At 42.1% G+C, this 72,089-nt stretch overlaps 1 protein-coding gene across 1 annotated transcript; it reads left to right on the top strand.

The window, feature by feature from the left end:
• Positions 1-40,971: 40,971 nt before the first annotated feature.
• Positions 40,972-69,251, top strand: EMB (embigin). Its single transcript, XM_084628594.1, has 10 exons — positions 40,972-41,236; positions 46,734-46,823; positions 48,331-48,420; positions 50,907-51,099; positions 53,230-53,318; positions 58,265-58,392; positions 61,274-61,556; positions 62,616-62,649; positions 65,635-65,710; positions 67,010-69,251. Exons 1-9 carry the CDS (start codon positions 41,146-41,148, stop codon positions 65,690-65,692), a joined length of 1,056 nt encoding a protein of 351 aa, XP_084484720.1. The 5' UTR covers positions 40,972-41,145; the 3' UTR covers positions 65,693-65,710; positions 67,010-69,251.
• Positions 69,252-72,089: the final 2,838 nt, after the last annotated feature.

Raw genomic sequence — 72,089 nt, 5'->3', positions numbered from 1 at the left:
TGCACCCTATGTTCTTCATAGCGCTATTATTATCTGATTATAGAATTATGATGTATTTTATGCAAGACAGGTCATGTAAGGTGTCATTGGAAAAGTTATGATTTTCTGAATATGGTTATCCTATTTGTACACATGTATCATTTTTGTATATGAAGTTATAAATACTGGCTATGTATTTGTACATCAAATGTAGTCACACCTGGGTAATTCCCACTAGATGATGCTTTTAGTTTCGACAGTTTGTTGGGAAGGGCCTATTCAGGGCAAGGAGACATTAGGGAAAACAATAGGCCTTAGGAGAAGCTTATCTCCCACCTGGTGAGCCTTTCTGAGAACACTCCAGACATCCTCTGAGTAATGGCTGCTATGACTCTACAAGGACATGTGATGAGACTACATGTCTCTGGACTCCATCTTGGGATGTCAGTATTTTTCCGCAAACCTGCCGGGGACCCAAGCTTTGGAACAAAGGGTTCCTGCCATATGCTAAAGCTATATAAGGCAAGGAGTGACATTATCTGTGGTTCTTCACTCCCCACACAAGAAGACTCCTGGGAATACCTGAGGAACAAAAACTGAACTGGGGGAAGTGCTGGACCCAGACTAAAGTGATATCTAGCCTGTGTATGAAAGACCTGGGAATTCTAAGCTGTAAAGCAAGTGTAGCTTGTCCCTTAAGAATCTTCAAGCCTGCTTGTACCATCTCTCAATATGAGAATTTGCTAATTCATATACTATCTTTCTAGTATCTTAGACTTAGTTTGTGTTTTTTGCTTGGTAATCTACTTTATTAGTGATAGCAAATAGATCTATCAATTAAAATCTATCTTTTGTAGTTAATAAACTTGTTTTTCTTTATCTACACCAGTGAGTTGGAGTGAAGTGCTTAGGAATCTTAGCTGAGAAAGTCTGTTGCATATTCCTCTCCAAAAAGGGTGGGGGGGAGGGAACTCTATGAGCTTACGCTATATAGTTCCCTGTGCAGCACAAGACAGTATAATTTTGGGTTTATGCTCCAGAGGGAGTACATGCCTGGACAGCTTTAGCCTTTCTACTGTTGGTTCATGCAATGGCTAGTCAGAGAGCATGCATGTCACTGCAGCTGGGTGTGTCCCTCCCTGTGTAAACAGGCACCAGCTTCTAATTTTCCCTGGGGGTGCTCAACCCCAGGCCTCACCTGCACTCAACCCCTTCTTCTATGGCCCCAACCATGCCCCAAACCTCTTCCCACTCCACCCCCACCCCACCTCTTGCCTGCCCCCTCCCCTGAGCACACCCTGTCCTCACTCTTACCCCTCCCTCCCAGTGCCTCCTGCATGCTGCTGAACAGCTGATCCGTGGCATGCAGGAGGCACTGGGAGGGAGGGGGAGAGTTGCTTGGCGGGGGCCCGTGGTGGGTGGGAATGGGGGAGAGGGAGGAGAGCACCCACTAATTTTTCTCTGTGGGTGCTTCAACCGTGGAGCACTGATGGAGTCAGCACCTATGCTTATATGTATGCTGGTGGAAGTGTAGGACCGGGAGCGGGTCTACACCTTGTCACAGGAACACAGTGTGAGAGGGAGCCCAGGCTGGTGGGTCAGAGGGCTCAGTGGTACCCCAGTTCCAGGTGGCACCCCAGGGGGGAACCTATCACATCCATAATTAAATTTTTGTTCACCAAGTAAGTGCTTCAATGTGATCCATTCAGCCCTTAACCTTCTCTTTGTTAAGGTTACTAGATTGAAGTTATTGAGTCTTGCACTATAAGGTATATTTTCCAATCCTGTAATCATTTTGGTGGCTCTTCTCTGAACCCTCTCAAATTTATCAACATCTTTCTTGAATTGTTGACACCAGATCAGGACACACTATTCCAGCAGTGGTTACACTGTGCCAAATACAGAGGTAATTTGTCCACCCAGGATTACTCTGTTTATGCATCCAAGGATCACATTAGCCCTGCACTGTTGTTTCCTATAGATATACGGAGCGCTTTAATTTTCAGTGCGAACAGTTAAGTGTCCAGAGGCAAATACGCAGCATAGGACAGTTAACGAAGCTTGCAAAACTTGCAAAAATTCATTGAATTTGGGAAAAAATGAGTTTCTTATTTTAACTGGCTTCCCCATCTGTTATACCAATAAAATAAAAACCAGTAGGATCTTATTAAAGGGGAAAAGACAAAATACCACATTTATTGTGAATACAGAAAGAATCATAGTAAGCAGTTAGTTATAGCTATAACATTCCATTCAATCTCATATTTATTCACACATTCATTCATTCATACACACAGGTTCTGCAAGGTTGTTATCATAGTTACCAGCCTTAGAGTTGCTCATGCCAAGCCACTGGCCAGGTGGCCTGGACATGAGGAGGGAGCAGGGCCTCATCAGATGCACATCTGATGCTCCTGGAAGTTGGTTTGCAGAATCAGACCCCAAAGTTCTCACTTTCCAGAGTCCATTTTTATAGGAATTTCTTTCTATGTCAGTCTATGGGAATTGCTTCATCATGCTATTGCTGAATCAATCAGAAGATGTCACATTCCTGACAGCTCCGTGCTGCCAGATATTATCTTGTTCTTTGGTTCTCCCATTCTTGAGGCTATTGGGTGGATTCCAGTCTGCCCTCCAGGGGTCCTCTGGTTATTTCCAATTGACGCCTTCTTCAGCCGATGGACACTGCATTCTTAGGCTGGCACCTCCCTGATCATTCAGTTATTATCCACACCAAGCATCCATCCACATACATCCTCTATCTCTACTTTAATCACAATTGTTAACAAAGCGAGATGAATACAACAAAAGGGCAGGGAGTCTCTGGGTGCTGTTTCTATTGTTACGGAGTACTGCTTTGAGTCTCTCTCTGTGTGAGTAGTTGTTGTTACAAAGAATTGCTTTGAGAACAGACTCTGTCTTAGAATGTACTAACACAATTAGCAGCTTGCAAGTTTCACACATAAAGGGAGAGAAACAGTGCCAAAAACCAAGAGACCTCTTAATTAGTAATACCCTGGAATTTAAACTATGGGGAATCAAACTCATTTGAGATTTTAATACAGAACTTCTTTAATATGATCCAACACATCCATAGTTTGGATTATACACTCTTCACCTCAAGAGCTAAAGAGGAGTACACAGACTCACATTTCCTAGACGCCAGCCTCTTTTGGGACGCTGGTTATCAAGATCTGTTGTACAAACCAAATATCTAGGACTACACAGGAAGTTTTATGATAGAAACAATAAGTAAAATAGTAGTGATTGGATATTCACATGACCTACACATTTTATCTCATCTTCTCTATTATTTTCAAACCTTTCTTGAACAAAAGGGATAGAGAGAAAGTAGCATTAAAGTAGAACATAGGCACAGGAAAATATGGCAATAAAGCTATGATGGGTCATATTTATTTATAGAGAACAAATAGATTAACATGTAAATTATAACCCTTGCCCTTTCCCACAAGAGGGGAAAATTACTCACAAAATTTCTTGAGTTAACCCTGAATAAGTTTAAGGCATTATCTGGGGGTGGCTCTCCAATAGTACCAGTGTCCATCTAAGGCCATAGAGAAATTCTGCATACCATGGTGCATATCTTGCACTACTCCTGCACCCCCTCGCCACTTATTTTCTTTATGGCCCTGCTTCCTTTAAAGATCCAGAACGCTTTTTTTTTTTTTTAAACCAAGTGAGGGAACACAATGCACGCTTTACTAACTGTGTTAGTCATACCATAGATCAGACAAGCTGTACAGCTGGCACAAAGACAAGGGAATGGAAAGTATGTAGTTTCCAGATACAATTGGCCCAGGTTGCAAGATTCTGACTTTTTTTAGGTTCCTCTATTGTAAGACTCTCGTTTTTTTTTTTTTTTTTTTGGTAGGTTCTGTGATCTATTACTGGAGATGCACAGAACCTGTCCTCTCTCACATCAGGTTAATGATACCAGAGATTACTTAGCAAGAGATTGTCAGCAGCAATACAAACAGGCTTGCAGAAGAGCAGAGTATATGAAAAGATGCACTATTTAGTCAACCGGTGGATTAAGTTAAATAGCATGCAGGCCAGATCACATTCTCCACTTCCACACAGATTTACCTCCTCCTTGTTTCTAGGCCTGGCAGGAAAAGCTAGTTCGAGGTGAAGGAGGTAGAGAGCACCAGAGCTATTCTCGAGTCCCAAACCTCTCGCATGGATATTTGTATCTTCACAGATTCCATTAGCTCTGTATGTTCCGGTGGCTGGAATCCTCAGATCTGGCCTAATATTCTTGACTCCCACTTTTATTGTCTACAGAAATTATTAAAAATTAGAGGAATTGTTTTTCTTTTGCAAATTCTATATGTATTGTTTGATAGCCCTTGCCTAAAATAAATATTTTATTTTGACTTTTTTTGGATGTCAGAAGACAAGAAGACTCATGAATTTTCAGTGGTCCAGGTGACTTCTGCTGTACACAAAAGCTGGGGAAAATATAAATTATAATAAGATCTTTCTTTCTTTAGGTTTTCTTTTCCCTTCTCACGACAAGGTTGCAGTCTTCAGATGTACTGACTGTAAGAATAATGATCAACTATCCTGCAGTGATAAATTGAGATGCACGAAGTGACCCAGCAGGTCCCTTCCTATCCAGTCTATGAGTCTATTATTTCCTAATCAAGATTGAGTAAAACAATGACTAAGGGAGTCAGAAGAGATGAGGGGCATATTTTCCAGCCACTTTGTTCATGGAATCTATGTAGGTGACTTATTTAGCAATATATTCCTCTAGTTTTCTGTTTTATTCAGTAGTACTTACAGTATGAAGCTCTAGGTCTCCATGCTAAGAAAAAGCCATCTCACAATTACTTGTAAAAAGTGTAATTAATACCTGTGCCTCCCAGGTATTATGTATTGAAATAACTATATACTATCACCCTGAAGGGTGTATTACCTAGGGAAGGGAAAAATCTTTAAAAAAGGCCTATTAATTCTAAATTACTTAGGGAACTTTGCAAGAGGTTTTAGATATTTTATGAAACATTCAGCCATGCAATTAAATGAAACATGTATTACTGAGAAACAACTGAAACTTGGTTTCTAAATTAGGAGATCATTGTACAGGCCAAATTCAGCAGTGGGATAAGTCACACATCTGAAGTTAGTGATAAAGTGGGTGTCATTGATAAGTTAGTATAACTTGCACAATAAGAGCCAAACTGTGCCTACCTGGGACCCCTGAACAGGTGACCATATGAGAAATACTACAATGGGAGGCATCAAAACTCAGTGTCACAAAGCCTCCTGGAGCATCTTGGTGCACAGAGGAGTGCATCCACTGCCCACTCCTTAAGTGCACCCCACATTTTCTGTAAGATTAAAAGAAAAGGAACCAAGACCTAACAGGCCATTAGAGGAAGACCCTGCAGAAGTCCTGGAGGGTTTATTGTTGTTTATTGAAAACTGTAAGCGGTCACTTGAGATGCTCAGAAATATTTCCTAGTCCTGCTTTCAGGCTAGGGGGCTCTGCAGGGAAGTGTGCAAAGTGGGTGTAGCAGCAGTTAGCAGCCAGCCAGCCGAGAGTAAGGTTGCGGGAGTTGTGCCTCTGATTAAGGGAGCAGCCTGATTTGTCTGTTCAGGTTCTTGTGTTGTTATCATTCTAAATATTAGAGGAATGTTAGGTTATAACCTTCCCACAGGAATCCTGTTTTGATCTAACTTCTGTTTGTATGCTGTGAAACATAATAGTGACTTGCTGCCCAACTGGAATTCTTTAGTTGAAAGGAGCAGTCTGTCCCTGTGTGCTCCCTTGTGGCCAGGTGTGGCACAGCAGCTGAGCCCCACTTTACATTCCCTGATTGGGCATCAATAAAATTCACTTTAACAGGTCTGGGCAAGGAGAAGCTAACACATATTAACAAAATAGCATGTCCCCTTTAACAAGGTTTTATGAGAGGAGCAGTTATAATCAACAGTTCATAAGGCCCTCACCATAGGATCCTGGTTCAAAACTACAAAACTTAAAGTCCTCAAATAAAGTCTGAGTTTGGTCAGCCTAGTTTCCTGGAGCCTGAGAGAGAAACCACAACCCACTTCAGCCTACACCGCTTCTATTTCCCCTCTCCCTTGCTCAGCTTCATGTTCCTGTTCAGAAAGCCCAGCTTAGGGCAGGGTCTCCTTGATTACACTCCGGGCTGTTCCTGGCCATAGGCTCCAACCTGTCCCTTAAAGGGACGGTACACACTCCAGTTAGAACATAAGAATGGCCCCATGAGGTCAGACTGATGGTCCATCTCGCCCAGTATCCTGTCTTCCAATAGTGGCAGTGCCAGATGCTTCAGAGGGAATGAACAGAACAGGGCAATTTATCAAGTGATGATTGAACTTGGCATCTGTAATTTCTATAGACAATGCCAATGATATGAGAGCACCCAAACACTTTGCCTGTGTGGAAAACCATGGATTCACACAACCATCCCCAGCTGAGCCAAAAACTCAGCTGACCACATCCTGGACCTGATCTTAAGTGACAAAGCTCATGCAGCAGTGGAAGCTTTTGACTCTTCCACATTTTCATTACCTCCTAAGATGGCAAATTGTTTTAGTTGCAGGAATTTTCATCTTTATCATTTATTGAAGCAAGAGTAACTATTAGTGTTTGGCACAAGGAAGAAGCTGCTAGAGGAAAACATTTTAATGGGTCCGTCTTCCTATGTAATCTTAGGCAAGGTCACTTAGTACCTCCCGTGACAAAGTACCTCCTCAGCCATTGTGCCCCAGTGTGGTATTTTTCCTCTTTATAGTCCCATTGACTGGCCATTAAGATCTGCTTGTGGTCCCCTTCAACTGGTAACTTGGCCCTCCAGCCTGGTCACTTAGTCCAGCCCCTTTCAGGGTAAACCAGAATTCAACTCAACAATAGACCCATAACCGCAAATCAGATCATTGGCTCAAGTCCAGGCCCAGTAGTCCTGCTGGCCTTTATGTCTGGGGTCTTCATGCTAACCTCCTCAGTGAGGCTGTAGGGGGACCCAGTCCCTCCCTCTATCCTAGGTTCCAGCCCAGTCCAGTTCCAGGACCTTACAATAAGTGATTAAGACCTGTCTCATCAGAGCTCTTGAACTACTTCCTATGTCAGCCTGTTTTCTCCTCAGGGTGCTTGCATTATCAGCAGGGTTCTGCTTCTGGGCCCCAGCTCCCATACGGCAAAGAAAACTAAACAAATAAAAAAAGAGGACTAGGCCTCTTGTCCCACAAGAACCCTCCAGCCATCTGTATGAACCCTCCGCGCTCTCAGGATACTTAAAGCAGCTTGGCTTTCTGCTGTGCTCCTCTCTGGAAGTTAAGAAGGAGAGAGCTGTCCACTTCCAAGGGCTAGGGATCTCTAGGCTGGGGTTCTCTCTTTCAAGGCTCCTCTTCCAAGTCCAGCATGCTTCACAGGCGTGGTAGGACAGAGCCACGTGAGCTAGATAGCGCAAAGTTTCTGCTTACAGATTGTTTCAAAGAATGGAGGAAGTGTGTCACAGGGATCTGAGTCATCTAAATGCTCAGATAGACCCAAGAGCATAGCATTTAATTGTTTTATATTATTTTCACAAACCTCAAGTTTCTTAAGACTTGATGCTATCTTTAATCAAAGCACCTACTATGGTCTTGGTGCAGTCTCCTCTAGGTGGTGTTTTGTTTTGTTTTTTAAACATACTCCTCTAAAAAGTTCCATTTGGTAGTCTCTAAAACTAACTTCAAGTTGAATTGATCAAAATGTGATTGTAGACAAAATTGTATCAAATGATATAAGTTGTGACAATCCAATAGACGGAAGATAATTTATCCAATAGCTGCCAAGGGAATTGTGATGATGAGAAACTAGGAGAAAACCCTTTGCTTTTCTCTTCTGCTTGTAGGAGTTGCAAAATCTGAGACTTCAGAACAGGCATTGTTCCATTGGCTTCCATGGAGCTATGCCGATTTACACCAGCTGAGTATCCAACCCTATTGGTATGTCTGCACTGCAATAAAACACTCACAGCTGACATGGGTCAGCTCACTCAGGCTCAGGCTGCAGGCCTATAAAACTGCAGTCTAGATATTTGGGCTCAGGCTGGAGCCCAGGCTCTGGGCCCTTTCCCCTTGCCTGAGCCCAGACACCTACACTGCAATTTTATAGTCCCACAGCCTGTGCCCCACAACTCCAAGTCAGCTGACCGAGGCCAGCCATGTGTGTTTCATTGCAGTGTAGATGTATCCTATATATTTTTCTGTAGCTCCACATTTTCCTGTGGAAGGTCCTTTAAGAGGCAGTATACAATAAGCTAGGAGAGAAGTAAGGGAAAATAGATCATTCTTTTTGCTTATCCCCCCAAAATTTAGCTTAGGGCATAGTTGGAAAATATATAAAATTATCAAGAGTTTCAGAATCCTACCCCTGAAATGTAGACTGTGAGAGAAGAGCTCCATCTTAATATTCATGTTTAATGTTTTATTCTGAAGTAAACAACGATGTACCAGTCTTTCTTAAGCCTTGGCTACATGGGGAAATTTTCTGTTGATTATTTGATTTTAAAATGCCAACATTTTCCATTAATGTTATTCACAAGTTATTCACTGGCTATAGACAAAAAATATTTTCTTTTGAAAGTTTCTTATTGCAGACAAATGAGTCAGTTTTGTGGGTTTCCTTCCTTTTTCAAAACCCTACTGTCACTGTGTGCAATTTCCTCAACCACAGGCAAAACATTTGCAGACCAAAAAGCATGCAGGCTCTCCAAGAGAGGCTTTTCTGGGTGCAAGGAACTAGAGATATTTGCAGGTTGGTTTGTTGTTTTAAACACCTTTTCCCAAAGAACAATATCTAAGATTATGCTTGACTGAATCGGACACATTTTAACCAGTCTAAAACTCTGCCCCTCAACTCCATTTGTGTGCTATATAAATTTTGTTTCTACATTAGCTCTCACTGCTTAGTGAAGATACATGCATCATTTCAAAGTCAATAAGTATTTTTCAATATATCTGTGTCTGTTATATACGATGTTACCAGTGAGGGAATTTAGTGCATGTGAAAAATACCAGAATGACAGAGAGAAACCTTCAGTCGTTGGGGTTGTCAAAAGAACAGGGATAACACAGCGAGTGACCGCTACAAGGCATGCCAAACCCACGAAAAAAAATCACAGAAATTGGGCTAGTTTTTGGCTTAATTGGCTTGTGAGTTGTTTGTTGGCTAGTTTTTGACTTGCAGCTTGTTGCTTCTTTGGCTTGTTGCTTCTTTTTTTTGATTGGCTCCCAGCAAGCGGGGGGCAGGGGGAGGGAGAAGAAAGAGTCAGGGGTGCACAGCAGGCCCACCACAGTTCCAGACTGCATGAGATCTAGTCACAGAGAGTTGGGGTTCTCAGGGATTGGCTTCAGAGTAGCAACCATGTTAGTCTGTATCCACAAAAAGAACAGGAGTACTTATGGCACCTTAGAGTAACAAATTTATCTGAGCATAAGCTTCCGTAGGCTACAGCCCACTTCATTGGATGGATAGAATGGAACATATAATAAGAAGATTTTATATATATGTATATATATATATATATATATATAAAAATATACACACACACAGAGAGAGAGAGAGAGAGAGAGGGCGTGAGAGCATGAAAAGATGGAGTAAGAGGCTAATTAATTAAAATGAGCTATTATCAGCTGGAGAAATAAACCGCTCATCTTAATTAATTAGCCTCTTACTCCACCTTTTCATGTTCTCTGTATGTATATATAGGGATTTTTTGGCCTTGTTTCAAAATGAGTTTAGCTTGGTTTTTGGCTTATTGTGAAAGTGGGGGTGCTTATTTACTGCATGAAAGTTGGCAACTGTGCTGCAACTTGTAGAAAAGCTGAAATTGCATGAAAAGTTAATGGTTTTCTTGCTTTATTTAGGCCTGGATCCTGAAAATGCTTATGCATATTCTTCTACTGACATGCTTACAATTAAGTACTGTTGGCAGGACCGGGGCCTTAGTCTGTAAACTCTGCAGGACAGGGAGAAATGTGCATTGCATGAGCTACATATGCTCTAAAATTAATGATGGTGCAAGCTTCCTCATTCCTTCCAAATGTGCTTCAGTCCTTACAGAGATAAACCACTTCTAATTCTGCTTCCCACACTTTGACTAACCTCAAGATTTTATTATGAGTTTTGTGATGTTTGAGATTTCTACTCAAAGCTCCAGCTCATGGAGTCTTGTGATTACATGAGAATCTCAGGTTTCTTTTTCATTAAAAAAAACAAGCAAATAAAAAACAAACAAACCTTCTAGGCCTACAGATTGTAGATAAAAGCTTGAACATGTGATCCAAGTGCAACGTAAGGGCTCAAAAATCAAAACACAAATGAAAATGAACCGAAATGTATTTATTTACTCACATAATATTTAGGCCCGACTACTGATTTTTTAACATAGAGTTGGCAATCCCTATCCACTTTTGTCCATTCTTTGACTTTTAACTTTGATTAACTGATGCTGCTATTGTGTCTTTTATAGTGGCGGTTCTACAGTCTTCTGGTGGAAAAGATATATCCTACAGAGGGTAAACAATTCAATTGTTTACATTTTCAGAAAAAAATGCAACAAACTACATAAATGCAAAATGTCTGCTAGTGCCTGCCACACACTTTTAGCCCTGGTGTTGCTTAGAGCTACTGCTTCCGGCCATCGGGTAGCAAAATCCATGAAAGTCAGTATGTACTGCTTTCCTCTGGGTGTCTTTTTCGGAAAAGGACCCAGAATATCCACAGCTACTCGCTGAAATGGAACTTCAATGATGGGGAGTGGTTGTAGAGGGGCTTTGACCTGGTCTTGGGGTTTTCCCTCTTTGGCACACCTCACAAGACTGGACATAGGTAGAAACATCCTTGCCCATTCCCTCCCAGTGGAATGACCCCCCCAAACGGTCTTTGGTCCTGTTCACCCCAGCATGGCCACTAGGGTGATCATGGGCTAAGCTCAAGAGCTTGGCCCGGTATTTAGTTGGAACTACCAACTGTCTCTGAGGATGCCAGTCTTCCTGGTGTCCACCAGAAAGAGTTTCCTTGTATAAAAGTCCTCTTTCTACAACAAACCTGGATCGATTAGAAGAGCTGAGAGGTGGTGGGTTGCTCCGTGCCGCCGTCCAAGCTCTCTGGAGGCTTTCATCTGCTTCCTGTTCAGTCTGGAACTGTTCCCTTGATGCTGGAGACATCAGTTCCTCATTGGATTGTGGACCTAGGCTTGGTCCCTCTAGAAGCGATATAGGGGATGGAGCTGTTTCTGTTGACTGTGAACCGCTCTCCGCTGGTGCACTATGTTGGGATTCAGGCTCCGGCTGAGCCTCTTGTGTAGGGTTATCGGCTGCTGCCAGTTCAGGTTCGGTGGGGCCCTCTGGTGTTGAGGTTGCAAGTACTGGATTCAGTGCTGACACGGGGTCTGGTGTTGGTTGTTCGGCTGGTTCCGGTTCTGGGACTGGTTCCGTCTGGGTCTCTGGGACTGGATCCACTACTGCTGTTGCAGACATTGGCCTGGGGTCTGGGTCCATCACCTCTGACCGGGCCCTGATAGAAGTTTCCGGAACAGAGCTAGGCCTCACGGCTTGTTTAGCCTGGCTGCGGGTGATCGTTCCCACCCTCTTGGCCTGCTTCACGTGATTGGCCAAGTCTTCCCCCAACAGCATGGGGATGGGATAATCATCATAGACTGCAAAAGTCCACATTCCTGACCAGCCCTTGTACTGGACAGGCAACTTGGCTGTAGGCAAATTGAAAGAGTTGGACTTGAAGGGTTGAATCGTCACTTGGATCTCTGGGTTGATTAAATTGGGGTCCACTAAGGAAGCATGGATAGCTGACACTTGTGCTCCGGTGTCCCTCCACGCGGTGACCTTCTTCCCGCCCACACTCACAGTTTCCCTCCGCTCCAAGGGTATCTGGGAGGTATCTGGGCCTGTGGACCTCTGGTGTGATTCCGGTGCAATGAACTGTAATCTGTTGGGGTTCTTGGGGCAGTTGGCCTTTACATGCCCCAGCTCGTTACTTTTAAAACATCGTCCAGCTGACGGGTCACTGGGGCGAGGTGAGTTGCTGGAGAACGGGGTGGTGGGACGATAAGGGGTCTGGAGGGTTCTTTGGGAGGTAGGTGGGGCTTTGGGCGGCCCCCGGTAATAGGGTGTGGTCTGGGGTGGTCCCTTCTGGTCTCTGCTCCAACTGCGACCAGTTTTCTTCTTCTCTGCCACCTCCACCCATCTGGCTCCAATCTCTCCTGCCTCGATTACAGTTTTGGGTTTCCCATCTAGAATGTATCTTTCTATTTCCTCAGGAACACCCTCTAAGAATTGTTCCATTTGCATTAGGAAGGGCAAATTTACTGGAGATTCAACACTTGCTCCTGATATCCAGGCATCCCAATGTTTCACAATGTGGTAGGCATGTCGGGTAAATGACATGTCCGGTTTCCACCTTAGGGCTCGGAACCTCCGACGAGACTGCTCGGGTGTTATCCCCATTCTGACTCTCGCCTTGGATTTAAACAGTTCATACTTGTTCATGTGTTCTTTAGGCATTTCAGCTGCCACCTCAGCTAAGGGTCCACTGAGCTGCGGCCTCAGCTCTACCATGTATTGGTCAGTAGAGATGTTGTACCCAAGGCAGGCCCTTTCGAAGTTTTCTAAGAAGGCCTCAGTATCATCACCTGCCTTGTAGGTGGGGAATTTTCTGGGATGGGAAGTGGTACCTGGAGAAGGATTGCTAGGGTTTGTTGGTATATTCTGCTGGGCCTTTATCCTCTCCACCTCCTCCACATGCTTCCTCTCTTTTTCCTTCTCCTCCTCCACATGCTTCCTCTCTTTTTCCTTCTCCTCCTCCACATGCTTCCTTGCCTCCATTTCCCTCTTGTGGGCAGCCTCCTGTACCTCCTTCTCCAGCCGCATGAGTTCTATCTGTCTTTCATGTTCCCTTTGTTTTTCCTCAGCCTGAAATTTGGCTAATTCCAGCTGTAGTCGAGCTGAGGATTTGGTCATTCTAACCTCTCTGTTTTTAACTAACTTTACACCCGAGGTTTAGAAATAAACAAACAAAACGTGGCTGTAAAATTTTGCTGTGCTGGAATAGAATACCTATTCTCTGATAGTGACTGTCAGCCTACAGAAAAAGACAATTCCCTTGTCTCTGCTCTGGGCCCAAATTAAAGCAAAAAACCTCCAACTACTTGGAAACCTGTTTACCCAGCCCAAAGAAAAAGCAAATGGGTAGAACACACACCCCCTACTTACTTTTAGGAAGAAAAGAAAAAAAAACCTCTGGGTTGGAAGACTGTGAATTTCCCTGCAGGAGTTAAGTACCCTGCCTCCAGGCAAAGAAAACCTGCAATTCACAAGATAATCCCCTTTTGTCTCTGCTTGGCCACAAAGCAGAGAGAAACCAAGCTGCTTTCAGTTTCAACTGCTTTCTGGACTTCCTTTCCAAAGGAAAAAAAATTTCTTTTTAAAATCTGTATTTCTAGTTCAAAAAATCTCAACTGGATCTCAAAATGATTTCAGGTTAATCCCACCACTATGCCACCATGTCAAGGTTCCTCCCCCACTCTGAACTCTAGGGTACAGATGTGGGGACCTGCATGAAAAACCTCCTAGCTTATCTTTACCAGCTTAGGTCAAAACTTCCCCAAGGTACAAAATATTACACCCGTTGTCCTTGGACTGGCCGCTACCACCACCAAACTAATACTGGTTACTGGGGAAGAGCTGTTTGGACGCGTCCTTCCCCCCAAAATACTTCCCAAAACCTTGCACCCCACTTCCTGGACAAGGTTTGGTAAAAAGCCTCACCAATTTGCCTAGGTGACTACAGACCCAGACCCTTGGATCTTAAGAACACTGAACAATCCTCCCAACACTTGCACCCCCCTTTTCCTGGGAAATGTTGGATAAAAAGCCTCACCAATTTGCATAGGTGACCACAGACCCAAACCCTTGGATCTGAGAACAATGAAAAAGCATTCAGTTTTTTACAAGAAGACTTTTAATAAAAAATAGAAATAAATAGAAATAAAGAAATCCCCCCTGTAAAATCAGGATGGTAGATATCTTACAGGGTAATTAGATTCAAAAACATAGAGAACCCCTCTAGGCAAAACCTTAAATTACAAAAAAGATACACAGACAGAAATAGTTATTCTATTCAGCACAATTCTTTTCTCAGCCATTAAAAGAAATCATAATCTAACACATACCTAGCTAGATTACTTACTAAAAGTTCTAAGACTCCATTCCTGGTCTATCCCCGGTAAAGACCAGCATATAGACAGACACAGACCCTTTGTTTCTCTCCCTCCTCCCAGCTTTTGAAAGTATCTTGTCTCCTCATTGGTCATTTTGGTCAGGTGCCAGCGAGGTTACCTTTAGCTTCTTAACCCTTTACAGGTGAGAGGAGCTTTCCCCTGGCCAGGAGGGATTTCAAAGGGGTTTACCCTTCCCTTTATATTTATGACATACTCAGACCTATCTCTTTCCTGACTGTGCATACTCCGGCCTGTCTCCAGATGTTGTCTCAGGCCATGTCTATACATACCAGGGATTGACACTGCTGCAATAGACACAGTAGGGGTCGATTTAGCAGGTTTCGTGAAGACTCACTAAAGCAACCACAGAGCGCTCTCCGGTCGACTCCAGTACTCCACCAGAACAAGACGAGTAAGTAAGTCGATGGGAGAGCATTTCCCGTTGACACAGTGCAGAATAGACACCGCAGTAAGTCGACCTCAGGTACATCGACTCCACCTACATTATTCACATAGCTGCAATAGTGTAATTTAGGTCAGCTTACCCCAGTAATGTAGACAAGGTCTAAGTTTCATGCCCCCACCATTCCTACTCCCGATGGTGCTTCAAGGGCAGTATAGCACAATGGTGGGAGATTTCCCAATGTAGTCTACTACTTGCAAGACCTTTGATGATTTTATCTTTGCAAAAGAAGAAGATCAAAACTTAAGAATGCAGATGCTTGAGAAAAAATTCAGGAAGAAGTGCAGCGATCACAGGAAGGAGATTATCATCAAAGTCATGCTTTTCTGTTCGCCCTGATACTAAAGCTGATATTTTGGAAAACAAGGCTGTGTGTTTCAGAGCATCAGACCCTGTGACAAAACATATGCACTGATGTCACAAAGGGAGAAAAGCTTCATTATTTTTAGATTTAGATTTAATAAAATCCCTATCAAAACCTATAGACGCTTGTACAGTACCTTTGTAGGGCTGATCAGGTTTCCATCTTAACTCTCTCCCACCCCCCACACACAGAATGCTGGGTTTCTAGGAAAATGTTCATTTAATTGAAAAGCATCTGCTTTTGTAGTAAATTTCAACTTCTTTTTGGCAGAAAACTTCAAAATAAAAAAAAAATTTTTGGCTGCAAACTTTTTGGTTTTCAGTTTTTTGATGAAAAGTCAAAACTTTTCCATGGAAACAAAACCTGCTCTGTATGTTTGTGGATTTTTTTTTTAAATGTGTTCCTGAAACACCAGCTTTCCTCTCATAGCCCATTCATACCACCCCAACTAAGATTGCTAGGTGGAGGTCACCTCTCTAATGACGGCACCACAATCCACACCCCCACGGGCACTATGGGATAGATCCCCAAAGACACCTGAGCACTGTAATGCTGAGTGTTGCAGCACCTAACTTTTAGGTGCCTTGCCACTCGATGGAATTCACAGTCCTGAGTTAGGTGTCTTGCCTCCCTATAAAATGAATAGGGACAGTTAGGAATTTAAGTGGTATTTGCAAAAGCCAGCACAGTAACCAGGGAATTGCCTAAGCTAGCCAGTTGGAAATGCTGAGGAGACAGGTAGGGGCCTACACTCTGCCCCTCAAAGGGAGTTAGGCACTGAAGTCCTTTTGTGGATCTAGCACTATGTCCATATAGAGGCCTACCTAAATTGTAGTAAATGACATGGAGCACACTTAGGAGTGGTTTTTCAGTCCTCTAACATTTTCATTCCTGAAACCCAGGAAATATAGGAGGTCTTAGTGAAGGCTACCTCCCCAGTCTTGCTAGTTACTGAGTGCTACCTGGGAAGCCATGAGAATTGAAAGCACTCAGAACCTTCCAGGAAGTCCACAGGAATTCACAAGATCAGTCCTGTATTTCATGCTCAGATTCAAGTTTCAAACTTGGTTCATTTCTTCAAGTTTACTTTTGAGTAGCAAATGAGTATGGAAAGATTTTGTACAAGGAGTTAATTCTTGGGAATGCTTCTGTAACATTGTTCTGCAGTCTTAAAGTTGTCACTACTAGAGCACGTAATACTTATTCTGGCTTTAGGAAACAATATTTATTACAGGGAGATATTGTTATTTTCATAAAATAAAGTTACATATTAGAGAATTTAACACCATTCAGAATACAGCAGGGCAATTTTTTTAAACCAAAACTGCAGATTGGCGTCAATTAAAAAAAGATTTCAAAAAGTGTTTTGTTTCAACATTTTCAGAAAGAAATATTTCAGTTGTTTGATTGGAAGTGACTTTGTTTTGAAGATCACTTCAACTTCATTAAAAAATTTAAAAAAGGATGAAAAAAGTCAAAACACAAAACATTATTTCAAATTGAACAAAACGTTATGTACAACCCCAAATGATTTTTCCTGTTAGTTGATCTTGCTCATGGCTCAAACACTGGCAGCGCCAATCCTGTGGTACTTTAAGTGAGAGCAAGGACCCAAACATACCCAGTAGATGTTGGATTTGTGGTATGTCTTCACAGCAAAGAAAATCCCACAGCTGACCTATGCCAGCCTGCAGGTTGGAAGGGTCCCAGAGCCCAGGCTCCAGCCTGAGCCCAGAAGTCTTCCCAGCAATGAAATAGCCCTGCAGCCTGAACCCCACAAGCCTGAGTTGGTGGGCATGGGCCAGCCATGGGTTTTTCTTTGCTGTGTAGACATACCCACTTTGATCTCCTCATGGTGCAACATAGGTATTTTTAATGAGAAGTGAATAGGAGGGGGGTGCCTAGACTTCAGATGGCTGGCAATCTAGGCACTTACTTAAACCAAGAAACTGACAAAATGAGCAAGAAATCAAAAAACTATACTAGATCAGACAACACCAAGCCCCAAAAAGGTTCATTCCAGCAGTATGGAAACTTTGGTTGCTGCAAAAAAATTGGCTAGGAAAGAAAAGTTTGTTCACTACCAAAACATGAGTGCACATTGGAACATAGAATGTGAGAACTCTATATCAATGTGGCAGAGCCAGAATGATAATGGTGAACTCAAAAACTAGAGCTACATCCTTTTCCATAGATACCAGTTTGTGAAACATTGGACTGGCAGTGGCAAATTTTTTATAAACTGATGTAAAATATTTTTCTTCTTAAAGGACAGAATGCCCACAGAGAAAGTTGCTTTCATAGTATCAGAAAAAGCTTAAAATTCTTTGAAAATAATTCAAGAATTTGAAAAGAAATTCTTTGATTGTTCTTTCAAAATCTAAAGGTGCAGATCACACAGGGTTTGTCTTCACTATGGGGGTAAGTCGACCTAAGTTACGCTACTCCAGCTACGTGAATAACATAGCTGGAGTCGACATAGCTTAGGTCGACTGTGACACTTTGTATCTCGGGGGAACACCCGGCACCCCCATAGTCATCCTTATAATAGAATTGTTTGGTATCCAGTGCAAAGTTTGTCATGTGTCTTCAGAAGGCTCAGGATGCACTAAGCATTGTTGTTATAGTAATGTTACAGGTTGTAATTTCATATATATAGTTATGAGGCTGAAAACATGTCCCCATGGCTTAAAACAAGCCCAGGCAAAACTCTCCAGGAACAGGGGGGCAGTTCAAACCTAATTCAGGGCATGTATGGGACAAACCCAGGCCAGCCTCACAGGAACAAAGGACACTAGCCTAGGCAGCAACAAAGGATCTGCTGGACTCTCAAGCGAGTCACCCCCCACTTTCCTTGGTCAGTCAGGGACTATGATGAGGTAATGCTCACCTGACCTTGAAGGGGGGGGGCAAAGCCAAGAGCGAAGAAAGAACATGATAAAAGTGAGAGATGTTTGCCATGCTTTTCCTCTCTCTTCCAGCTCCATCTACAGACACCACCACTAAGCGACTGAAGCGCTGATCAAAGGGGAGAGCCTGGCTGAAGGACAACCAGCCAGCCTGTGGTGAGCAGCATCTAAGTTTGTAAGCGCACTGAAAGTGTTAAGATCAGCTTAGAATGCGTTTTGCTTTTATTTCATTTGACTGAATCTGACTTCTTGTACTTTGACTTATAATCATTTAAAATCTATCATTTGTAGTTAATAAATTCGTTTATTCTACCTGAAGCAGTGTGCTTGGTTTGAAGCATGTCAGAGACTCCCCTTGGTATAACAAGCCTGGTGCATATCAATTTCTTTGTTGAATTGACACACTCATATAAGCTTGCAGTGTCCAGCAGGCATAAGTGGACACTGCAAGTTGGAGGTTCCTAGGGTTCTGTCTGGGACCAGAAATATTGGCTAGTGTCATTCGGTTGCACAATCCAAGCATCTTACATGCCAAAGGCTGTGTGTGAACAGCCCAGGAGTGGGGGTTCTCACAACAGAGCAGGGTAAGGCTGGCTTCCAGAGTCAAGGACTGGAGTGACCTAGCAGATCACCAGTCCAAATAACACCAGGGGAATGTCACAGTGGTGCAGCGGGCAGGGTGTATGTGCAGCTTGTTACTCCAAGTGAAGTTCACACTTTAAGCACTGATATTTGTGATTTTAAGTGAGTCTTAAGTGCAGTGGCTAAGAACAGTCAGGACACGGTCACAGTTTTGTTATTTTCTGTTAATTTCGGGTGAGGGAAATAAGCACACAAAAGCAGAAAAATTACTCCCAGTGAGGTTGCTACAAAACTAGAGCTGGCCAGACTGGAAGTGGAAGAGAAGGAAAAGCACCATGAGTTTCAAATGTGGCAGGCAGAAATGAGTCTTAAAGAAGAGGAGGCTGCACACAGAAGGGCTATGGGAGAAAAAGAGAAAACCCAGCTGGACCTGCTAGAGAAGCAGAACCAGAGCCCTTCCCCCGTCCCCATTGACTCCCATCACTCCAAAAATCCACAAATGGGAACACTTATGTCCTACATACAGTGAGGAGGATGATATTGCTGAATATCTGACTACCTTTGAAAGGCTGTGTATAATACATGAAATCCCCGACGATAGGAGAGTTCCTACCCTGATTGAGAAATTAACTGGTAAAGCTCAAAATGTATTCAATGGAATTCCTATTGAAGATGCTTTAGATTATTGTAAATTTAAAAACACTGGTTTTGCAAAATTTTCAGATTACCCCCTGAAACAGAGAATTAAATTTAGGAATCTCAAAAGGGATATTGGGATGAATAATGGGGGATATGTAAACAAAATGAAAAATTTGTTGGGAAAATGGGTGAGGTGTAAAGAGGTGGCAAGTTTCGAAGGAATGTTGGCTCTTGTTGCTCAAGAGCATTTCCTAAGCATATGTAAGACTGATGTAAAGCAGTGTCTATGGGACAAAGATGTAAAGACTGGCTGAGATGGCTTTTTTAGCTAATGCCTTTGAACAGACTCAGGTGTCTATTGAGGGCAGGCCACAGAAAGAGGAGTTTAAAACTGGTGGGAAGGGAAGATCCCATTTTGCCCCTGGGAAGAGAGAAGCGGGTTGGGAGCCTAAACATTCTCCTACCCAGGAACAACCTCTCTGGCCACTCAGTAAAAGATTTAAGGGTGGCAATTTTGCAACAGAAAAGCTTCAAAAACAGACTCCAAGGAGAAACTGCTGAGCTTGAATTAACATACAAACTAGATACAATTAACTTGGGTTTGAACAGAAACTGGTAGTGGCTGGGTCATTAGAATCATAGAATCATAGAATATCAGGGTTGGAAGGGACCCCAGAAGGTCATCTAGTCCAACCCCCTGCTCAAAGCAGGACCAATTCCCAGTTAAATCATCCCAGCCAGGGCTTTGTCAAGCCTGACCTTAAAAACCTCTAAGGAAGGAGATTCTACCACCTCCCTAGGTAACGCATTCCAGTGTTTCACCACCCTCTTAGTGAAAAAGTTTTTCCTAATATCCAATCTAAACCTCCCCCACTGCAACTTGAGACCATTACTCCTCGTTCTGTCATCTGCTACCATTGAGAACAGTCTAGAGCCATCCTCTTTGGAACCCCCTTTCAGGTAGTTGAAAGCAGCTATCAAATCCCCCCTCATTCTTCTCTTCTGCAGGCTAAACAATCCCAGCTCCCTCAGCCTCTCCTCATAACTCATGTGTTCCAGTCCCCTAATCATTTTTGTTGCCCTTCGCTGGACTCTCTCCAATTTATCCACATCCTTCTTGAAGTGTGGGGCCCAAAACTGGACACAGTACTCCAGATGAGGCCTCACCAATGTCGAATAGAGGGGAACGATCACGTCCCTCGATCTGCTCGCTATGCCCCTACTTATACATCCCAAAATACCATTGGCCTTCTTGGCAACAAGGGCACACTGCTGACTCAACAAGGGCACACTGCTGACTCAACATTACACATATTGAATCTATTTCCCTAAGTTAAAAGAAAAGGAGTACTTGTGGCACCTTAGAGACTAACCAATTTATTTGAGCATGAGCTTTCGTGAGCTACAGCTCACTTCATCGGATGCATGCCGTGGAAACTGCAGCAGACTTTATTTATGCACAGAGAATATGAAAAAATACCTCCTCCCACCCCACTGTCCTGCTGGTAATAGCTTATCTAAAGTGATCATCAGGTGGGCCATTTCCAGCACAAATACAGGTTTTCTCACCCTCCACCCCCCCACACAAATTCACTCTCCTGCTGGTGATAGCCCATCCAAAGTGACAACTCTTTACACAATGTGCATGATAATAAAGTTGGGTCATTTCCTGCACAAATCCAGGTTCTCTCACCCCCTCACCCCCCTCCCAAAAACCACACACACAAACTCACTATCCTGCTGGTAATAGCTCATCCAAAGTGACCATTCTCCCTACAATTGGTTAGTCTCTAAGGTGCCACAAGTACTCCTTTTCTTTTTGCGGATACAGACTAACACGGATGCTACTCTGAAATCCCTCTACTGGTAACTCCTATCCCAAATCTCCTGTAAAAGCAGAAGAGCCCAAAAGGTGCTATCAGTGTAATTCCACTAATCACCTGAGGAATAAATGCCCTGTGCTAAGAGGAAGCAGGCAACCAATACCTCATGTTAGTTCTGCTCTCCTCAACACAGAAACACCCCAAGCAATTGGAACCTATCATATTGGTTTTGTGAGATTAGCCTCTGCAGAACCAGATATGGAGCATGTTAAAGCTGTCCAAATTAATGACAGGGAATGCTTAAAGTAGAGGGATACAGGGGCCCAGATCTCTCTGGTTAAGCAGAGTGTGGTCCCAAAGGCCAGTATATCTGGCCAAATCGCAGAGATTGTGGGGGTGGGCAAAAGCAGATTCCTCATACCACTAGCTAAAATCCATGTGGTGTGGGAAGGTTTGGAAAGTGTTTTGACTGTGGGGGTAATGGAACATCTCCTAGTTGACCTGCTTCTTGGTAATAATTTTTTCTGTGGAGCTCAGGTTAAAGTATTTGCCTGCAGCAGGAGGGAGTTTTATGCTTGGACCCCCGAGGGAAGGGGTAAGATCTCAGGAATTGCTGAGAGAATGGGAGTGTGTCTCCTGGATTTTTCTGCAGCAGGGGGAAGCCACATGCTTCCAGGTGGGAGGGTGGTTGAGACCAACTCCTACACTGCAGCTGGAGGCAATACATCAGGAAGGGATGGGGGTGTAAGAGAATTGGCCCAGTTGTTAGCTGCCAGCAGGTCGCTACTGAACCCAAGACAAACCCAGCTCTAGGGAGCAAAGAGAAATATGTCCCAGAGGAGAGCCCAAAGAAGGGGCAGGGAATCTCAGAAACCACTGAGGTGGATGAGGATTCCTGTGACTCTAACACAGGGAAGCAGTGTACTTCCAAGTATGGGAGGGACTGAGACTAGCTCCTTTCCAGCAGAAGGCAACATGCCCTCAGGCGCAGGAGAGGTGTTTTCAATGATTAAGGAAACTGTCCCAGTTGTTAGCTTGCAGTTGAACAAGGGATAGAACCCTTCCTACGGAGCACAGCGAAATGTGTCTTAGGAGGGGGCCCAGAGGTGGAAACGGGGGAAGGAATAGTGGGGATACAGGAATGTCTCCTCACTAGTCACTTGAAGCAGGATGCCCAGGACACTAGGAGGATGGCTGGGTCAGCATCCGTGCACCCAGGCACTCAGCCTTTGACCCAGGTTTTGAGACGGAACTGTGTAACTGATCTCCTGGAGGGGAGCAGTCACACAGCTGACTTCTCAGGGACAGAGAAAGGGGTGGCGGAGGGTACCCCAATCCAGGTCCCAATTTTTCAGGATGCTATTTCTGATAAGTTTTTGGAAAGTAACTGTTTCTTTAAATCAAGATGCAGCTCCAATGCCTGTGGTAACAGAGGAGTTGGGACCAGGAAATTGCCAGGGTGGTAGTTTGCCAGAATACAAATGACCCAACTGACAGAGAAGGGGGTGTTTTCCCCCAGGCTGGTGAGACACAGAGAACAGTTATGGGAAAGCTGCTGGGAAAAGGTGAATCAGATCACAGCCCTCTATGGGGCAGGGAAGGACTCAGTGCTGGGAGGGGGAAACACCAGGTAACCCCAAAAAAGGGAGCTGAATTGTCTGTATATGTACAGTCCTGGGCTTGGGAGACTGCTCACCAAAGGGCCAACCAATGTGCAGGATCCCCCTGAACACCTATCTTGCTAGACCCTGAGGCACCAAAATTCCAGAAACATGATTAAATTAAGAGCCTACATAGAGGGGAGCACTGGAGGGAAAGAAGAGCCAGTAACTGATTGCATGGGAGAGAGTCAAAGGACACCATGGGTAAGGAACAAACTAACATATCTGAACAGAGGGCATGGTATGAAAGATACCTGTAAACGCACATCTGTGATAAAAATTTTGGTATTAATGTTGAGTTTTGGGAAAGAATTTTTTACATGGATGTTAAACCTTATGATAATGCAACTTTTCAATTAATACCTGTAAACAGACTTACAGCTTATGACAGCAGAGAAACCATAACAAACCTGGTTTGCTGGGGGAGGGGGAAACTGAGGCACTCTGCCTCATGGCCTTGATGGCAGGATGCCAAGAGAACTATAACACAAACTGCCTTTGAGATAGTCAGTGGGGCAGGTGTGACACTATCTCGGGGAAATACCCTGTACCCCCATGTTCATCCTTATAATATGATTGTATGGTATCCAATGCAAAGTTTGTCATGTCGGGTGTCTTCGGAAGGCTCATGATGCACTGAGCATTGTTACAGTAATGTTATAGGTTGTAATTTCTTTTATATAGTTATGAGTCTGAAAATGTGTCCTCATGGCTTAAAACAAGCCCAGGCAAAACTCCTAGGGTTGTGTCTGGGACCGTAGATATTGGCTAGTGTCATTCGATTGCACAATCCAAGCATCTTACATGCCAGAGGCTGTGCCTGAACAGCCCAGGAGTTCTCACAGCCGAGCAGGGTAAGGCTGGCTCCCAGAGTCAAGGATTGGAGTGACCTAGGAGATCACCAGTCCAGATAACACCAGGGAACCGTCACATTGACTTACTCCAGTGTCTTCATTGCTCTGCGTCAATGGGTCTTCACTAGATCTGCTAAATCGATCCCTGCTGCATCAACTGCAGCAGCATCAATCTCCCCATAGTGAAGACCAGCCCACATTATGAGCATTGAACTACAGGGGAAATATGGCCCTGTGACATAATACAAACCTATGCACCCACACGATGCAGGAGATAATGTCATAAACCAATTGTACAGTGAACTTCAGAGACTTCTCAAACCCCATCTAGAGATTTTTTGCTCATAATGAGATACTTTAATACCAAGATTAAAGTGGATAAGGAAAAGGAGGAATAGAATTAAGAAGTGAGCGAGATGACAGACTGATTTTTGCTTCAGTTCTACATTACTTGTTTATAAGACATACTGCACTTCAGCACAGGTAAGTCCGTATAGAAGAATGGATTTCTAATGATGGTACTACAAAAAACATGATCAACTTCATCTTAGTAAGGCCATGCTGGAAAACAAGTGGACTAGACTGCAAGGTCTACAGGCACCTAAATGCAGACTCAGACCATCACTGGTTGCAAGAGTCAGGATCAGACCAGTCCTTAATTTTTTTTTATTATTATTATTTTAGACAAGAGACTCTATGATCTAATAAATGTGTTAGTCTCTAAGGTGCCACAAGTACTCCTGTTCTTTTTATAGTGGTGAAGTTTTGAAAAACACAGATACTATGGTAACCTTTCAGAACACCATCGGTGGCTGCTTTGTCCCTCTTAGACCTAAAGGACACAACAGTAGAACCTCTCTGGGCAGAGATGAAAGACATCATTCCTACCTTGAGCAAGGAGTATTTTAGGGATGCAAAACGGAAAAGACGGGGAAACTGAGGAAAAAAAACCTACCAAGAATAAAAAAGGAAGCATATCAAGAACATCTGAAAGCTTAAGATTGCCCCAAGGAGAAAGTACAGACAGCTCAACAAGGAACTAAAAAGGCTAAAGAAAAACTGGATTGAGAGAGAAAATGAAGAGCTTGAACCACACTTACAAAAAAGTAATGTGAGAGGGCTTTTTCAGAAAGATTACTATCAAAGGCGTTACAGGTGTTAAATAAGCTATGTGATGTTTAGGGGACCTATGTAATAGATAAAGATCAAAACCTGAAAAGATGGAAAGCATATTTTCATCAGCTATTGAACATGTATAGTCAAGTAGACACAGCTGTCCTTGCGGCTATCAACTGCAACAAGAGGAACACCACATATCGGAGGCAGAAACTGAAGCCACAATCAGGTTCCTGAAAAACAAGGCACCTGGGTCCAGTTGGTTTCCCATCTGAAGTGTTAGAATAGGGCACAAGAGGCATGGTCATGCTCCTTTGCAGACTATTTAACCTCATTAGGGTGAAAGGGGAAATCCCTGAAGATTGATACAATGATTGAGCATTGACAATCTTTAAATAAAGTGGCCCAATAGACCAGGGGTGGCCAACCTGTGACTCCGGAGCCACATGCAGCTCTTCAGAAGTTAGTATGCGGCTCCTTGTATAGGCACCGACTCCGGCGATGAAGCTACAGGCGCCAACATTCCAGTGTGCCGGGGGTGGTGCACACTGCTCAACCCTGGCTTTGCCAGGGGCCCTGCCCCACTCCACACCTTCCCACCCCCTCCCCTGAGCCTGCTATGCCCTCACTCCTCCAAGCCTCCTGCGTGCCACAAAACAGCTGATTGGGAGGTGCGGGGAGGGATGGGGAGGCTGATCAGCTGGACTGCTGGTGGGCAGGAGGCTCTGGGAGCAGAGTGGGGGAGCTGATGGGCAGGAGAACTGCTGACATATTACTGTGGCTCTTTCGCAATGTACATTGGTAAATTCTGGCTCCTTCTCAGGCTGGCCACCCCTGCAACAGACTGCAATGACTACAGACAAATAAGTCTCATAAGCATTCCTAGCAAGGTATTCTGTACAGTGATTTTTGGCTGAATGAAAAAAGAGTAGAGTAAATCCTTTCTGAGTCATAAATTGGCTTTAGACCTGGACATTCCACTGTAGATCAGATATTTATTTTTTGTCATATCTTGGAGACCTGCACAGAGTTCAGCAGTCCCCAATTTTGCACGTTCACTGACTTAGGTTCCACCATAACAAATGACAACCAATATGAAGAGGGCATTGACAAGAGGATAGCTTGCCAGCAGAAAGTTTGTATTTCTGAATATAAATGTTTGGAACCTTAAATCAATGTCCCTGTCAGCTAAAGCCAGATTATATACAATACTCATTGTACCCACATTACTTTCTGGTCATGATACATGGGTACTGACAAAGTGTCTGGAGCAAAAGCTGTAAACATTGTAAATTAGGGGACTGTGGCATATCCTGGGCATGACAAGGCTAGATAAACCAAGAAATGATGATAGCCATAAAAGATTGAAAGTACAATACATAACTACAATCATCAAAAGGCACCTGTCATAAATATAAAGGGAAGGGTAAACCCCTTTGAAATCCCTCCTGGCCAGGGGAAAGCTCCTCTCACCTGTAAAGGGTTAAGAAGCTAAAGGTAACCTCGCTGGCACCTGACCAAAATGACCAATGAGGAGACAAGATACTTTCAAAAGCTGGGAGGAGGGAGAGGAACAAAGGGTCTGTCTGTAGTCGTCTTGGCCGGGGACAGAACAGGAATGGAGTCTTAGAACTTTTAGTAAGTAATCTAGCTAGGTATGTGTTAGATTATGATTTCTTTAAATGGCTGAGAAAAGAATTGTGCTGAATAGAATAACTATTTCTGTCTGTTTATCTTTTTTGTAACTTAAGGTTTTGCCTAGAGGGGTTCTCTATGTTTTTGAATCTAATTACCCTGTAAGATATATACCATCCTGATTTTACAGGGGGGATTTCTTTATTTCTATTTACTTCTATTTTTTATTAAAAGTCTTCTTGTAAAACACTGAATGCTTTTTCATTGTTCTCAGATCCAAGGGTTTGGGTTTGTGGTCACCTATGCAAATTGGTGAGGCTTTTTATCCAACATTTCCCAGGAAAGGGGGGGTACAAGTGTTGGGAGGATTGTTCATTGTTCTTAAGATCCAAGGGTCTGGGTCTGTAGTCACCTAGGCAAATTGGTGAGGCTTTTTACCAAACCTTGTCCAGGAAGTGGGGTGCAGGGTTTTGGGAAGTATTTTGGGGGGAAGGACGCGTCCAAACAGCTCTTCCCCAGTAACCAGTATTAGTTTGGTGGTGGTAGCGGCCTGTCCAAGGGGTAATATTTTGTACCTTGGGGAAGTTTTGACCTAAGCTGGTAAAGATAAGCTTAGGAGGTTTTTCATGCAGGTCCCCACATCTGTACCCTAGAGTTCAGAGTGGGGGAGGAACCTTGACATGGTGGCACAGTGGTGGGATTAACCTGAAATCATTTTGAGATCCAGTTGAGATTTTTTGAACTAGAAATACAGATTTTAAAAAGGAATTTTTAGGAAGTCCAGAAGGCAGCTTTGAAACTGAAAGCAGCTTGGTTTCTCTCTGCTTTGTGGCCAAGCAGAGACAAAAGGGGATTATCTTGTGAATTGCAGGTTTTCTTTGCCTGGAGGCAGGGTACTTAACTCCTGCAGGGAAATTCACAGTCTTCCAACCCAGAGGTTTTTTTTTTTTCTTTTCTTCCTAAAAGTAAATAGGGGGTGTGTGCTCTACCCATTTGCCTGGAGACAAAAGTGGCAGGGTTTTTTTTAGGATTTTGATTTTTTTTTTTTTTGTTTTACAAGGAGCACAGGTTTGAAAAGAAATTTTTTTCTTCTTTGGGCTGGGTAAGCAGGTTTCCAAGTAGTTGGAGGTTTTTTGCTTTAATTTGGGCCCAGAGCAGAGACAAGGGAATTGTCTTTTTCTGTAGGCTGACAATCACTATCAGAGAATAGGTATTCTATTCCAGCACAGCAAAATTTTACAGCCAAGTTTTGTTTGTTTATTTCTAAACCTCGGGTGTAAAGTTAGTTAAAAACAGAGAGGTTAGAATGGCCAAATCCTCAGCTCGACTACAACTGGAATTAGCCAAATTTCAGGCTGAGGAAAAACAAAGGGAACATGAAAGACAGATAGAACTCATGCAGCTGAAGAAGGAACAAGAAAGGGAGGCAGAACAACACCAAGAGGCTGCCCACAAGAGGGAAATGGAGGCAAGGAAGCATGTGGAGGAGGAGAGGGAAAAAGAGAGGAAGCATGTGGAGGAGATGGAGAGGATAAAGGCCCAGCAGAATATACCAACAAACCCTAGCAATCCTTCTCCAGGTACCACTTCCCATCCCAGAAAGTTCCCCACCTACAAGGCAGGTGATGATACTGAGGCCTTCTTAGAAAACTTCGAAAGGGCCTGCCTTGGGTACAACATCTCTACTGACCAATACATGGTAGAGCTGAGGCCGCAGCTCAGTGGACCCTTAGCTGAGGTGGCAGCTGAAATGCCTAAAGAACACATGAACAAGTATGAACTGTTTAAATCCAAGGCGAGAGTCAGAATGGGGATAACACCCGAGCAGTCTCGTCGGAGGTTCAGAGCCCTAAGGTGGAAACCAGACATGTCATTTACCCGACATGCCTACCACATTGTAAAACATTGGGATGCCTGGATATCAGGAGCAAGTGTTGAATCTCCAGTAAATTTGCCCTTCCTAATGCAAATGGAACAATTCTTAGAGGGTGTTCCTGAGGAAATAGAAAGATACATCCTAGATGGGAAACCCAAAACTGTAATTGAGGCAGGAGAGATTGGAGCCAGATGGGTGGAGGTGGCAGAGAAGAAGAAAACTGGTCGCAGTTGGAGCGGAGACCAGAAGGGACCACCCCAGACCACACCCTATTACCGGGGGCTGCCCAAAGCCCCACCTACCTCCCAAAGAACCCTCCAGACCCCTTATCGTCCCACCACCCCGTTCTCCAGCAACCCTCCTCGCCCCAGTGACCCGTCAGCTGGACGATGTTTTAAGTGTAACGAGCTGGGGCATGTAAAGGCCAACTGCCCCAAGAACCCCAACAGATTACAGTTCATTGCACCGGAATCACACCAGAGGTCCACAGGCCCAGATACCTCCCAGATACCCTTGGAGCGGAGGGAAACTGTGAGTGTGGGTGGGAAGAAGGTCACCGCGTGGAGGGACACCGGAGCACAAGTGTCAGCTATCCATGCTTCCTTAGTGGACCCCAATTTAATCAACCCAGAGATCCAAGTGACGATTCAACCCTTCAAGTCCAACTCTTTCAATTTGCCTACAGCCAAGTTGCCTGTCCAGTACAAGGGCTGGTCAGGAATGTGGACTTTTGCAGTCTATGATGATTATCCCATCCCCATGCTGTTGGGGGAAGACTTGGCCAATCATGTGAAGCAGGCCAAGAGGGTGGGAATGGTCACCCGCAGCCAGGCTAAACAAGCCGTGAGGCCTAGCTCTGTTCCGGAAACTTCTATCAGGACCCAGTCAGAGGTGATGGACCTGGACCCCAGGCCAATGTCTGCAACAGCAGTAGTGGATCCAGTCCCAGAGACCCAGACGGAACCAGTCCCAGAACCGGAACCAGCCGAACAACCAACACCAGACCCCGTGTCAGCACTGAATCCAGTACTTGCAACCTCAACACCAGAGGGCCCCACCGAACCTGAACTGGCAGCAGCCGATAACCCTACACAAGAGGCTCAGCCGGAGCCTGAATCCCCACATAGTGCACCAGCGGAGAGCGGTTCACAGTCAACAGAAACAGCTCCATCCCCTATATCGCTTCCAGAGGGACCAAGCCTAGGTCCACAATCCCATGAGGAACTGATGCCTCCAGCATCAAGGGAACAGTTCCAGACCGAACAGGAAGCAGATGAAAGCCTCCAGAGAGCTTGGACGGCGGCACGGAGCAACCCACCGCCTCTCAGCTCTTCTAATCGATCCAGGTTTGTTGTAGAAAGAGGACTTTTATACAAGGAAACTCTTTCTGGGGGACACCAGGAAGACTGGCATCCTCAGAGACAGTTGGTAGTTCCAACTAAATACCGGGCCAAGCTCTTGAGCTTAGCCCATGATCACCCTAGTGGCCATGCTGGGGTGAACAGGACCAAAGACCGTTTGGGGGGGTCATTCCACTGGGAGGGAATGGGCAAGGATGTTTCTACCTATGTCCAGTCTTGTGAGGTGTGCCAAAGAGTGGGAAAACCCCAAGACCAGGTCAAAGCTCCTCTCCAGCCACTCCCCATCATTGAAGTTCCATTTCAGCGAGTAGCTGTGGATATTCTGGGTCCTTTTCCGAAAAAGACACCCAGAGGAAAGCAGTACATACTGACTTTCATGGATTTTGCCACCCGATGGCCGGAAGCAGTAGCTCTAAGCAACACCAGGGCTAAAAGTGTGTGCCAGGCACTAGCAGACATTTTTGCCAGGGTAGGTTGGCCCTCCGACATCCTCACAGATGCAGGGACTAATTTCCTGGCAGGAACTATGAAAAACCTTTGGGAAGCTCATGGGGTAAATCACTTGGTTGCCACTCCTTACCATCATCAAACAAATGGCATGGTGGAGAAGTTTAATGGAACTTTGGGGGCCATGATACGTAAATTCGTAAATGAGCACTCCAATGATTGGGACCTAGTATTGCAGCAGTTGCTCTTTGCCTACAGAGCTGTACCACATCCCAGTTTAGGGTTTTCCCCATTTGAACTTGTATATGGCCGTGAGGTTAAGGGGCCATTGCAGTTGGTGAAGCAGCAATGGGAGGGATTTACACCTTCTCCAGGAACTAACATTCTGGACTTTGTAACCAACCTACAAAACACCCTCCGAACCTCTTTAGCCCTTGCTAGAGAAAACTTACAGGATGCTCAAAAAGAGCAAAAAGCCTGGTATGATAAACATGCCAGAGAGCGTTCCTTCAAAGTAGGAGACCAGGTCATGGTCTTAAAGGCGCTCCAGGCCCATAAAATGGAAGCATCGTGGGAAGGGCCATTCGTGGTCCAGGAGCGCCTGGGAGCTGTTAATTATCTCATAGCATTCCCCACCTCCAACCGAAAGCCTAAGGTGTATCATATTAATTCTCTAAAGCCCTTTTATTCCAGAGAATTAAAGGTTTGTCAGTTTACAGCCCAGGGAGGAGACGACGCTGAGTGGCCTGAAGGTGTCTACTACGAAGGGAAATGTGCTGGTGGTGTGGAAGAGGTGAACCTCTCCATGACCCTTGGGCGTATGCAGCGACAGCAGATCCAGGAGCTGTGCACTAGCTACGCGCCAACGTTCTCAGCCACCCCAGGACTGACTGAACGGGCATACCACTCCATTGACACAGGTAATGCTCACCCAATTAGGGTCCAACCTTACCGGGTGTCTCCTCAAGCTAAAACTGCTATAGAACGGGAGATCCAGGATATGTTACAGATGGGTGTAATCCGCCCCTCTGAAAGTGCATGGGCATCTCCAGTGGTTCTAGTTCCCAAACCAGATGGGGAAATACGTTTTTGCGTGGACTACCGTAAGCTAAATGCTGTAACTCGCCCAGACAACTATCCCATGCCACGCACAGATGAACTATTAGAGAAACTGGGAAGGGCCCAGTTCATCTCTACCTTGGACTTAACCAAGGGGTACTGGCAGGTACCGCTAGATGAATCTGCCAAGGAAAGGTCAGCCTTCATCACACATCTCGGGCTGTATGAATTTAATGTACTCCCTTTCGGGCTGCGAAATGCACCCGCCACTTTCCAAAGACTTGTAGATGGTCTCCTAGCGGGATTAGGAGAATATGCAGTCGCCTACCTTGACGATGTGGCCATATTTTCGGATTCCTGGGCAGACCACCTGGAACATCTACAAAAAGTCCTTGAGCGCATAAGGGAGGCAGGACTAACTGTTAAGGCTAAGAAGTGTCAAATAGGCCTAAACAGAGTGACTTACCTTGGACACCAGGTGGGTCAAGGAACTATCAGCCCCCTACAGGCCAAAGTGGATGCTATCCAAAAGTGGCCTGTCCCAAAGTCAAAGAAACAGGTTCAATCCTTCTTAGGCTTGGCCGGTTATTACAGACGATTTGTACCGCACTACAGCCAAATCGCTGCCCCACTGACAGACCTAACCAAAAAGAAACAGCCAAATGCTGTTCAGTGGACCGGAAAGTGTCAGAAGGCCTTTAACAAGCTTAAAGCGACACTCATGTCTGACCCTGTACTAAGGGCCCCAGACTTTGACAAACCGTTCCTAGTAACCACAGATGCATCCGAGCGTGGTGTGGGAGCAGTTTTAATGCAGAAAGGACCTGATCAAGAATTCCACCCTGTAGTGTTTCTCAGCAAAAAACTGTCTGAGAGGGAAAGCAACTGGTCAGTCACTGAAAAAGAATGTTATGCCATTGTCTACGCTCTGGAAAAGCTACGCCCATATGTTTGGGGACGGCGTTTCCACCTGCAAACCGACCATGCTGCACTAAAGTGGCTTCACACCGTCAAAGAAACTAACAGAAAACTTCTTCGGTGGAGTTTAGCTCTCCAAGATTTTGATTTCGACATCCAACACATCTCAGGAGCTTCTAACAAAGTGGCTGATGCACTCTCCCGTGAAAGTTTCCCAGAATCAACTGGTTAAAATCGTCCTTGAGATGTGGAAAATATTGTTAGTCTTTATGTACTTGGTAGTATATTTAGAGATGCATGTGTCTTATTAACTCTGTTTTTCCTAGAGCTCCAGGAAGAAATCCCAGCCAGTGTTTCACCCTAGCTGAGATTTGGGGGGCGTGTCATAAATATAAAGGGAAGGGTAAACCCCTTTGAAATCCCTCCTGGCCAGGGGAAAGCTCCTCTCACCTGTAAAGGGTTAAGAAGCTAAAGGTAACCTCGCTGGCACCTGACCAAAATGACCAATGAGGAGACAAGATACTTTCAAAAGCTGGGAGGAGGGAGAGGAACAAAGGGTCTGTCTGTAGTCGTCTTGGCCGGGGACAGAACAGGAATGGAGTCTTAGAACTTTTAGTAAGTAATCTAGCTAGGTATGTGTTAGATTATGATTTCTTTAAATGGCTGAGAAAAGAATTGTGCTGAATAGAATAACTATTTCTGTCTGTGTATCTTTTTTGTAACTTAAGGTTTTGCCTAGAGGGGTTCTCTATGTTTTTGAATCTAATTACCCTGTAAGATATATACCATCCTGATTTTACAGGGGGGATTTCTTTATTTCTATTTACTTCTATTTTTTATTAAAAGTCTTCTTGTAAAACACTGAATGCTTTTTCATTGTTCTCAGATCCAAGGGTTTGTGGTCACCTATGCAAATTGGTGAGGCTTTTTATCCAACATTTCCCAGGAAAGGGGGGGTACAAGTGTTGGGAGGATTGTTCATTGTTCTTAAGATCCAAGGGTCTGGGTCTGTAGTCACCTAGGCAAATTGGTGAGGCTTTTTACCAAACCTTGTCCAGGAAGTGGGGTGCAGGGTTTTGGGAAGTATTTTGGGGGGAAGGACGCGTCCAAACAGCTCTTCCCCAGTAACCAGTATTAGTTTGGTGGTGGTAGCGGCCTGTCCAAGGGGTAATATTTTGTACCTTGGGGAAGTTTTGACCTAAGCTGGTAAAGATAAGCTTAGGAGGTTTTTCATGCAGGTCCCCACATCTGTACCCTAGAGTTCAGAGTGGGGGAGGAACCTTGACAGCACCAGTCACAGTGGTTTAGTCATTTTGCTAGAATCACTTTATACTGACTGCCTAAAAAAATGTTCTCTATGGAAGAGTGCATGGTGAGATGGCCATGGACATCTAAGGAGACAGTGGTAAAACATAGTATATAAAACCATCCAGGCAAAACCCCAACAGGCTCAAATAGTGATTCAAAACAGCCATGAATGGAATCTGTTCATAACCTCATCCCTAACCAACCTTGTTATTGGAAAAAAGAGATGATGATGAAAAAAGTTTGGTTTTGCATGACTTGAAATTTTTTTATTTTGGCCCCTCCAAAAAAAAAGCGTTATTTGCACGTCTGATTCAGAGCACTGGTCCCATCTAGTCCAGTTACCTGTCTTTGACAGGAGTCCAGAGAAATAAAACCCAGTCTATCAGCCCCCCACTCCAAATATACACGTAGCCAACTGTGCACTCCCTCTATTCACTCAAAGCAGCCATTCCCTTTTGTGACAGGTTTGGTCACAGAGACTCCCTCAAGACTGTCACTATATGTGCTGGGATACCACTGTGTACAAACCCCCCTGCCAGAGAAAGCTTCCCTCCACTCCCGTCTTGCTGAGTTAGACACTCCAGTCAGCTACAGTACTGATCAAGAGGTTGGGCCACACGCCGCTGCAGTACACAGAAAGTAAGACTCACTTAGCCCAGGGGCTTCTCAGTTCACAGGGACTTTCCCAGCACCCAGTATTCAGTCTTTTCTGAGAGCCGAAACCCCAAATTAACCTGTTTTACTCTGTAAAAAGCGTATAGAGATTAAACTCAAATTGTCCACCCTCTATAACACTGATAGAGAGATAGCAAACAACTGTTTGCTCCCCCAGGTATTAATTACTTGCTCTGGGTTAATTAATAAGCAAAAGTGATTTTATTAAGTACAAAAAGTAGGATTTAAGTGGTTCCAAGTAATAACAGACAGAACAAAGTAAGTTACCAAGCAAAAACAAAACAAAACATGCAAGTCTAAGCCTAATGCAGTAGGAAACTGAATACAGGTAAATCTCACCCTCAGAGATGTTCCAATAAGCTTCTTTCACAGACTTGAATCCTTCCTAGTCTGGGCCCAATCCTTTACAGACCAACATTGTGGTTTATGGTCTGGGTCCCACAATCACTCACATCCCCGTAGTTATAGTCCTTTGTTCTAGTTTCTTTCAGGCATCTCTTTGGGGTGGAGAGGTCATCTCTTGAGCCAGCTGAAGACAAAATGGAGGGGCTTCCAGGGCCTTTTATATTCTCTCTCTTGTGCATGGAAACCCCTTTGTTCTTCTGTGCAAAATCAAAGCAACAAGATGGAGTTTGTAGCCACCTGGGCAAGTCACATGTCCATGAATGATGCTGCTTTTTGCAGGCTGACACCATTGTTTACATCTTAGTTTGAACATTCCCAGAAAACTCAGATGTAGATTGGCGTCTCCCAAAGTCCATTGTCAGTTAAGTGTTCCTTGATTGGGCACTTACTCAGAATAGACCTTTCTCAAGAAGCTGACCAAATGCTTCACTGATGCTACTTCAAATCAAACACAATGAGATACAAATACTAGCCAATATTCATAACTTAAAATACAAAAATGATACACACACAGACAGCATAATCATAACCAGCAAATTACAGCCTTTCCACAGACACCTTACTTGACCTCCTTTGTACAAGATTTGGTGCAACTATAGGACCATGGTTGCAACAATGATCTATACAGTCACAGTTCATGTCAATAATGTCATACCTTTCCCCTAGATTATCGCTGTATTCTTTGCTCCTTCTCTCTCTTCCCCATTCATCCTCTTTCCCTTCACTCTCACTCCTCCACATTTCTGACTATCACCACAAGTTGTCCCCCCTACTCAGTACTATTGGAGCAGTAAAATCCCACCAGGTCCTAATGAGCAGCTTGATCACTCAGCTTCAGAGACAAAGACCAGGCATCATCTCTAATACACATTTGGGTATTGCCAGGTCAATGGGTTTCCAATCACTTTTGACAATTCCTTTGTTATCGTTCCATGTAGTTGCATTTTTGCCCCATTAACTTCTTTTATAAATACATGTTACTTTTTTGGACTAGCAGTGCTGTCAGCCTGCCTGATCAGGAAGGTTTCTTGGTTATCAGGAGGAATGGGTTGAATTTCTTGCTTCAGTAACCGATAAAAAGAAACTGATGAACCAAAAATTCTCATGAGCTTAGAGAGGGGTACTTGGATAAAATGCTGCAAGTATTAATTATTAACACAATGTTTATTTTCAGCAATATCTGATATATTGAGGCTATTTTCAAAGCTCATTTTGGGCTCATTTCACTCAGCTGACATGACAAGTTATAGCATAGACATTCCAGGTGACTAAATCCACAAATCAACATTAAGCAGTTTTCAGGATGCTATACTTGATTTCAAGATTTTTTGATAGTCAAGCATCTGCTCCAACTCAGAGATTGCTGCCCATCTGAAACTGTTACAGTTTCCTAATGATTGCCTTGTGAAAAGAAGTCTCCCCAAAGTCCTAATATAGTTCTAGTGTGATGGGAATGAGAAGTAGGTAGGCAGGGAAGAACAGGGAAATACTCTGTGGACATTTCTAGATGGACATGAATTACACCAAGGATGGATTTAGCTCACTGTTTAAGCAGCAATCGCACTCTCCGCATCTTGAATCATGGGTCTGCCAAAACGTTTTGAACCTTAAAGCAAAGGTGACATCTAATTCATTAAACCCATTTTTTTTGCCAGAATCTCAGTTTTTCAGTGGTGTCTGACTGTTTAGAACTCTGGTGGTTTGTGAGATATCTTTCCTTAAGCTATTTTATCTGAGAGTAATCCACTATTCAATATTGCAAGTTCTGGACCTTAAACCAGAATATTTTTTAAATCCTGCTGAAAACATTTTCCCCCCTACCTCTGTGCTATAATCTGTTAGATAGTCCTTTAAGTTTTGCTGTTTCTCCCCCCTACTACCTGCTTTCCCCCATCTGATATCATGAGTGGCAGGATCCAGTAGCTCATGAAGGAATGGTTAATAGACTGTGCTTATCCTGTAAATAGAAGTTTGTATGGTTCCATGTAAACATGGGACCTAAACAGTAACCATTAGTCAGATGATGAGAGTGAGAGACATTGCAACTATAGTATCTAACATATCAGATTAAATCTGCTATATACTGCCTATTTAATACATCAGGTGTCTGATTAAAAACTACAGATGGACTTGAACCCAAATGAACTTGAAGGTCCAGATTCAAACATCTCTGAACTTTAAAGACATTCACATTCAGATCCAAACTTAGTAGCTCAAACCCATCTCTAAAACCTAGTGATCCAATGTTTAATAAAAAATGGATTTATTTTCACAGATGATGTCTACATTTCAGTACAGCAATGATTTGGAGATCTCTCTTTGTAACATACAAATTCTGGTTGGTTTTATTAAGTTATTATGAACTGCTGTATCATGCACAGCCCGTGTCAAAGTGTATCCACTATCCTTCATCGGGCCTTCAATCAAATCAAATACGTACTTTATTTTAATGACAGTGCTTTGACTGGACAATATATATGCTAAGGGAGTTTGCTCAAGCTGGGAACAGATCCTTCAGACAGAGGGGGAAGTAAGGTAGGAAGTGGGGAACAATGGAAAGTTACCAAAACAGGACAAAGACAGGTTACCACAGCAAAAGGTTGGAAAATGTCATAGGAGAGAAGTGGGGAAGACATACCGGAAATTTGGGCAGAGGAAGCCATTACCAAAGCCATTACCAAGACTTACCAATGTCAGAGGGAGCAAGCAAGCTGACTTAGGGAGAAGGCTCCATGTTTCAGAATACAAGCCATGTACTGCAGTAGGACTCTGCCTGTGCCAAAAGGACTCAGAGCCCAGCCCAAAGAATGCCCTGGAGTGATGAGGAAACTGAGGCAGAGAAATTAGTGTAGGGTTGGGGGGAGGGGTGGTGAATCATATTAAAGACCTTGAAAGGTGTGTTGGGGGAATACAGAGCCTCGTAGTGCTGGAGATATGTCTGGAGCTTTTTCATCTATTATTATGGCAGGGTCTGTTGTTGCTTTGGTTGGTGTGCCCCGGTCTGTGGGGAGCTTGCTTCTGATGATGATCCTGGTGAGGTTGGAGCGGTTGTTTAAATGCCAGGAGAGAAAGTTCAGGAAAGATTTCTTTCAGGATGTGGTCCCCATCGAGTAATGGTTTTAATTGTTTCATGATAGCTTGTGTGGATTCCAGTGGGTGTAGTAGGTGACAACTAGGGGTGTGCAGTTAGTGTTTGGAGGTTTTTTCCCATATAGAAGTAGATTCTCTCAGGGCATTTGGATGGCCCGTTTCATGAGTCATTCTACTTCTACTTACAGGAAACCTGCACAAAACCTTAAAGAGATGAGCCTGAGAACTGAAATTCATAACTCTGTTAGACACTAAAAACCATGGACTTAATAAAGATATTGGTTTATGACTCATTAAACAATTTTTAACACCCCTGCCTGCTGTCCTGTAATTGCCCACTTCATTTTAAGTGGTCTTGTGACCCTGCTCTCTGGTCACTACAAGTCCAATTAGGTGCTCTAGAGTAGGCCTTAAGAGCTGTGCCTAATTGATAGATTGGAATGGGAGGAGGAGAGCTAAGAAGACAATTAGTCCATTAGGCAGAAGGTAGAAAAGACTCAGGGAGGAAGTGCAAAAGGGGAAAGGGAGGTTTCCAGAGTCCAAGGGATCTCTAAGGAGGAAGATCCCTTCCAACTCCCCCTATCCTTGGCCAAGGAAGGTAAGGATTGTATGTTATTGTAAATGAGGGACTGCATGAGTCTTTAAAGGTGCTGGGGAGAACACTGTGAAATAAATCACACAAGCAGAAGTCTCCAAACTGTTTGCAACTTGAAAAGAGAGAGGAGTGGGACTCCCTCCCCACCCCATCACACATGGGGGCTTGTCTGAGATCCCTCCTGTGTCTGAGTAGACAAAGAATTGGATGTGGGAAGCTGGTGTAAAGGTTCAGTGGCCTGGAGACCCTGCAATGGCTGGTGAAACAAGAAGAGGAAATGCAGAAGACCCTGCAAAGTTTCCAATGCTCCCGCCACCTGGGACGGTAGGCCTTGGTCGCCTGGCAGGTGGAGGAGCAAAAGAGTTCATAGGACTTTGTAAGAGAACAAGCCAACATGCAGCAGCAATGTCTGCAGAAGGTGGTAAGCCCATGGTGGGGAATGACAACCAGACGTAGAATATATAAGAATATACAGCAGTGGGTCAGGTGGCATTTACTGGGTACTGTGGAAGCAGCCATGAAATTGACAGAGGAATTTTCAGAGGCAGATGACCCCAGGAAAGAGGGCCAACTGTATAGGGGATTGGAGCTTGGGAGGAGGACCAGAGAACCTACACCTGGAAAGGGTATAGAGAGGAAGATCCCAGAGCAGCTCTGGCTGCGTCCATTACATGTTACCAGTGTGGGTATCAGGAACAAATGAAAAAGGATTGGCCGTACATGGAATGCAGGTTTGCCAAGTTTGTGGCAGGGCCAAGACTGGAGGAAAGGAAAAGGGACAGAAACTGTCCCGCATTTCAGTAATATTGGGGAGAAAACTTCAAAGGGATCTCGTATATACTGCCTCAGCTTGCTCTCTGGTCTGGTAGGAGCTGGTGAAACCCCACTGGATAATTCCAGGAGCAAGTTTGAACACTGAATGTATCCATGGGGATCAGAAATGCTGCCCTGTGACAAAGGTGCCTCCTTGAAAACAGGTTGGGATAGTGGAGGGGTTGCTCTACCCGTTGTGTTGGGCACTGACTGAAGCCCCTTCCCAATAGGAAACCGAGCTGATGTAGGGGCCAAAGTTGTCCGAAAGGAATCCTGGAAGGGGGGAAATGAAACACAAATGAAACACTAGAATGCCAAGGAAAAGAAGATGAGGTGCAGATTGGAGGGTTAGGAGACCAAGTCCCTGAGTAATCAGGAAGGTGAGGAGAGACCATTCAACCATTCTCGGGAGAGATGGGCTCCCCAGGGTGCCTATGGTATGAAGATTTGTGAGCCAAAACACAGCTGTGGGGGCAACCTTGCCCCACCAAATGTGATTTCTGTGGGAGGAGACTGAGAGGCCCTCATAAGGGGGACCTGTATAATTACCCTAAGGATGGGAGAGGAGGGAGAACATGGGGAAAGAAAAAACCTTTCTGTTATGAAAGGGGGCAGGTATGTGACAGAGTGCTGGGAAACACCCACTGATCCAGCACTCTGGTCACTACAGCTCCAATTAGTTGCACTAGAGTAGGCCTGATTAAGACTGAGGAGAACTACACGTTACTGTAAATATGGTGCTGCACAGTCTGTAAAGGTGGTGGGGAGGACAGTGAAATAAACAACATGATGTGCTTACCAGAAGGTTTCCAAACTGTATGTAACTTAAAAAGACAGAGGAGCAGGGCCCTGCCTTGTTACAGATCTCCTACAGCATGTGTGAACCTCTTATGCTAAACAATCTGTCCCACATTGTATTTAGCCAAATACAGGTTATCTTCCCTGGACCCGAAAAGAGAGCTCTGTGGAACTCAAAAGCGTGGCCCTTCCACTAACAGAAACTGGTCCAGTAAAAGATATCACCTCACCTACTTTGTCTCAAATTCTGGGACCAACATGGCTACAACACTGCAAACAATTATGAAGTTACGCACAAAACTAAAATGTATTATTTAAAAATAAAGGATTGTCTTTGAAGCAGGGGTGCTGGAACAATTTTTAAAGTGGGGGTGCTGATGATGGAAACTATGTATTTGGTGGTTGTTATTACTGCTTCAAGCCAGGGGGTGCAGCAGCACCTCCAGCACGCCTAGTTCCAGCACTACTGCTTTGAAGCAAAACATTTTTTTCTCAAAGAAAACGGAATGTTAAGGATCCCCACATAACTCTGACCAGAGCCATCAATGAGGAATAGTCGGTCTAGATGAGCCCAAACTTTGAAGGTAACATTTTTTTAAAAGCTCATGTGATTTAGGACCCTAGTCTAAATTTCTAAATTAATTTAGTTATTCATCTTACTGAGGCCTCTATCCACATTTAGAGATCACACATAGCCATGGAGATTGGTCATAGAAGGGCTTCCATGCTTTATACCTGTCATTTTCTCACACTTATCGAGTATCTGGGGGAACGGGCGGATGCAGCCACTTCCTTGCAGTTCCAGGTCTCCCTTCTCCAGGGCACGTAATGTTGTTTAATTTGCCCCATGCTTTCAAAAGGCTGCTGGTAGGGGCTCCAGGCTATTAAATATAGGATTGCCAATTTGGGTTAGGTGTATTCCCGGAGATTTCACCACATGCCATAATCTTTATTTGACGATTAATCTTTAATTCCCAGAGACTCCAGGCCAATGCTGGAGGGTTGGCAACCGTAGTTAAATACCAACATTAGGCGTAGTGATGCTGGGCCAGGGGAGGGGGATTGTGCTGGGCAAAGACTTGGCGTTGCTGATAGAGCAGCAGGGTTACAGGAAGCTGGGCCTAGCCTGTGGGTATCATGCCCCATCCCTGCCTAGGCAGTAGCCCAGAGCCGCACTGGCTGGAGAGGAGCACAAACCCCCTTTGCCCCCAGATTGAGCCCCCCCCCCCCATTGTTAGCCATCTGCTCTCCCTCCCCTCCCTTCCGACTCTTTCCCGCCCCCTACCTCTGTCCCATTTTGCTCCCGGAGCAGAGGCGGGCGGCAAGTGAGGGCGGGCGCAGTACAGCGGCTTCTCTTGTCCGCACTGAGCCTGCTCCTGTCCCTCGCGCGTGCTGAGCACCAGCCCGGCGGGAGGCGCCGCTGCGTGACTCGGGCGCGGCAGCCGGGCGCAGAAGGAGTCTCGCTGCGGAGCTACTGCAGCTGCCTGGCCCGCACCATGCGCGTCTCCGGCTCCGGGGCGGGCTCCGTGCGGCTGCAGCTGCTGCTCTCCCTGGCCGCTCTGTGGCTGTCGGATGCTAACGAAGCAGGTAAATATGAGCATCCTCCCTGTTGTTCTCCGCACCGGCCCCCGGCAGCTGCGTCCTTCAGGGGGTGTTGGAGGGCAGCGAGGCGAGCGAAGCCCGCGGGTCTCCTGCAAGTGGCGTCGCCAGCCGCCGCCGGTCTCGCTAGGCTAACTTCAGGACATCCATCCATCCCCTCTTTGGATCGTACTGGGAGTGAGGACGTGCTCTCTTGTCTCTGTTAACTGCAGCCCAGCAAAGATCCCCTCCGCCCTGAAGCAGCTAGCTTAGATAGTGAAATTCTCCCACACGCCCCATGAGAAAATAATCACTTTATATGGGCACGTCAGATTTGTCTGATGCAGGGGTTCGGGGGTTTTTACTGTATTTTTTTGTTTTGTTTTGTTTTTGTTCCTCTTCAGAAGAAACTAGAGCATTAATTGGAAGGCGACCGACGCTTCCTGCCGCTTTGCACTAGACTTTTTTTTTTTTTTTTCAATCACCCTCCCTTCCTTCTGTGCTTGTGCAGTGGCTGGGGATTGTTCTTGCTCCTTAGAAACTTTAAGAACAGTCTCAGTGTGTACCAGTAGAAAGTGCAAAGTAGTTCTTGCACTGTGATCTTTGAGGAGACCTAATTTGACTGCAAGTTAGAGCATCTTCCATGTCACAGTCTATTTAGTAGCCAATCTCCTCTTTTTCTCGGGTGTGGGGTTACACATAGGTATATTAGATACTAAAATCCAGGGGCTAATCTAAGAGTTTAAATTTCCTATCTCACAGATTTATTGGGAGGATTCATTAGTTAATGGGGGTACTTGAAAATGTCAAGTGCTGCAAAAGGTCTAAGAATCAGCAGTCTAATGTAAGGCTCTCAAGCGATTAAAAAACTTAATCGCAATTAATCGCATGATAAAAAAGTTAATCACATGATTAAAAAGATTAATCACGATTAATTGTGCGATTAATCACACCATCCGATGAAGTGAGCTGTAGCTCACGAAAGCTCATGCTCAAATAAATTGGTTAGTCTCTATGGTGCCACAAGTACTCCTTTTCTTTTTACAATTAAATAATAGTAGAATACAATTTAAAGATTTTTGGATGTTTTCTACATTTTCAAATATATTAATACAAAGTGTACAGTGCTCACTTTATATTTATTTTTATTAAAAGTATTTGCACTGTAAAAAATCAAAACAAATAGTATTTTCAAGTCACTTAATACAAGTACTGTAGTGCAATCTCTTTATCATGAAAGTTGAACTTACAAATGTAGAATTATGTACAAAAAAACCTGCATTCAAAAATAAAATTGTAAAATTTTAGAGCCTGCAAGTCCACTCAGGCCTGCTTCTTGTTCAGCCAGTCACTCAGACAAACAAGTTTGTTTACATTTGCAGAAGATAATATTGACCGCTTCTTGTTTACAATGTCACCTGAAAGTGAGAACAGCTGTTTGCATGGCACTGTTGTAGCTTGCATCGCAAGATATTTATGTTCCAGATGCACTAAAGTTTCATATGTTTCTTCGTGCTTCAACCACCATTCCAGAGGGCATGCGTCCATGCTGATGACGGGTTCTGCTCTATAACAATCCAAAGCAGTGCAGACTAATGCACGTTCATTTTCATTATCTCAGATGCCACGAGCAGAAGGTTGATTTTTTTTTTTTTTTTTTGGTGGTGGTGGTTCGGGTTCTGTAGTTTCCGCATTGGAGTGTTGTTCTTTTAAGACATCTGAAAGTATGCTCCACAAATGTCCCTCTCAAATTTTGGAAGGCACTTCGGATTCTTAAACCTTGGGTAGAGTGCTGTAGCTATCTTTAGAAATTTCACATTGGTACCTTCTTTGCATTTTGTGAAATCTGCAGTGAAAGTGTTCTTAAAATGAACAACATGTGCTGGGTCATCATCCGAGACTGCTATAACATGAAATATATGGCAGAATGCAGGTAAAACAAAGCAGGGGACATACAATTCTCCCCCAGATAATTCAATCACAAATTGAATTAACGCATTATTTTTTTAACAAGCATCATCAGCATGGAAGCATGTCCTCTGTAAGGTGGCCGAAGCAGGAAGGGGCATGCGACTGTTTAGCATATCTGGGATGTAAATACCTTGCAATGCCAGCTACAAAAGTGCAATGCAAATGCCTGTTCTCACTTTCTGGTGACATTGTAAATAAGAAGAGGGCAGCATTATCTTCTGTAAATATAAACAAACTTGTTTGTCTTAGCAATTGGCTGAACAAGAAGTAGGACTGAGGGGACTTGTAGGCTCTGAAGTTTTACATTGTTTTGTTTTTGAGTACAGTTATGTAACAAAAAAATATACATTTGTAAGTTGCATTTTCACGACAAAGAGATTGCACTACAGTACTTGTATGAGGTGGATTGAAAAATACTATTTTTTATCTTTTTTACAGTGCAAATATTTGTAATAAAAAATAATACACACTTTGATTTCAATTACAACACACAGAATACAATATCTATGAAAATGTAGAAGAACATCCAAAATATTTAGTAAATTTCAATTGGTATTCTATTGTTTAACAGTGCAATTAAAACTGTGATTAATCGTGATTAATTTTTTTTAATCATGATTACTTTTTTTGAGTTAATTGCGTGAGTTACCTGCGATTAATCGAGAACCCTAGTCTAATGCCAAAACTATTATTTAAGTCTTTGTTTTATAAAAGAGGCACTTTCTGAAAGCTATTGTTGGAAAAACTCCATGTAAACTAACCATGACAGCCTACTTTTGGCAGCTGTTGAAGATCTTATTTATTTATTTGGGCATCATGATATTTTAAAATTCAGCACTTAAACAATGGAGCATGAAATAGGACCCAAAGACTATGGTCTGTACCCTGTGGGTAATTGACATGGTTTTCAGCAACTCCAGGGCCTGCCAGTCTATTCGGAGGAAAGATCAGCATGTTCACGAAGGAGAGTGAGTTTGTGTGTGTATGGGGGTGGGGGGGATGTGAGAACCTGGATTTGTGCAGGAAATAGCCCAACTTGATTGTCATGCACATTGTGTAAAGAGTTGTCACTTTGGATGGGCTATCACCAGCAGGAGAGTGAATTTGTGTGGGGGGGTGGAGGGTGAGAAAACCTGGATTTGTGCTGGAAATGGCCCACCTGATGATCACTTTAGATAAGCTATTACCAGCAGGACAGTGGGGTGGGAGGAGGTATTGGTTCATATTCTCTCTGTATATATAAGCCTGCTGCAGTTTCCACGATATGCATCTGATGAAGTGAGCTGTAGCTAACGAAAGCTTATGCTCTAATAAATTGGTTAGTCTCTAAGGTGCCACAAGTACTCCTTTTCTCTTGAATTAAGTGTGTCAGTGCTGGATAGATAAGTAGTGGAAGGAAAGCTCTGGTCAGTGACTTCTCTGACACAAGGCACTTTCTATCTTATTTGGAGTGTCCTGTACTACAGCCAAAAAGACATGGCCTATATAAATGAACATTGTATTGCTGCTATTTATGGTTTATTAATTTTAAAACTATTTTATAATCCCATCTACTAATGCATATAGTTGTGGGGGGAACTGATAAAAACTGAGCAGAGGCATGTAAGATGAGAACTGTCTTCACAAACCTCTCCACTCTGATAGGGCTGTTTGAGTCAGTCTATGCAATATGAAACTCATGTAGTTTCTTGGCGTCTTCTGCCTCGTCCCCACATATTTTTCTTCAGGTTGATATGGTATGGCCTTGTCATAATTTTATTATGAAAATGTGAGAAGATAAAAAGTCCAGAAAGAGTCCCTTTCTACTAAGTCTTCTGTAAGCTTTCAAAACCTACTGTGTCTTTAAGTGCATTGATGTCTATACAGCAGCAAGTACATGCTGTCCTTCCATGAGGATTAGAACCCTGCTGCCAGACACAATTCCAGGCAATCCTTGTGTTGATCAGACCGGTCCCCTGCAGCAGTTCTGGGCTTCCAAGTGCAATAACAACACTTACCTCATTTAGCTGATGGATTAGGATTTTTCCATCCCTTCTTTATTAGTTCCTGCAATGTGCAGTGATGCCCTCATGTTCTTAACCCTACTTGCTTCCACCGTGTGCTGCCAGGGTCTTTGTTTGATAGAGGCAGGTGGACCTAACTCAGCCTGAGTTGTGAAAAAAAAGAGGCAGGCCAAATCCCAAGCTTTGCTAATCAGCCAGCTTCCTCAAGCATGGTCCTGGCACTCTAGTAAAGAGGGTTGAAGAATTTGTAAAACTCTAGGGATATAGCAAATATGGAAAAAACAAAAACAAAACCCAGAGTCTGATGCTTTGTTGGAGAAAGCTGTTTGGCTATGGAACAAATGTACTGATTATCTGTAAGATACAATTAAATACCTGGTGTCAACCCCATTAATACCCAGGCCCTTAGCTGCATTGTCCCTCAACATCATCCCTCCGATCAAACTGGTTCATTGATGACCGTGACTGGTTGAAGTGTGAAGGAAAAGAACTAGTACAAATGGCGTCAGACAAGTCTGGTCTGAACTTGATTGTGGCACAAAGAGTTCATATGATTCTGTGCTGTAGACACCTGTGAGAGAGGTCAAAGAGATCCTTCTCAATCTATATTGGACAGCAGTGCTGTTGGTAGGAAGAGGAAAGTACTTTATGGAATTGGCAAATGTTCTGATTTTGCCTTCTGCTGAAGGTAGTACACAGTGTCACTCCATCTAGACACACGCCTGCTCACAGTTGCTCAAAGGGCAGCAGCAATTTTTCACATCCTGTTTTTGCTACAGTCCTGGCTGTTTAGCAAAACCTGGTTTTTGTTTCAATCTCATCTACTTATAGACATGAACAAATTTTGTTCTTTCCGTGCTTTTTAGTCATAAATGTAGCAATCATTTGTTTGTGGTTATTGCCCATGTAATAATAATTATTAAATAACTTGAGGTGAGATTATGCCATTTAGGGGAGCCATAGTACCCCTTTGGGGAGCTCCTAGGCACGCAGAGATAGCAAGCCTACTGCAAAACTGGCACATTCTGTCAGCCAGCGTATGGGAGCAGCTGAAGACATGACCTTACTTCCTCCTCATCTTTCTCCACCACCTTGGGGCATCAGGCATTCTCAAGAGAAGAGTGACAGAGCAACCCCTTCCCCATCTTAAGTATACATACTGGAATGTTTCTATCCCTTATTAATTGGTGGGAGGGAGGATCTTTGTGGTTTCCCTGCCTACTGTGTACCAATGTGGGGCCAGTCAGAATCTGGCCCATAGCAATTTTAATGAAGACTTCACACTACTGCTTTACCACTAATATCACACCCTGACAATTGACATGTATGTGGTAAAGGAAACTGACTGAATGGAATTCTTCTGCAAGGTAACTATAGCTGTGCACACTGAGCCAGACAGCTGTTTGAAAGAAATTCAGCCAATATTTTTATTTAGGTCATGAAAAGAACTAATTTCTAATTCAGTTATATCTGTCCCATCATTTCAACTGAAAGGAAATAAAATAGTTTTAACCCTTTTTTCTTCCCAATAGGTACAGCTATGACAACACGAGATATCAATCAGCAAACTCGAGAGAGCATTTCAGATTATACCGAAAAGGGACATGACTTATCTACCCCTGGTAAAAAACAGAAATCTTAATTGTTATACTATAGTATGTTTAAGATTATAATTCTTTTCCCCCATTATCCCTTTTCTCAAATGGCCGTGACAGTATGATGTCTTATGAAGTAAGTACCTCTCATGAATTCCATTCTTCAGAAGGGGAGACTGAGGCCCAGAACGTTTAAGTAGCTTGTCCAAGGTCATACAACAAGTCATTGTAAGAATCAGAATTTGAACTCATGGGTTGAACCCTGAAATCAGTGGGAGTTTTGCCTTGGCTTCAGTGGAATTAGGATTTTACCCCATATCTCTGACGTCCTGGGCCAGGCCAAATCAGCTACACCATGATGTCTCTTAAGCAAGTTGCTCAACCTCTGTGTTTTAATTCCCCCCTCTTAACACTTTTTCTTAAAAAAAAAAAAAAAAAAATTGCACTAACCCTCTAGGTCACAGTTTTGCAAACCTCAGTCGTTGCAAGTCATTTTTTTCTGAATTCCTATGATTTTGCAGAGGTTTCACGCTGACCATTCCCCAGCCTCAATTTCTAATGGCTCTATTGACAGTCACTGACACCTCTCAGGATTGGGCTCCTATTTATTAGTGATCTGCGTGCGCACATTTGTCGGTCTTGATAATATTGTACAGATTCAGTTTGTGGGTTTTTTTAATCAGAAAATGTCTTTTTAGTTGTGCAAAATATATTTGTTGTTCAAATATGCAATTTTTGGTTTAGTTACTTCCCTGCTTTATTCCTGAAATACAGACAACACCTGAGAGCAAACAGCACTATTGAATTTGAAAGAAATAGAATTGTGCTTTACAGTGGTTACTGTTTGCATGACAGCTGCTTATTTCCTCCATTAGTAAGGCTATCTAGAGCTCTGAAAAGGCAGCCTCAGAACAGCTCATTGTCTCCTGTCTAATGGCACAGGAGTTTTAACTTCTTATGTGGAAAATCTGGAATTCTATTCCTGCAGGAAGGAAGTGTCTTTTAAACATGAAAGCAATGTTATTTAATAGGATCACTATGCAGAGCAGGAGATTCTCTTCATGATAGGAGGAATTTTTATGGACCAGGGATGTAATCCTGACTCCATTGAAATCAATGTGAGTTTTGTCATTGATTTTACCCCAGGACTGTATGTCTAGTCGTGGTGATTCTTATTTTCACTGTAATCCCAGCTATTCATAGAGGACCCATTTCATCAAGGTGCTTAACTGCATTGCTGAATCAAGTCCTAGCATAGCTAGATATTCCACTTGTCATGGTCATGGCTACAGTGTTGTAGCAAGAGCCAGCGGGCAGAAATTAACATTTTAAAATGGCATAATAATAATGATGATCTCACGCCACCACTAATTTCATATTCTGACAATTATGGCAAAAAAGCTGAGTGGAAATTAGTCTTCTATAATGTCCCTGCATTTCTATTAAGATTATTAAAATAAACAGTTACAACAATAACACTCTGCTGAATAATGACAGCTGTATGATAATCACTTCAACTTTTCTTTTTTGATAGGTTCACATCTCACCACACAAGATTTTAATCAGCAGACTGAGGAGACTGTATCTAATCTCACATTAGTGGTGTATAGCATATCCATAGATGGTAAATGTGCTTATTCTTCACCCTGTAGCATGTTTAATGTTAGAATTATTTTTCCAGTTATTCTGTAACATCAAATGGCTGTGGTGGTACAAAATTATTTGCTTGTACTGCTTCATCTTTATGCCTAAAATGTATTTAAGGTAGGCATGTCTCTTATCCACAGTTTAACTAGTAATACCACAGTAGGCAAAATCTTACACTACATGCCTTCTAGGAGAGAAAAGAATAATAAGCTTGGCCCATTATTCATTGTTATTCCATTCTAATAGCCACTTATGCTGCAGAAAATCAGACTCCAGCATTTTATTAAAAACACAAGTTGGAGAAATAAGTATTTTGTCTTCTTTGCTAGGAATGACAAAATGTGTGAACCATAAATCACTTTAAGGCGTGGGAAATACACTGTTCTAGTGAATCCACCTATAGATAAGTTTAGGGCATACTGCACCTTGCAGGAGACACTCGGCATTTCACAGGAGTGGGCACTCTGGGAGGATGAACGGAGAGCCACAGATGGATCATGTAAGGCAGAAACTTCCAGTTACCGAACTGGAAGCTATAACAAATTAGTAGCAGAAACAAAAACCCCAAGCCATCCCCAACTATAGCAGATTAAAATAGACAGCGGTTTCTAAGTGTCCAATTCCACAAGGTGTTGAGCATCCTCAACTTCCATCGGGTGAAATTCATGCCGTACATTGGGCCAGTGTAATATTTTGAAGGCTGAACTGGGATGGAAGTGATGCATAGACCTTGTGCTAGACTTCCATGTGAAGCCACTAGAGTTTAATATTTCACTAACAGTTATCTCTATCTTTTTACATCTCTCAGTACATTTTCCTCTAGCTACTCAGATGCTATGGTGATTGGCACTATAGAAATTCCTGCATCTAACACCAGAGAAGTATAATTTCCCATTCATCTGGAGTGCAGCATTTTAAAAATAACAAATCTTGAATGTCACTCATATTGTTTTAGCCTTCATGATTCATCTGATTGCAAAATTTACACTAATATCCATTTGAAGAATCACCTTGATTCTTGATTATACACAAATCTGGCAGATTTAATGCTCTTATTATATTTTTGCATCTAAGAGATGTCACCAGAAATAGATAGTTATTTTTAGTAAATGGATTGTGGTTATGACTTCACTCTCCTACAGAAGAAAACACAAGACCTAGGCCTTATACTTAAAGTTTAATATTCCTTGATCTGGGGCTTTAACATTCCACCTGTGGAATTTTAAGCTCCCTTGATCTATAAGCCTCAAATGCCTATGTCAAAAGCATATTAAAAAAAAGTGTTTTGTGGTGAGGCCTTGTGTGCCTTGGAATGATGCTTTTCCATTTCCTGTGTTGTATCTTACTTGACTCTTAGATTCCAATTTCTCTGATGAACTAGTGGGGCATGCTTTATGGCTTCCTTTCAACCGCTGTTCTTCTCAAAAAGGAGTTGAGTTGTGCAATGCAGTGCAACTCTTATATGCAAGGTATGCTGCAGGGTATGCTCCCAGAGAGCAGAACTCCATCAGACATACAGTCAGGCCAACAGCAGTTAAGGCAGCAGGCCAAGAAGGAAGGTGCAAGGATGGAATGCAATGTCAACACAGGGCTTGGGGATATGAAGATTTATTTATATCTTTCAGGATCAAAAGGCTTGTTGTTCACATGGTTTTTCAACCTGTAGAAAATGTCTATTTGCAGTCAAAACCCTTTTGGTTCTGCAAATCATTACACCCGAAAGGAACTGGTTAAAAGCCAAAAATGTGTCATTTTCACTGTGGATATGGGAATGTTCTCACATTGCCGCTTGCACTATTGGTAGTTTGCCATTGGGAAAGCAGCAACAGCAGCAGCAGATGGATCTAAAGATAGCTTAAACAACACATGATCAGCTCAAGCAACAGTCGTGTTGGGGCCTGATTCAGCAGCATTGAATTTGGGAGTTTTGCTGTTGACTATCTAAAACTGTAGGCCCAAAAGGACCAGAGTGTGGAATTTTCAAAAGCACCTAAATGTCTTAGGAGTACACATACTATTGACTTTCAGTGGGATGTGTGTGCCTAAGTGACTTAGGCACACAAGCAAAACAGTCACATGTGTGACCCCCAAGACAGTCACACATACTGGACACTTTTGAAAGTGACAACCATAGTCTCTTTTGTAATTTAAAGCTCTGGTTCTATGGTCTTACTTACGCAAAGCACTCTTTTCTCCATTAACACTGTCTTAAAGGATAGTTGCTTAAAACTGTGGTTCTGTCCATATTAGGCAGCATATATATGAAAAAATGGGGCCAAATTCTGCCTTCATTTATGCTGGTAAAATCCAGATTAATTCCATTGCTGTCAGTGCAGTTATTCTGTATTTTCACCAGTGTAAATGAAACCAGAATTTGGCCCAATAATTGAAAGATATCCCAACCCCCCAAAAGGAAGTATTATGTTTCCTTCAGATAATTTCATTTGTTTTATTCTTTGATAGGGTTTTCCAGTGCTCCAGAGGAAAAAAATGTGATATTATACAGTCCAGCTAACATTGCACTCTCGTGTGACTTGACTCGCCCATCCACTGATTCAGGAACTGTTGAAGTGATGTGGAAGAAGGATAATGAAACAGTCAAAAGTAGCAATGTCACCGTTAATGAAACCAAAAATGTCTGGAGTACTCAATATACGTGAGTCTTCTTTACAGTTTGCCTGGCACAACTGAAGGAATTAAATCAAATACATATGTTGTTGGGTAACCATTATCAGCTTGGGCTGTATGTGCTGTAGTATATCTGATGAAAAATGTTTTCCATGTAAAGGTGTGATATCTATAAAACCAGGTATGTTACAAAAGATATAGACATTAAAAAGGTCACATTGAATGAGGAACAATTCCATGACCCATACATGGGAGCCAAGGATTATGTAAGGGGTTGGGGTTAGCTCTGTCGCTTCTTCCTGGCTTGAGGTAGTTCAGTCCCCTCTCCTCTCTGTCTGGTAAACAGAGGACTGCTCCAGGCAGCGGAATCTGAAATGGGAGTAGTAGGCGGAGATGGTGCCTGGCTAGGGAGGAGAAGTTGGTTTTCCCTTCGCTCAACTAACTAGAGCAGCCTCTATACCAGTGTTTTTTAAAGTTTGGGTTGTGACCCAGTACTGGGTCATGGCATGTAAGGCACTGGGTTGCCTTGCTCAGCACCCAGGGACCCTAGCGGCTCTGGTCAGCACCTCAGACTGGGATGTTAAAAGTCCTGTTGGCAGTGCTGCCCAGCTAAGGCAGGCTAGTGCCTACCTGTTCCAACCCTGCACTGTATCTCGGAAGCAGCCAGCAGCAGGTCCGGCTTCTAGGCAGGGAGGCCACGGGGCTCTGCACACTGCCCCTGCCCCGAGCACCGGCCCGGCCAATGGGAGATGGGAGGGGGCGGTTCCTGCGGGTGAGAGCCGCACGGAACTGCTTGCATGCTTCCGCCTAAGAGCCGGACCTGTTGCTGGCTGCTTCTGGGGTGCAGCACAGTCTGCAATGCCAGGCAGGAAGCCTGCCTCTGCACCCCGGCTGCGCTGCTGACCAGGAGCTGCCGGAGGTAAGGCCACGCCCCAACCCCATACCCCAATCCCCTGCCTCAGCCCTGAGCCCCCCTAAAACCCGGAGCCCCTTCCTGCACCTCAAACCCCACATCCCTGGCCCCACCCCAGAGACCAGAGCCCTGACCTCTTCCCGTACCTCAACCCCTTGCCCCAGCCCTGAGCGCCCCCAAACCCAGAGCCTCTCACTCCTGACCCCATCCCGGAGCCCTCTCCCCCGCACCCCAACCCTCTGTCCCAGCCCTGAGCCCCTCCCACAGCCCAAACCCCTTATCCCCAGCTCCATTGGGTCATGGGCATCAACAATTTTCTTCAACTGGGTCCCCAGAAAAAAAGTTTGAAAACCACTGCTCTATATTACCTGTTAGCCTCTCTTCTAAACCACCTGTATTCACTACCATGGGAAGAAGAGATGGAAGAGCTCTTTGCCTTTCTCTTCCCTCCACTCCATCCGCTGCACTAACTCCTCCTCCATATATTGGTGGATATATTTTGGGGGAAAATATTGAACTGTATTTAAATCTTCTAAAAGGGAGTTTTATCAGGTATTTCAAAAGTTTCCAGAGAAGAACACTCTAGAGCCACCATTTTTATAACACTACAAATTCTCCATTGTGGTAGAAATTGGGATAGGGAATATCAGGGTTGTGCACATACGCAGCTACCCATTACTGCACATGTGCATGCATAGTCTACACGCGTGACTTCCATACTGGCTGTGACAGAGCCAAATGGGAGTCCAGCACTTGCTCTACTGTATGGCATCCCTTTAAAAATTATTCTGTAGGGTGATCTACAGCTGCAAAATCCATAGGCTTCATGGTGATGCATAGACTTTAAGGCCAGAAGGAACTCATATTGTCTGACTTCCTGCATAACACAGGCCTTAGATTTCACTCAGTAAACTTGCATGTAACCCAGTAACTTGTGGTTGAATAGAGCATTTAGAAAGACCTCCTATCTTGAGAGTGTATCTATGTGTGAATTTGTGAAATACAGAAAGAGTACAATATATGTGCATATTCACCCATGCATACATTTTCTAATTTTTATATTTCATAGAGTTTATTTATTCTCTTTCTGTCAGACTGCATGAAACCTGAACCCAACCCTTTTAGCAACTTGTATTTCATGTTCCAGTACTAATATTTTCTAGTTTCCTTTTTTTCTATAAGTGTCTAGTGTCTTAAATGTGAGACAGCAAAGATATAGGCATTAATTATTTTGCTTTTTTTTAGGTTGAAGATCAGAGATAGAAACCAAATGGGAAATTACACTTGTGTTTTTAAAAGGGACCAAGAAGTTAAAGCCACATTTCATTTACATGGCAAGTTGTATTAACTTTGGTTGTTTCACTTGAAAATCATATAAACATTAATAGATTATAAGGCAAGAAGGGACCATTGTGATCATCTATTCTGACCTACAATATAACACATTGAACTATAATCATAGTTGGCTAATCATATTAATAATTGGCCATTAAAGCTGAAAACCGTTATTATTTCTTTATGGTTAAAACTATAGCAGTAGTTGCTAAGCCTCTTAAGCTAAGGGTATGTCTATACTACCTGCTGGATTGGCGGGCAGTGATTGATCCAACGGGGGTCGATTTATCGCGTCTAGTTTAGACATGATAAATCGACCTCCGAGCGCTCTCCTGTTGACTCCAGTACTTCACCAAGGCGAGAGGCGCAGGCGGAGTCGACGGGGGAGCGGCAGCAGTCGACTCACCACAGTGAAGACACCGCGGTGAGTAGGTCTAAGTACATTGGCTTCAGCTACGTTATTCACGTAGCTGAAGTTACATAATTTAGATTGATCCCCTCCACCCCAGTGTAGACCAGGCCATAGTGAGAATCTTGAGTAATTATCCATGCTAGCCCTTCCAAAGATATGAAATGAAGAGTTTTGAACAAAGGCTAACCTTTTATTTAACAATGGATTAAATTAGTTCCTTCCTTTTAGTTCCTTTCTTTACATGGAAAAGGCTAAAAGAGGGTGTAAGCCTAAATTCTGAAGTGCCCAGCTTGAGGCATCTTAAAGTGGTCTGATTTTCAGAGTGGAGGCTCATTACTCTTAGAAAAATCAGACCTCTTAATGGTGTCTCAATTTAAACATTGCAAAAGACATTGAGGCAACCAAATCACTAGTCACTTTTGAAAATGTAAACCTCAAAACATAATTGAGTTTAATAGGAAAATCACTAGTGACTGGTACAGTTGAGACCGATCTGGGATAAATTCAGATTTGGATGAATATTGGCAATTTCAGATTCAAATGAGCATTTGCGAATTTACAAAGAATATATATATATATATATATATATATATATATATATATATATATATATAAAAACACATATATTTGCAATCTATTTGAATAGACTGTATTAGTGTGTCCATTAAATATATGCATTTTAGAATATGTTAGAAATTTTAGGATGTACCCTAAATACTGGCAGGTGAAATTCAGTTGACTGAGAAACAGGTAAAATGGACTGTAAAATTTAGTGACATTTAATCCAAAAGACATTCTGCCCCTTGCTAACTTTTGGAGCCATTAAAATGAAAAGAGATGCTCAAATAAGGAAATGTAAAGTGCTCTTGAGGAGCTCCCCTACCCTCACCACCCAAAACCAATAAGCAAGCAAGCAAACAAACAAGAAAGAGGTTAGCACTCACTGGTTTGTTAACAAAACCAGTGGAGCCAGTATGCAGCACTGGGTAGAACTCTGCTTGGAGACATTCTTTAAAATAAAAAAAATAAACCATACAGAACTTGTAATCGGTGGGGCCAGAAACCAGCACAGCTCCAAGGAAATCAGTGGAACTCTGCTGATTTACATCAGCTGAGGACCTGGCCACATAACTTTGAAAAAATAAAAAAGAAGAAACTTTATCCCTTACACTGCAGTCTTTCATAGAAGCACGACATCTGCTTTCAAATCTCCAACCACTGGAGAGCAAGACTGCTGCAGTGCAATTACTTCTGGGTTGATAATAAAAGAAAGAAAGAAGCATAGTGTTTTATTCAAACTCTCTTTCATCGTCTGAAATGGCAATATATTTTTTCATTATGAGCATCTGAATAAGTTTTAGCTGAGTGCCTATTCTAGTGTGTATTTTAAATAGGCCAAAGGAACTCTTATTCTTTTGAAAGTATAAAATAGCTACTGCGAAAAGTTAATCAGAGAAGTCACCTCTGTCAAAACACGATGAATAGGCACTGGTTGATTTATCACCATAAGATGGGAGAATTGCTTCAGAATGGTCAAGAGCTGCCACTTTTGATGCTATAAAAGCTGCTGATTTGACATGCTCTCAGATTGATGCCAATATGCGGGAAATGGGGAAAGAGTGAGATCTGAATCTTCCAGTTGCTAATGTGGTGAGAATAATTTCCAGATCACAAGCAATGACAGATATGCTAGTACATCTGATTGCTAAACACTGTGGTTTAAAGTCCACACGACTAAAATTAACTCCATGATTACAAACAAGGGATGAATTTAGCACTAACAGCACTTAAGCTTGAATGCTAGAATTCTGTGAAAAAGACCTAGGGTGAAATCCTGGTCCCACTGAAGTCAATGACAAAACTTCCATTGACTTTACTGGAGCCAGGATTTCACCCAGGGTGCCTACAAGAAATAACAGGAATGTAAGAGAAGCTAAGAGAAAGAGATTATAGAGACCATAGGATCTAACACTCAGAGAGTGCTCTAATGTATTCATTAATATTAAATGTCCACACAACACATATACATATCTACAATAAGCAAGAAGATATAGGAGCATCAGGATCCTGGGCAAACGTAGGCAGGACTAGTTTCAGGAGTTTGGGGTCCAGAAACTGAAGCTAGAGGTCAGAGCCAGTATCAGGGTCAAGAGTGAAGCTGAAGGTCAAGCTGGAGTCAGAGTGAAGAGTCAGCCAAGGGTCAGAGCCAGACTTAGGAATCAGGCCAAGGATCAGAACCAGGTATTGGGGGCTGTGTTAGGATTCCAGGGGTCAGAATCCAAGTCAGAGCACGGTCACTACTAGGTGTTCAGCAGCAGGGCAGTCATGACAGCCAGTTCAGGATCCACACTGTAATTTGAACACTTCTTAGTACACCTCTGCGGATTGTTGGTCAAAAGGAGGAGCTAGCTTATATCTGCCACTGATGTAGTGTGGGGATGTTTGTTACCTAGTTCCCCTCCAAGCCTGAGTTCAAATCCTACTGTTCCTTAAAAGGAGAGGTTTATTTTTCAGTTGTAACTGTTCATCCTTATTTAGGGCTATATTGTGGCTCCCCACAGGAAGGGAGCAATCTAGGACTTTAAGCAACACAGCATTCTAACCCTAGTGCAAGTAGAGGTGGGCAAAGTCATTGCCTACTGAGCACCCCTTCTGCCTCCAAGGCGCTGCATAAGTGGATCAATTTGGTAACGGCCACTGCATTTCCCTGAGCTGTAATTCTGTGTGTCCTTCAAGAAGACCATGCAAAAGCCTGGGCGAAGACTCCAAACTCTCTTCCCTGCATGAATTATGTGTATGGCTTCCCTGATGTATAGTGTTAGTCACATAAACTGCCAGTGGCAGCTGTACTTGTAATACCTAGAACTATATTCTGCCATTGCATGCGAAAATATTTCTTAATTCAGTAAAAATCCTCTGGAAGAATACAAGCATTTTCAGATTTTTTTACTCAAATTTGCCACCTTTATTATTTGTACCAGTTCCTTTGCTCTGATCTTTTAGTTTTGTTTTTGCCCTCTTCTCCCAAATTGCGCAGGATTGGCAACAGTTTTTACTGATACTGTCCCTTTTTACTAAAACAGGCTAATGAGTAAAGTTACTCTGACTTTAAAGGCCCTTTTTAAAGATATAATGAGTAAAATATGGAATGATGGTACACGGTGACAGCTGGATTGGTGTACATTGCTAACGTGTGTAACAACTAAGCTTCCACTAGTAAGACTCATCTAGAATTGAGCAAGTAGTGAGAAATGTTCTTGAATATTCATTTGAATTTTTTATGAATTCTCTTCAGTCACATTTGCACACTTTTCTGCAATCACAGAGTATGCAAGCAATCACATTATACTAGCATGAATGCTCCTGGAAAGTGAATTTGAAGACTTCAAGCTTGAATACTCACAGAAAGTGAATATTACATTTATTTATTTAAATTGAAACAGAAAACGTATAGAATTTAAACTCATCCTATTAAGGAAGAGAAAAAAATTACTTGAGGCAAATCTTCAGCTGTTATAAATTATCATAGCTCCATTGAAGGCATGGATCTGGCCTGTTATGTCTTGTGTGGTGACGTAGCATCACTAAGCACGTCATCTCATATTCCAAATAGCAAGGCAGAGCCAGTGAAATGTAAGAAATAAAATACATTTGAGAAAATCATGATCGGCTAGTAGACATTCCAAGAACAGGAAAAAAAGAGGTGACATTCATCAGATAAATGATCTGTCATGGTTTATTTGCTCAGTTCTAATTATATCGGGGGTGCAGCAATATGTTCAACAGAGGATATGGGCTTCTGGGAAGGCTTTAGGTCATCTAGAATGATGATAAAATTATAGCACAAGTAATTCCAAATTAACATCTTATTCATTGTTTCTTGTGGCCCCGTACTGTGTCTTGCAGGCTTGGGCTGGCACTTCACTTGGCATCTACATCTAGTAGTCAGTGTTTGAAAGTATAACATTTCCATCACCCCTTCATTTTTTTCAATCAAGATGAAGTGAAAACTGTTCTGAAGCAATATTTCTCAGCACACAAAACTGACCAAATACTATTATTTTATGTTACTATAGTCTGAAAAGAAGTCTTGCAGTTTTGGAAATTATATGAATTTTTATGCTTAGCTTATGTATTCATATAGATTGTAGCAGAATCTGAATCATGGATTTCTCACAGATGGGTATGGGGGTGGGAGGGTAGAAATACCACAAGTCAGTTAATACTTTAGCTTTTAAAGTTAATTTATGATAGCTACTGCACTGATGCCAAATCCTGCAACTGCTCTGCAAGCAGAATTCCCATAGATATCAATAAAAATTCTGTATGTGGAACACCAGCCAGAAGTAACCCTTACATAGTTCACACATTAGAAGCCATATGCTACACAATGGTTTGCGAATTAACTGGGGATATGAAAAGAGAATGGACTTGCTACTAATACATTCTTAAAAATTAAAAGCTTTGATGTGATATATATTTCAGTTAAAACCCTTAGAGCTAACTTAGTAAATTTTCTCTATTTATTCTTAGTACCTCAGATTGAAGGAAAAGAACATCACGTAGTCAGTTATGTAGGAGATTCTGTTACTCTGGTATGTAAAAGTATCAAATATGTTCCCATCAACTGGATCTGGTACATGAGTAATGGAAGTGACAAGGTAAGATTTCCCTTAATTGATCACACAAAACAATGAAACAATTGATTGCAAGCACATTGTCATTTTGCAGGGTATAATTAATTCATGCTTTGTAGACCTACAGCAGCTTTCACAAATCCTACCTTATCCTTTAGATAGAGTTTATATGAATTCACCCAAATGATAAAACTATAATCTATCAGTATCGGACATCATAGATATCTTTACTGAGGACCTGCACCATATGATTACGCAATCAAATGTACTCAAAACAAATCAGATGGGTGGGCCCAATCCTGAGGTGTTCACTTTATCCACATTCAGTCAAAACTTCTGTTGACTCCTGTGGGATCTTTTTCTGAATAGGAACCGAGAGACATAGTGTCCTCCATAGGGAAAAATATGTATTATTCATTCAACTTACAATTTCCTCCTAATCATCCTGTTGTGGGACCTATTTAGCCATCTCTCTTAATCCTCAGGAGTCCGGAGGGCAGGCGTTTTGTGTGAAGTCCAATGGCTTCACAGTATTTCCAGTGTCTCCACAATATACCCTGGGTTACCTTTTTGTTCACACAACATGGCTTCTCTTCAGAACCCATCTAGAGATGGTCTCCCACCTTGTTGCTGTCTAAAATAATCTCTCAGATTTTTTGCAACACAGAGGGGAAGGAAGCACAAGGTAATGCCGAGAGCATAATCATTGTCTTATACTGCTGTATCACCACTGGTGTGAGGAATGATGTCCTGGAAGACATCTGTGACGATCTGCCTGAACTATCCACAACTGTGGAGCTGAAGACCTATGGGAAGATCACTGCTTCCACATTTCCACACCATCCATCCTTCCCCTACAGCATCTGTCTTCTAGGAGAATTATGGTGGAGCCCAGGGTCCTGAATAAGGACCACTACAGTACATTTAGGGCAGATATTTAATTTTTCAGTAGCTTGGATAACTCTATATAGGAAAGACAGGAGGCTTTAGTTTCCTAACAAAGTTTAACTAAAATGCAGAATCAAGTTATCTTGATTTTTTATCCATTCGGGATGACTAAGACAAAAGAAGATAAGTGTTCTGCCCAACTGTATACAGTAATTTAGAAGTACAGCCTTGATTAGAACCCAAATCCATATGACTCCTTGCTCTAATTTCTAGACCAACCCAGCCACATTAACCCTTACAGCTATAATGTTCCTTAGTCATTTATACCAGGTCTCATCCTAAGTAATAATTAGGACTGATTACATTTTTCATTTTTGCCAACTTTTCGCTTTGATGATTGATCAGTTTTTAACCTGGAGATGTTATTTAAGTGGCCATCACACTCTCCCAATTCCCATTATTTACAAATACTTGAATTCACATGTTTACACCAGTGTAGCTCCACTGACTTCAGTGGAGATAAGCCAATTTACATCAGCTGAAGATCTGGCCCAAAGTTTCAACATCAAAGAAACTGTGCCAGTGAGTGGGCAAAATGCAAAGGACAGCAACAAATGAAGTTGATCAAAACAAAAATGTTGATCACATTCGGAAAATAATGTATGTTCTGAGACCAAGTCCTGAAGGTGCTGAGCACTTCCAACTCTTATTTTAGTTAATAGGCCTGATCGTACATCAGTGAAGTCAAAAGCAAATCTCCTATAGAGTCCGGCAAGTGCCAGAAGATCAGGCTCAAGGGATGCATCAAGTACTCAACGCTTCCCATTTTCTATCCCTGAATACGTGTAGTTTATCTGCAGCTGTACCACCTCAGGCAGTATTATTGTCAGATCACATAAACCAAGCAGGGTTGGGCCAGGTTAATAATCTCCAGGGAAAAAACAAATGCTGGTAGAATCAATGTTGGTAATTCACTAGACTGAATTCTACCTTCAGAGTCATGCATGAACTAACTGCTCAGTGAGGTGTTATGGGGATGCACAAAAGAGGCATTTTAGCCAGGCAGACTGATGATCCAATAAGAATTTAATCAGGAATGAGCACTGACTCTGCCAAAAGTGCAATGGTATTTTTAAGTGATCAAGAACAAGGTGTTACATCTCATCCAGAAGCGAGCACCTCTAGGAGAACACTGAGCAATTAATTCACTGATGACTTTGAAGGTACAATTCAGCCTGGTCTACACTAGGAATTTACACTGGTATAGATAGCTATGTCTACACCCCTGGGAGACGTAGCTATAATGACTTAGCCCCCAGTGTAGACAGTGCAAGGTCGACGGAAGAATTCTTCCATCGACCTAGATACTGCCTCTCAGGAGCGTGGATCACCCACGCCGATGGGAGAATGCCTCCCGTCGGTGTGAGCAGTGTCTATACTGGAGAGCAATACCAGCGCAGCTGTGCCGCTGTAGCATTTTAAGTGTAGACAAGCCCTGATTCTTGTAGCACTTTTGTTTTCCTTGGAGTTGCCTAGCTAAAATTCCTCTTATTTGAACTAAATAAGGTATTCTTTCTTCACCTGTGCTGTTATGTATTGAACTGAACAGTTGTGTACTGTGGCTGTGTGGACATAGCTTGTAATTAGTCTATAAAGCAGGGATGTCAAACTTATCTTGGAAGAAAGGGAAAAATTCTATGTTTAATTATTATCTGTGAGCTGGGATATAAATTCAGGCCTATACGCGCCACACAGTGCCAAGTGAAATGCCCACTGGTATCACTTAATGGTTTACGCAGATATCTAGAGGAGCATATGGTCTTTGTGCAGTAACTAAATGTTCACTTACTATTATTTAGTGCCTTTTCTTGAATTGATCATATGCAACACCATTTAATGTTATAACTAACATTACCTGTTGTAAATACAGGGATTTTCCACTTTCAAAGTATAAAGGATTTTATTAAACATTTTTGACAGTGCAATCATATAATTTTCAAATATCTTTTTATATTAGGTTGCTGTTAATGATTCTTTGATGCCAGATAAGTATATAATCGATGAAAAATATGCCAACATAACAAAACTCAAGATTCTGAAGATCTCAGAGAAAGATGATAGATCATACTGGTGCCAAGCTGTATTTAAACTAGGAGAGAGCAAAGGGAAAGTATCCCTTAAAGTTCTCACCTATATGACACCACTCAAACCATTTCTTGCAATAGCTGCTGAAGTTATTATTTTAGTAGCCATTATTTTCCTGTATGAGATGTACTCCAAAAAGAAACAGAAGCATGCAGGTATGATCTCTTTGTTTGTTTTTTTAAGTAACACTTATTGCACTTTGTAATACTATAATCTGTTAGATACAGAGGCATACTCTACACACCGTTTCAATTTAAATTATAGTCAAGGACAAAATGTGGCTCCTAATTCTGCATGATAGTTGTCTATATATTTTTCTCTAAATGAAAATATCTTCTTTTGAGTATTAATCATTATTTCAGTTTTAATTTCCTAATATTTAGGGTCAAATTCATGTCCTAAATGCTTTTAGTAGGGACACAGGTGCCTATATAGGGTCTAATCCAACCTTACTCACACAAGTAAAATTAGCAGATAAGGATTTCAACGATTGATTTTAAATGCTCCCAGAACAGTGAGTGCACAAACACTCACAGGCACTGATGGAGATTACTCATGTCAAGAATATTATAGTGGAGAGGGGGAAGGTAGCAATGTATTAAAACAAAATGCATTGATCGCAGCCCCTGTGCACAAATATCCCTTTCAGATATCCATTCTGTGATATGAACTGGGACAGACCTGCAGAGTGTGATCTCAGTGGATTTTGGAATAGGATGCTTAAGTTGAATTCCATAGTTTAGTGGTGACTTTTCAGGCATTTGCATAACCTGAGGGCTGAATTTATCCCCAGGGTCTGAAAAGTTAAAAGCACGTATATGTGACTCAAACTGCCATGTGTTCAGGACAACTGATGGGATGTAACTTAAAAGTCACTTCTGTACAGAGAAAAAGCTCAATGCTCAGTTTTATAAACTGTTGGAGATTCCCCAAACTTTCCTAAAATGAGAAGTCTGTAGGAAGTTCAACAGCTTAATCTTAGGCAGGATACAGGAAGGAATTTTGAACAAAAGGGAGAATAGTAAAATTGTACTTCAGCTGTGTATCTTGTATGCCGATTAGTATAGAATTTCCTTGTTTACTGTTTTACTGATTCTTTTATATGTTAGACAATTAATTTATTATAAAAATGAAGTGAAACAGTTTTCAGTGTCAAATAACTTCTTAACAGTAAACACATAATATAATAACATACAGTTTTCTTTGTCCCACAGAAGATGAAAAAGAATTTGAACAAATTGAGCAACTGTAAGTAGTGACTAATATTTTTACAATACTTAGACTGTACTAACATTTAATGGAATATTAAATAACTTTGAAACTAGGTAACTTAGAGCCAAGAAATATATATTGCTCTTAACATAAGATATTGTAAGGTATAAGTATGAATGCCAAAGTATTGTTTTAATTTCATTTCCTAATACATCCCTAGCTCCCAGTTCTCTGTAAGTCCAGCATTTGTAAAATGCTGCCATCTTCCCTCTTATATATTTTGTTGGGTTTTTTTTTTGGTGGTAGGGGGTGTTTTCATTTATTGTTTATCACAGAATCGACCTGGTAGAATGGCCTGATACTGTTCCCATCAAAGATTATTCAGGGTGAGGGAGATAATTCTCAGATAGAAAACTCGTCCAGAATGTTTCCGTCCATTCACTTGTACTGTGTTTCTAGTTTAGTCTGCATTATGGGACACACAAGGCTCTTCTGTATATAGTACATGAAAGACCCTTCATACAGTAGAACTGGTGTGGGTAGGTTTTGTGGTGGGGGGATGGGGTGGTGATGATTTGGGGAGCTTTTATTGGGAGTTAGGATCACCATGCCACCATGGTAGAGGATTTTTAGGGAAGGTCATGGGCAGGAGCTGAGGTTATGAAGCTAGTTCGATGCACTAGCCAATTTCCCATCCATGCAGTGTAGCAGAGTACACCAGCCACAAGAAGTACTGCAACACTGTGACAGAAGAAGTAGGTGGGAGGCAGCTCGGCTGCTGCTCTGTAGCTTATGGGTGAATTCCTTCTCCCAGAGGCTTATGGAACTCTGGATGTACAGTAAAGACAAGCTTTAGCCTTCTTTGATACCCATGCTTATACCAGGATTAATGTACTAGTTTATTGAAATAAACTATAATTACCTTAAAAAGCACAATAACTTTCCCCAAACTCCTCCACTGGCTTCCCATTTATTTAAAGATCCTATTCAAAAGTATTCTTCCTTTCATGGAGTTGCTCTAGGCTCCCATGAACTTTGTTTTTCTCTACTCCACTCTTCGCTCCTTCCATTCATCAAGAGCTTGGTCTCCTCTTTGTCCTTCTATATGATGTCCACACTGCTGATGCAAGCGCCTTTTCCTCTACCTCTCCTACCATCTGGAGCAGTCTCCTGCTCATCCCCCTCCCACACATTTCCAAAGGCAGCTAAAAATATAGTATTTTCTTCCTTGATTATACCTCTTAGTTCCTCTTTAGTGCTGCTGTTATTTATTTAACTCTGTAATTATGTTGATTACTCTGGAAAGTGTTTTGGGATACCAAGGGTATGTCTTATGTTGAGGATTGAGTAGCTGTGTTAGCTTTACATTGCTGTACTTTCATCACAAACAATCCAACTGAAACTGGGATTCATTGTTTTTAAAAGAGAAAAAAATAAGTTCTTACTCGTAGTATATAAAATGCACATTATTTTCACTGGAAAGCCTGCAAAGTCTCCTTTGAAGCCATTTGATCTTTATTGAATACATTATTTATCTACAAGGTTGGAGTTCTATCCTACTGGATAAATACACAGTTAAGGTGTTTTTATAGTGTGTACTGTTTGTGTGATTGCTAAAGCTCTCTGGTATTAAATTAAGTAGCTATATATTAGTAGCTGTTTAAAGCAAAGAGTTATGTAGCAGATGGCCTGGAATTTTTCCTTTGGAGCCATTCCATCAGAGTCTAACTTTTTGTGATGTGTGTTGCTGTCCTGAATCCTTATGGTTGGTGTCATAAATAATAGTCTCATCAAAAAAGTGTATTGCAAGGGGGACTGGATGGTTCAGGTGTAAGTAATGGGAGAAGTAGAACTTTTTGTCTACACTAGTTAAATCTAGCCCAGGTCTGAGTTGACCAACAGCAGTTAGCTGTATAATAGATGTAGGCACTGTAAGGGGAGACTACATGAAATGAAATGATAGTTTTAGTCCTTTTCCTGCTGGACAAGTGTCCATCACACAAAAACCACATTAACAATTGGTGCTAATGTGCCCCTTTTTAGCACAGTCATCAGAGAGAGGCTAAGGATTGAATGCTATGGAGCCTAAACTACACTCTCGTCCTTAGGTGGTCCCTCCAGAATGGGTTGCGCATATTGGAATCATATTTTCATTGCCTGTAGTGTAACCATGTTTTTAACAGATAGGACTGGATTCCAGGACTGCCTCTTTGACATTCTTCATAAGAACAGATTTCACTCCCAACTTCAAAAAGAACAAGGGATTTTAAAAACCTTTAGAAAATAGCCACTGAGTAGATTCAGTCCTGTAGCTAGACAAAAACCTTCTTGATTTTTCCAGAGTAACAACTGAAGGATTGGGCCCTATATTATTAATATTTAAAAGCTTAACATTTTGGCCCTTTTTAAGCCAAAATACCAGAAACTGATGAACCATACTATACACTGTTTCCTCAGTTTTTGGTGAACTGATGAACCATACTGAACACTTGCAAAATAATTTAATAATAATAAAATCAGTATCTTTCTTATGTTTTGTTTACAGAAGTGTAATTTTAAGTGTGTTTTTATTATACCTCCACTTGGAAACAACACCCTATATCCTGATTTTCAGCACAAAATGAATTTATACTACTGATTTATTGTAGTAGGAACACTGGCACAACCTATTAAAAAAACATTGTAAATTTTTCACTGTAATAATCCTTTCCAAGGGTTTTATGGCTTCAGGAAATGAATGCAGAAAGCATTGTATGGTTAGGCTAGTCACTACCTGATTGGTAAAGGTCTCTGAATAGGTTATTTTGCTATAATAATATTTTAATATAAAATACATATTTGTTCTTTTCCTTTTTCTCATGCCTTCAAGTAATATCACAGTGGAAAAATGTAAAATGCTTTTAGTGCATGCTAGGTAATTAAATCATTGGATTGGGATGAACACTATGATTTTTATTATACAGTCTATGCATGTTAAAAGCTTATTTTGGGTTTTGGATTTAAACTTGTTTCTTTCTTCAGTAAATCAGAAGATAGCAATGGTGTAGAAAATAGCACTACCAGGCACCGAAAAGTTTAAGTCAGTTCCTAAAGGAAGGTAAGTAAAAGAGAAGATATATTAGAGACTTACTAGGCTCTTTATGAGCAGAATATTTCAAAGGACAAAAAAAAATCTTTCTACTGTCCTTATCTAGTACATTTTCAGTATACATTATGTGGGAGTGGCACAGAACTGGAACAAATAATATGTACACCTCATTCATGACTGAAGGGCCCTTTGTATTTAACTCAGAAATCAAGTTCAGTGCTGTTTTCAGAGCTATATTTTAATTCATTATTATTATCTTCATCATTACCATCATAATTACTTTACTACATCTCCATAACACTGTAAATTTGCACAGCACTTTTAAAAAAATGGGGCCCAAACATGAAAAACCCTAATCATGTGAGTAGTCCTTAAATATACCAACAGTCCCATTAAAGTCAGTGTGACAGCTCACTTGTATAAGGACTACTCATATAACTAAGAGTTTGCAGGATTAGGCCCCAAAACAATAGGAGTAGATAGCACAGTGAGGGTAGGGAGTGAAGGAGTCAAGGATAGTGGGAAGGGCAGAGTTCAAAGTAGGTGACATGGCATCAGCAAAAGGGAGCAAAGACAGAGAGGGAGGTAGAGGACCATGAGCAACAGAGAAGAGAGAGAAGTAACAAATTGGTCATTGTGAAAGAAGTGAGTGACAGAAGGGGTAGATGAGAATGCTGAAGGAGTGCAAGTGGTGGTGGTGAGAAAGAGAGGAAATTCAGAGACGGGTTCAACCTTCCTGATTCTTTGCTCCAATCACAGTCCTGGCACAGACTACTTTAACTTGTGCCGACTGGCAATCTTTCCCAATGGATTGTCTGACAGCTGAGGACAATAGTGTGCACTTAGCTACTCCCCCTATTCACCCTTCCTGGAACTTGACGTGTCTTCTTTGACATGGGACATTGGCATTCAAGGTGGCTCCCCTGGCTTTACATTCACTGGCTCTTCCCCCATAATCGAGGACTTGTGGAAGGCTTCCACCCCCTTTGCATTTGAGGACTGGGAAGTGAGTCCCACATGAAGAGAGTGACCAGATCAGAATGAGATTAAAGGTACAATTTTCAAAAGTGCCTAACTGATTTAGGATTCTAAGTCCCCCACTGACTTTCAATGAAACATAGATTCCTAAGGGCCTTGGAAATAGGACTTAGGCACTTCTAAATGTTTTTTACCCCAAATCCAACACTGAGTCAAAATGAAGTTTGAGATCAAATAAAGAAATTAGAGAATGTAAACTGCAGGCATAAAACAATTAATAGAATGCATCTGTGTCAGTAAACAATAATATGTATGTTCTGTTTAATTCAGGAGACTTTAAACCAACAAAAAGGAAATATCATTTGACCATCACAAAACGACAGGAAGATGTACCTGGCTATGCATTTCAAATATCTACAATGCTTCTAATTAGAGCTCATTAGACTTGTAACAAAAATAATGAAGATCTCCTATTCTGCTTTTAAACTATAAACATGAAACTGCCTCTTTGCCAAATAGTTATTCTATAAAGACTATATTGTATCCTGACATTATACATATGTACTCTCAAATGTCTGTTGTTGTGTTTGTGTCTCCTTACTGGTAAAAGTCAATCTTTATGCTACTGAGACTTTCTGGCCTCAGTCCAATTGGTTAAGAAGATTAACCTGTATAATATTTGCGTCCTACATTGGGCCTGATCCCGCATTCATAGATCACCCAACACTTTAGTGATTTCACAGAGTGAGCAGATGATGCAAGATAAGAATCACTATAAGCTGACAGTAAATTTTACAATGTAAGTTCAGATTCACAACGTCTTAGAGAAAATATCTTTTACTGGTAGACAGAGCAAATACAACACACAAAGCCATTTTTTACACCAAAGGAATAATCAAAGAGGGACCTTTATCATATTTTCCACACAATATTAAGGGTTTTATCATTTCCTATGAAGATTCTTAAACCCAAATTTGATTAGCATCATTTGCAATTAGGAAGAAATAGATGGTGAACTCTGGAAATTTAAGATGATGCACATTGCCTTAAGATTTCCTGGCCTAACAAAGAGCCATTTTTTGTACAATAATGTGACATTTTGTACTTTATAAATTATTAAACAAACGAATAAATAAGCTTGACATTAAAAGGTCCTAGCATTGATTTATATATCAAGAGAATTCCCTTACTAGGCAACCTCATGTTTTGACAAAATATCATCACATGTAATGAGTTCAGTTCTGTTCTATCTTTACTAGAAGACAGCGCACCTGAAGTGACCATTTTTGGCCATCCTTTTAGTGGACACTTAAGACAGATTTGTATTGCAAATTTACATATTGCCTTTCATTCCAAAGAATCCCAAAGTGCTATTTTAGGGCAGGAAGTGAATGAAAATAAATAATCTGAAATAAAATAAAAATAACCTGTTACCAATTTAAAATCCAGGGAGAATGTTGTCTACGTGGAATGTAATTAAACAAACTTGAATGTAACCAGAACATTTGGGTTAATGTCCCTACTCTTACGCAAATTGCCATAAAATCTTCAATGACCACAAATTGAGAGGGCTCCACTCTTAGTTCTTATCCAAAAGACAGCATTTCCAGGAGCACTGTTATATGTACCTCTGTGTTGTAGCATCCTTGACTATTCTTTGGTAGAGTCCCATCCAAGTACAGAACAGGTTTAATTCCGCTTAACTCTTGAGATTTGGCAGGATCTACTCCTGGGGAAATTCTGCGCCGCTGTGTACGCGCAGAATTCATGTCCCCTGCAGATTTCCCCCCCACAGAAAATAGATTCTGCCAGGGAGACATTGCAGTTACACCTTTTGCCCTCAAGGGGCTGCTGTGCCACCATAAGAAAGGGCAGCCAGCTGAGGGCCAGAGCAGCCAGCCATGGAGATGGAGGGGGCAGTGGCTGCCTTCCTCACAGCACCCTGCCCAGAGGGCTATCTGAGAAGGCACAGGATATGGGGGGGACAAACAGAGCAGGGCACATGGGGCTGTTGGAGGGAGATCACATAGACTGGTGTTCAGAAGGTTTAGTGGGGGGGACAGACTGGGGTGGGGGCACAGGAGCTAGTGGGGTGACAGTATTGAGCCAGGGGTTGAATGGGATTGGGGGTTGCCGGGACACATGAGGTCAGGTGGGGTGCAGGGACACATGGGGACTGGGGCAGATGAGCCTGCCTGAATGGGAAAGGCTAGGGGTTAGCCAGGATCTGCATGGGGGAGACATCCCAGCCCCTAACAATCCCCCCCTCCAAAAAATACAAACAACAACCTTGTTCCATACTTCTCCCATCCACACCCAACAACCCTCCAGATTCACTCCCAGGCTCCTTCCCAGCAATTATTTCCCTCTCCCTCAGCTCCTTGGTTATCCCTGACTCCCCCAAGCTTTTGCAATATGTTTCTGTATAGTAATTTAAATGAATTATTACTCAGAGTTCTGTACTGATATGTCAAGTAAGGTATCTATTTGTCAAAAAACATTTCCTGAATCTTTTTTGTTGTCTGTATTGTTACAAACATACTTGCTAGTTAGTATTTTGAAATAAATTACCAAAATAATTGAAACTTGGTGATTATATTGTATTATTTTGACAAATAAAATATGCAGGATTTTTCAGAATTTGAAACTATTGTGCACAGAATTTTTATTTTTTTGGTGCAGAATTCCCCTGGGAATAAGGAGCACAGCACAAAGTGGTATGGCTGCAGATAGCACTATTATATAGCATTGCCATTATGGCTTATGGTATTATCATAGAACAGCTGAGAGTCGTGGCAGTTTAATTTTAAAGTGTGCTAGTTAATTATAGTATGTACTCAGTAAATAAAAAACGTACAAGCTATATAATCAACTACTTTTCTATTGCAAGCTCCTGGTTTTTATTCCACAGAAAATTTAAGAATCCCTTGTTTATACCAAGGGAACATTGTGCATGTTATTTTTCTCCTTCATTTGAAAACAATCATCAAAAACCATTCCCTCTTTGTCCTGATTGTATATTTTAAATAAAATAATAATTTAAGCAAACACACATAATTATGTGCAAGTTTCCTGTTGCAGGAGAAAACAAAAGCATCTCTTAAAATCTTAAATTGCACAGCCCAAAATGGCCTTTTGTCATTTTGCCCTCGAGAGGGAGAAGGAGAAAAGAAACCACATTAAAACACACCAGGCAGAGAATTGGAAGGGAATAAAACTTCATTTACAATCTTCCTGGGTCTGGAAATTGTAGCTGCTGATTGTATTGTGGGTTGTTGGAAATCGATATCCAGTCTGACCTGTTTTTAAATGAAACTAAAGAATATGAGTTTAATGATTTGTAGCCTAACCAGCACACATTTAAAAGCCTAAATAAAAGCAATGAGCAGAACAGAAGTTTGAAATACTTGGATAAAGATCATTGATAAAGATTTCCCTAGTCCAGATACTGTGCTTAATTATACTCAGCCTCAAACTTTCTGTGTGCTGCACATCAAACCAAAAGCAAAACTTAATTATAGGTTTTTACATGAAATTTTATCATGGTCAGATTTGCATTTATTGTTAGAACAAGTAAACATATATGCAACTTGAGAAAAAAAAAGAAAATACTTGACTTGCTTCTTGTATATTAATCATCTGAAAATATAACATTCTAAGATTATGGCTTTTTTGTAGAAAGCATAGTAACTAAAAAGTATGATTAATTAAGAAGCTTTGTATTAGATGCTGTATAATGCAGACTGAATATATTTTTTGCAACAAAATAGTGGCATGGATAATATTCTGATAAAGAAAATATCTGAAAAAGCCATTTGTTAGAGATAAGGACAGTTTATTCATGATGATAAACTGTTCTACACAGGGCCTAGTCCTGCGTTGCTGGTGCATTCGAAAGTCACCTTGAAGTTAAGGGGTGAAAACCTGGCCCCCCACGAAAGTCAATATGATTTTGCCATTGACTTTGACTTCAGTAAGGCTAGGAGTGCACTCCAAGAAGTGGAGACTCTGGTCCATTGTGTCTATTGCGTCTATGATATATGTTAATACTATACAGTGTTAATGTAATACTACAAATACAATACAATAAATGCCAAGTAATGCATATTGGAAAACATAATCTCAACTATACATATAAAATTATCTAAATTAGCTGTTACCACTCAAGAAAGAGATCTTGGAGTCACTGTGGATACATCTCTGAAAACATTGATTCAATGTGCAGCAGCAGTCAAAAAAGCGAACAAAATGTTGGGAATCATTAAGAAAGGGATAGATAATAAGACAGAAAATATCATATTGCCTCTATAAATCCATGATATGCCCACATCTTGAATACTGCATGTAGATGTGGTCACCATATCTCAAAAAAGATATATTGGAATTGGAAACAGTTCAGAAAAGGGCAACAAAAATTATTAGGGGTATGGAACGGCTGCCATATAAGGAGAGAAATAAAACTGGGACTTTTCAGCTTGGAAAAGAGACGACTAAGGGGGGATATGATAGAGGTCTATAAAATCATGACAGGTTGGAGAAAGTAAATAAGGAACTGTTATTTACTCCTTCTCATAACACAAGAACTAGAGGTCACCAAATGAAATTAATAGGCAGCAGGTTTAAAACAAACAAAAGGAAGTATTTTTTCACACAATGCCCAGTCAACCTATGGAACTCCTTGCCAGAGGATGTTGTGAAGGCCAAGACTATAACATGGTTAAAAAAACAACTAGATAAATTCATGGAGGATAGGTCCACCAATGGCTATTAGCCAGGATAGCCAGGGATGGTGTCCCTAGCTTCTGTTTGCCAGGAATGGGCAACAAGGTATGGATCACTTGATTATTACCTGTTCTGTTCATTCTCTCTGGGGCACCTGGCATTAGCCACTGTTAGAAGACAGGATACTGGGCTCGATGAACCTTTGGTCTAACCCAGTATAGCCGTTCTTATGTTCTTATACTCTTCTCTTGACACTGGCTTGTAATTCCCAAACTAACATTAGTGGGAGTCATGTGCTCCTAGAGAAGAATATAAAAGAAGTTTTTCTTCTTTTAAATAGTAGCTTTCACATATTGCTGTATAATTACATGCTGTTTCTCCAAGACAGTCAAAGCACAACAACCAAACACGAAGACTTTGCTTTATACAGTTGCAAGTGTCCTTATAAAGAGTGCATCCAGGCAAGACAATTTAAGACAGTACTAGAAGGAGAGGTTTAAGGTGAACAGTTACATTGTGTGTCTAGTATTCACTTTGCCATCAGTGACAGCCCTCTAAATTTTCACATTAGACATAATTAGTTTGTTCTGAATATAAATAAATAAAAGTATTTACACTAATGGTGGATTCTGAATTTGAACCATGGAGCTTTAGTCTGAAATTTGTTAAGGCCAATGGAAATTTCATG

This window comes from Lepidochelys olivacea, assembly GCF_965140295.1.
Source record: "Lepidochelys olivacea isolate rLepOli2 genome assembly, chromosome: 5".
Classification (NCBI taxonomy): Eukaryota; Metazoa; Chordata; order Testudines; family Cheloniidae; genus Lepidochelys; species Lepidochelys olivacea.
The sequence above is the reverse complement of the archived record's forward strand: the minus strand, read 5'-3'. Positions and strand labels throughout refer to the sequence as shown.

What these genes read in the sequence shown, in the direction of transcription:
- EMB (XM_084628594.1), top strand. Translation starts at nt 41,146, where the DNA reads ATGCGCGTCTCCGGCTCCGGGGCGGGCTCCGTGCGGCTGCAGCTGCTG. An exon ending in ACATGACTTATCTACCCCTG is followed by an intron (nt 46,824 to 48,330) that starts GTAAAAAACAGA and finishes CTTTTTTGATAG; the next exon opens with GTTCACATCTCACCACACAA. An exon ending in AGCCACATTTCATTTACATG is followed by an intron (nt 53,319 to 58,264) that starts GCAAGTTGTATT and finishes ATTTATTCTTAG; the next exon opens with TACCTCAGATTGAAGGAAAA.